Source organism: Lithobates pipiens, unplaced genomic scaffold (assembly GCF_037356315.1).
Source record: "Lithobates pipiens isolate NorthernLeopardFrog02 unplaced genomic scaffold, aLitPip1_a1.2 Scaffold_8, whole genome shotgun sequence".
NCBI lineage: Eukaryota > Metazoa > Chordata > Amphibia > Anura > Ranidae > Lithobates > Lithobates pipiens.
Genome location: NW_027507903.1, coordinates 388,779,782 through 388,850,639, shown reverse-complemented (window position 1 = coordinate 388,850,639; position 70,858 = coordinate 388,779,782). Strand labels below are relative to the sequence as shown.

Below are 70,858 nucleotides of genomic sequence, written 5' to 3'. Positions count from 1 at the left end.
TTGATAGTTCGTCGCCGGTCCTAGTGTTTGAAGAAAATGTCGCAACTGTAATGCCTCCCAAAAATGTATTTCATATCGACCTCCTTGTTGCGTCAATGTGGCGATCGAAGGCCATGTTTCCAATTGTAGAAAGTGCGATGCTTGTGTATAGCCCCTTTCTATAAGCCCCTGAAATGCTCCTGGTTCCATTCCCGGTAAAAAACTAGGGTTACCCAGAATGGGAAATAGTGGTGAATTTGTTGTAGAGAATTGAGGATTTCGACAGATCTTAGCCCCTATCCGCAACGTTGGACCTATAAGTGGGTGTTTTTTAAGCGATTCTGGTAATGTTGTATAACACCAGATTGCTCTGCGTAGGGGTATTGAACTGCATTTTTGTTCTATTTCTGTCCATAATTTAGATTCTGTATGTCTACACCAGTCTATCGCTCTGCCAATGTGTACTGCCTGGTAATATTTAAACATATCTGGTACTGCCAGGCCGCCGTAGCATTTAGGAGCTCTCATGATGTTTCTATTGATCCTTGGTCGTTTGTTTGCCCATATAAATTTAGTGAAAAGAGTATCTATCTGGCGGAAAAAAGGTGTTGAAATATCTATAGGTGAGGTCTGAAATAGATATAACAGTTTTGGCAGTATGTTCATTTTTATAATATTACATCTGGCGAACCACGAGTGTTATCCCTGTTTCCATTTGTCTAATAGTACCCGAATTTCCTGTAGTAACGGGGGGAAATTTACTTTAAAAGTCTTTTCCATCTTATCTGGTATATATGTACCTAAATACTTAAGTGCTACATTCACCCATTTAAAGCTATAATTAGGCCGTATAGTCTGTTGTACCCCTATAGGCAGAGCTACCCCCATTGCCTCCGATTTTGTATAATTTATTTTTAGATTTGATATCTCCCCATATCTTACAATTTCCTCCATAAGGTTTGGTAAGGAGATGTGTGGTCTGGATAGGGAAAACAAAAGGTTATCCGCATATGCTGATATTTTGTAGTTATGCCCCCCTATTTGGAGTCCCTGGATATCTGGGTTTTGTCGGATTTTATTCAATAGTGGTTCTAATGAAAGGACAAACAATAGGGGTGAGAGAGGGCAGCCCTGGCGGGTTCCATTTGAGATCTTAAATGGTTCTGAAAAAACTCCATTTACCTTCACTAAAGCCTGTGGGGAGGCATATATCCCAGCAATCCACCGTAGCATAACCTCTCCCACCCCCATGTGTCTTAATACCGCAAACATAAATCTCCAATTGACTCGGTCAAATGCCTTTTCTGCATCCGTACTTAAAAAGACACTCAGGGTTTTTGTTAGGTTGGAAAAATGTACCAAGTTTAATACTTTGATTACGTTATCACTCGCTTCACGTGAGGGGATAAACCCTACTTGGTCCAAATGTACCAGCTGATGTAAGTGCGATTGTAGACGGGAGGCTAATATTTTAGTGAAAAGTTTTAAATCCACGTTTAGCAATGAGATCGGCCGGTAACTGCCGCACTCCGCCGGGTCCTTCCCTTCCTTTGGAATAACCGAAATATGTGCCCTAAGCATATCCGGAGGGGGTGCGGCAGTCCGGCCAAGCGCATTGAAAACCTTTACCATATGTGGGCCTAATATTGAAAAGAAGTTCCTATAATATTGTATTGTATATCCGTCTGGACCTGGTGTCTTCCCTTTTTTGACTGATTTTATTGCTACACTTAGTTCTTCAACAGTTATTGGGATTTCTAAGCTGTTACGGACCGGAGAGGGCAATCTATGAAGACCTGCTGAGGCTAAATAGTCCTCCACTTTGGCCATGGGGAAGGAAGGGGATGTCAGATTATAGAGGGCCGCATAGTATTCTTTGAACCTCTGCGCTATATCTTTGGGCATTGTAATTAGCTGTCCATTTCTTCCCTTTATATTGGGTACATAGATTGTCCTCCCCTTCTCCTTAAGCTTCCCCGCCAACACTCTACCACACTTATCTCCTAGTTCATACCCTGTTCTCTTCCCTGCCTGTATCACCGCTTTCGCCTTATAGCGGAGAAGGTCTGTCATCTGCCTCCTCAAATGTGCCAAATCTTTCCCTAGGAGTGGTGTCTGTACTTTCTTATGTTGCGTTTCAAGTTTTTGAATTTCTTCCGATATTTTTATTATCTGCGCTTCTCGTGCTTTTTTCATTTGGGAGCCATGTTTAATCAAAATCCCCCGCATGACCACCTTATGTGCCTCCCATATCATGCCCGGGTCGCTCCCCGGGGTGTCGTTGGTCTGAAAGTATGCCATAATTTCCTTTATAATATCCTCCTGTATATCTGCTTTCTGTAGCAGACTTTCATTCAAACGCCAACTACGTCCCGAGGAGCGAGCCGGGCTAGACAGGGAGATCTGCAATGTAACCGGTGCATGGTCTGACCAAGTTATATTTCCTATCGTCACCTCTATTACCGACGTGAGTAGATAGTGTGGCACAAGAAATAGATCAATACGGGAGTATTGTTGATGCGGGTTGGAAAAAAAAGTATAATCCTTTTCTCCTGCGTGAAAAATCCGCCATACATCTACCAACTGCATCTCCTGCATCTCCCGTTTGACCCTCTTCCTAACACCGTCTGGGGTTGAGGATGAGCCCATAGAGGTATCCATTCCGGGGTCCAAGGAGACATTAAAGTCTCCTCCCAGAATCAACTTTCCTTCTACAAATTCTGCTAGTTTTCTCAAAATTTTATTTAAGAAAGCATCTTGTTGTATGTTTGGTGCATATATTGTAGCCAAAGTTACTTTTACTCCATCAATATGGCCTTTAAGAAATAGGAAGCGTCCATTCCCATCCACTTGTTTGTCCAAAAGGGACCAAGATATCCGATTAGATACCAATAAACTAAATTTTAGTCATACATTTAAGCCAAAATGTATTCAGCCACATGTCTTCATAAAAACAATGTCAATAAGCGTATATTTATTGGTTTGCGCAAAAGTTATAGCGTCTACAAGCTAGTGCACATTTTCTGGAATTTACACAGCTTTTAGTTTATGACTGCCTATCTCGTTTCTTGCGGTGCTAAAATGGCAGGACAGTACAACCCCCCCCAATGACCCCATTTTGGAAAGTAGAGCCCATTGAATATTACATTTTTTTGTCCCAAGTGATTGAATAATTACAAAAGTTGTCACTACTAAATGATATATTGCTCACACATACCATGGTTATATGTGGAATTGCACCCCAAAATACATTTTTCCGCTTCTCCTGAGTATGGGGATACCACATGTGTGGGACTTTTTGGGAGCCTAACCACGTACGGGGGCCCAAAAACCAAGCACCGCCTTCAGGATTTCTAAGGGCGTAAAACAGTGATTTCACTCCTCACTACTTATAACAGTTTTGTAGGCCATAAAATGCTAAGATGGCACAGACCCCCCCCCCCCAATTGACCCCATTTTGGAAAGTAGACACCCCAAGCTAATTGATGAGAGGCATGGTGTGTATTTTCGAGCTCTCATTTTTTTTTTTTTTATTAAATGTATTTTTTTATTTTTTCAATTTTCAAAACTTTGTGACAAAAAGTGAGGTCTCCAAAATACTCACCATACCTCTCAGCAAATAGCTTGGGGTGTCTACTTTCCAAAATGGGGTAATTTGGCGGGTTTTGTGCCATCTGGGCATTCCTTGGCCTCCGAAACTGAAGTGAAGTGAAGAGTGAAATCAAAAATGTACACCCTTAGAAAGCCTGAAGGCGGTGCTTGGTTTTCAGGGTCCTGTATGCGGCTAGGCTCCCAAAAAGTCTCACAAATGTGGTATCCCCATACTCAGGAGAAGCAACAGAATGTATTTTGGGGTGTAATTTCACATATGCCCATGGCATGTTTGAGCAATATATCATTTAGTGACAACTTTGTGCAAAAAAAAAATTGTCTTTTTTTCCTGCAACTTGTGTCACAATATAAAATATTCCATGGACTCGACATGCCTCTCAGCAAATAGCTTGGGGTGTAATTGGGGGGGGGGGGGGTTGAACTGTCCTGGCATTTTATGCACAACATTTAGAAGCTTATGTCCCACATCACCCACTCTAACCACTTGAAGACAAAACCCTTTCTGACACTTCTTTTTTTGCAAGAAAATTAATTTCAACCCCCAAACATTATATATATTTTTTACAGCAAAGGCCCTACAAATTAAAATGGTGGGTGTTTAATTTTTTTTTTCACACAGTATTTGCGCAGCAATTTTTCAAACGCATTTTTTGGGGGAAAAAACACACTTTTTTAAATTTGAATGCACTAATGCCGCGTACACACGTAGCCGTCTATCCGACTGACTTAGTCTGGCGGACTTCCCGCCAGACTGTCCGTCGGACTGTCCGAATGGGCTACTTGCCCACACACTGCACTTTTTCAGCGGACTAATACGGCGTACTAAGTCCGCCGTACTATCCGCCCTACTTTTGAAATGAACGGACTCGCCCACGCACGCGGAGGAAAGTCCGCTCATTTCGAGCGCGTCTCCAGGTAGGCGGGGCCCGCGAAGGAGACGTCGCTGGCCCCGCCGCCTGTTATGGACTTAAAGGGAAATCGGCGTGGGGGTCCCCCAGGTCCACATCAGACCCTTGTCCGAGCACATTACCCGGCCGGGCAGGAAAGGGGGGGATGAGCGAGCGCCCCCCCCCCTCCTGAGCCGTACCAGGCCGCGTGCCCTCAACATGGGGGTGCCTTGGGGATGGGGGGCCGCGCGGCCCCCCCACCCCAAAGCACCTTGTCCCCATGTTGATGAGGACAAGGGCCTCTTTCCGACAACCCTGGCCATTGGTTGTCGGGGTCTGCGGGCAAGGGGCTTATCGGAATCCGGGAGCCCCCTTTAATAAGGGGGTCCCCGGATACCGGCCCCTCACCCTATGTGAATGAGTATGGGGTACAATGTACCCCTACCCATTCACCTGTAAAATAAAGTACAAAAAAAAGCACAACACACAAGATAAAATATAAAGTGGAAAGTGCTAATGCGCTTCACCTCACTCACAAAAAAATGTCAAATAAAGGGGTGTATAAAAATCTAAATATACTAAAAAAACTAATGTTAGTATATGTGTAAAAAATACAGAATATACTAAAAAAGTGGAAGCAGCCAAGCAGTGAATAGTAATCTCAGTACTACATAAAAAGTAAGTGTTAATAATTAATGCGGCGCTGCCAGCAAACTATAATATAATATTACAAAGACACTAAATAAATAACCAGTGAAAAAAGTGAATCCACCTCAATGAGTGATCCAATGTGCAATAAGAGCAATATACTAGAAAACACTAGAACTAGTGCGTGTATAAAAACATCATGACCAAATAAATAAATAAATGAATGATCAAAAAATATTAGAACGTGACTAAAAATAAAAATAAACAGTGCACATAAATACAATAAACAATGTAACGTGCCGACTTAATTAAAAGTCCATAGAATTACTTCGTGAATATACAATCAAGTCCATGCAAGTGACGTGATTTCCAAGCCCGTGATACTCCAGCAAACAACTTCAGTGCCAAACAGGTGCACCAAAACGTTTCCCCCAGCCTCTCACCTCAAAAGCTTAGTAAGCAGACTCTGAATACAGCCCAAAGGCTATTCCTTTCTCTTCCATCCAGCAGATAATAAATAGCTGCACATTCCTTTCCCAGACTCTTCCGTTATCTCCCAGTACAGTGTGCGGTATGGAGAGTATGAAATAAAGGACAGGGGGGGCTCTCATGTGTAGTAATTCACAAAAAAGATTTAATGAAATAAGTAATCACTTACATAAAGGATAAGAACAGCAAATAGCGTCGAAACATTCGAACTTCCGGTCTCGGCCGCGACCGGAAGTGACACGTGTAACACCACAGCTCCTTCCCTGACGCGTTGCGTCACTCCCTCGTGACTTTCTCAAAGGGTTATGGGAGTTGTGGTGCTAGATGGAGCTTATATGTGGTCAGCGCCGTCGCCATGGTAACCACGACGGCGCCGCCACAGATACACAGTAAATGCGGGATGTAACATTCAATAGCGGTAGTCTTGGTATATCTATACCATATCGGGCATGTAGAGGATAATATAAATATAACCTATAACTTATACTCACAGATGTTAGTGTATACAGATAAATCTAAAACATCTAATACATATATATACATATAGAGCGACATCTAGTGGTAAATTAGCAAATGACTTCCTCTAATGCAATTCAACCTTCAAAATAATAAATAAATGAAATTTATCTATACATCATTGAAAAAAATGTAAAATTACTACAAACAGGTATCCTTTTAATATAGAATGCAAAAAAATATTAAAATACATAAAAAAGCTTAAAAATAAGCTTAAAGATAAAAAAGGAAGAAATAGTTGAAACTTGTTCTTAAAAAGATCTAGAAAAGGGAATCGAGATGTTTTCTAATGTTTCCCCCTTTTTTCACTACCATCTACACTGAAACTCATGAAGACCTATACAGTACCACGTATATAAAAAATATATAGAAATATCTAAAATCTGAAATATTGTAAAATGGATGCGGTGACACTAAAAAATGTGAATACATATCTACCGCAAAATTAAAACTCACAATGAATATACAATTTATAAAAAAATATTTTAAAATTTAAAAATTAAAAATTTGAGATAAAACAATTAAGATCAAATTCGACATTATGGCCTAAAGGTGTCAAAGTGCAAAGTTCGTGTATCCAGCGAGATTCAGCCTGGCTAATTTTGATTACCTTATTGTCACCCCTCCAGTGTGGCTTGTACTTCTGAATGCCACAAATAATTAATGATGAAGGATCTTTTTGATGAAATTTGGCATAATGTCTAGACAAGCTATGTTTGTCGAAACCCTTTTTGATATTCTGAACATGTTCCCTAAGTCTTTTCCATAGCTGTCTTTTTGTCCTTCCCACATACTGAATATGGCATGGACATTCTAAAACATAAATCACCCCTTCACTGTAGCAGGTGATAAGATCATCAATTAGATATTCTTTTTTAGTTACTGAAGATATGAAAGACTTCTTTCTATTTTTTTCTTTTATATGTCTACATGCATAACACCTCTTGCATGGAAAGAAACCTTTTCCTTCAAAAAACGAAACCGGTTTTTTAGGGGGATCTAGGACATTTTTGGCCAAGCAATCCCTCAAAGTGGGAGATCTCCTATAGACAAACTTCGGTATCTCTGGTAAAATGTCTCGAAGATGACGATCCATTTTAATAATACCCCAATATTTTTTTATAATCTTTTCTATCTGTTTATATTGTATGTTGTAGTCCATAATGATGGATACCCTATCCTGTTTTTCTGAAATAGTGGTATTATCCTGTATTAATTTCTCCCTATCTAGTAGTGCCACGCTTTTTTTTTATTTGTTCTTCAATGAGGTCAGTGTGATATCCTTTCTGGACAAATCTCTCACCAATTCGTTTGGCTTGTTCAAGAAACATTGACTCATTCGAACAATTGCGTCTTAATCTAATCAACTGTCCCCTGGGTATATTATCAAGCCATCTATGATGATGGCAACTATCTAGAGGCAGGTAACTATTTCTGTCTACTGTTTTAAAATGGGTAAAAGTATTCAATATTTTCCCTTCTTTTTCAATCACAAGATCTAAAAAGTTAATTTTTTCTTCATTGATATCCCATACTAGCTTAATATTTTTCTCATTCATATTAAGATTAAAACAGAAGTCATTAAGACTATCTCTATCGCCTGACCAGATAAGGATAATATCATCAATGTATCTTTTATACAATGTAACTTGTTTGGGTAAGTTCTTGTATAGCACTTCCTCTTCCCACTGTGCCATATACAGGTTCGCTACGCTGGGTGCATACTTCGCTCCCATAGCGATACCGCATATTTGTTTAAAGTAACAATTATCAAACCAAAAATAGTTCGATTCTAAACCAAAACGTAAACACTCAGTGATAAACTTTCTTTGTTTACATTTAAGGCTACTTAGATTTCTTAGGCCCCATTTAGTAGCTTCTATTGCCTCCTCATGATTAATAATAGTGTATAACGAGGTCACATCGGCAGTGACTAAGTAAATGGGGCCATTATCCAATCTGATATCCCTTAGTAGTTGAAGGAGATGTTTAGTATCTCTTAGGAACGATTTTGTCTCTTTTACAATGGGTTGCAGAAAGAAATCTATATATTCCCCTAATCTCGAGCACACGGAATTAATACCATTCACTATAGGCCGACCAGGTGGTTTTGTCTCATTTTTGTGTATTTTGGGAATGGTATATATAACCGGCACCCTGCAAGTATTTGGCACTAAATATTTCGCTTCTTTTTTATTTAGTAATCCTTTATCAAGGCCTTTCTGTATTAATTTGGATAATTCTTTCTTGTATCGTAGGGTGGGGTTATTAAGTAGTTTTAGATATGTGGTATCGTCTCTTAACTGTCTATTTAACTCCTCATTATAGTCATCTTTGGACTGTATCACAATGGCGCCTCCTTTATCAGCCTGCCTTATAACGATGTCTTTTCTAGTTTCAAGTTGTCTTATACCCTTTCGAATATCCACCGGATCATGTATCTTCTTCATTTTCAACTCTTGTATATCATTTAAAACCATTCTTTTAAATACTTCAATGTGACCGTCATTTGTAACTGATGGATTAAAGAGGGATTTGTTTCGTAGATTTGTGTATTGTATCCCGTTCTGTTCTGGGAGTTTAATTCCTCTTCTGATTCCTGAATCGGATAGCATGTATTTCTTAATATTCATGCTCCTTATAAATGTATTGATATCCACATATGTATTAAACTTATTCCAATTTCTTTTCGGGGCAAATTTAAGCCCTTTATCTAATACTTTTATTTCCTCCTTTGTCAGAACGGCTCTACTTAGATTTATGATCCCCTCTCCTATCTTTCTCTTTTTCTTTTGTTTTTTGACTCCGGCTCTGCACCCTCTTCTCGTTTTTCGTTTTTTCTTCTGTCCTGTTTTTCTGGGGATCTTCTGGGCGTTTTGTTCATTTGAGGGTCTTCTTTTTCCTTGTTTTTCTGATAGTCCTGTTTTCTGGGGCTCCTGTTTTCCCTGGATATTGGAGAATATCTGTCTGGTCTCCAAGGGGTCACGTGATCGTAATAACGAGGAGGATCCCACCGACGTTGGTCTAAAAAATGGTGTGGCGTCTTTTCATATTTCTGTCTCTCAGACTGGTAGTTGTGACGTATCGGGGTTCTATCATCTTCGTGACGTCTTTCATCGTCATATTTCCTTAATTGTTCATATCTATTGTGAACCGGTACTGTATAGTAATCATTTTGAGGAGATCTTTCTCTTCGTCTTACATGTTGATGGTAGTGATTTTGAGGAGATCTCTCTCTTCTATCATATTGGGGTGTGTATCCTCTTGTTTCTTCCCTTCTTCTTTGATCTGCATATTGATGTCCATTAAAATTCTCATCTCGGTATCTCCTTGGGGGAGATGGAGATCTTCTCACATGATATGGGGGTCTCCATGTTCTCCCTTTATCTCTGTTGTTGTGGTCTTTCCTTTTCCAAAAAGGTTTTTTCCAATTTTTTCTATTCCCATTCCAACCATATCTTTTATTCGGTGTATCGTATCTTATATGGGTGGATTGTGTAGGGACTATTTCCTCCATTTTTGTTATTTTTATTTCATTTTTAACTGGAGAACTATTATTCGAGCTAATGACAGGTACTTCTGTTTTTTTCTGCCATTTGAATACCAAATCGTCCTCAAATTAATGCATGGTGGGACATTGTGACCCATGAAAAATATATTAAAGATAAGATAGTCCCAAGAAGGCTGAGATGGGATGTTCCCATGAATGATGGATTAACGGATAAAGAATCCACAGATGAATGGTTCCACTTTTTTAACGATAAAGGTTTAGAGTTGTTGAATTTTTTAATAAAACGTAAACAGAAAAAGATTAGGATAATAGATAAAATGGTGGGAGACATTAAAACCAATCTTGAGCCATTTAAAGATCTCCCAGAGTTTAGTACATTATCTAAACAACTTAATAACGATTTAGAACAGAAGGACAATGAGACAGCTACAAGAAAGAAGAGGAAATACCAAAGGGATATAAAGGATTTTGAGGACGATTTGGTATTCAAATGGCAGAAAAAAACAGAAGTACCTGTCATTAGCTCGAATAATAGTTCTCCAGTTAAAAATGAAATAAAAATAACAAAAATGGAGGAAATAGTCCCTACACAATCCACCCATATAAGATACGATACACCGAATAAAAGATATGGTTGGAATGGGAATAGAAAAAATTGGAAAAAACCTTTTTGGAAAAGGAAAGACCACAACAACAGAGATAAAGGGAGAACATGGAGACCCCCATATCATGTGAGAAGATCTCCATCTCCCCCAAGGAGATACCGAGATGAGAATTTTAATGGACATCAATATGCAGATCAAAGAAGAAGGGAAGAAACAAGAGGATACACACCCCAATATGATAGAAGAGAGAGATCTCCTCAAAATCACTACCATCAACATGTAAGACGAAGAGAAAGATCTCCTCAAAATGATTACTATACAGTACCGGTTCACAATAGATATGAACAATTAAGGAAATATGACGATGAAAGACGTCATGAAGATGATAGAACCCCGATACGTCACAACTACCAGTCTGAGAGACAGAAATATGAAAAGACGCCACACCATTTTTTAGACCAACGTCGGTGGGATCCTCCTCGTTATTACGATCACGTGACCCCTTGGAGACCAGACAGATATTCTCCAATATCCAGGGAAAACAGGAGCCCCAGAAAACAGGACTATCAGAAAAACAAGGAAAAAGAAGACCCTCAAATGAACAAAACGCCCAGAAGATCCCCAGAAAAACAGGACAGAAGAAAAAACGAAAAACGAGAAGAGGGTGCAGAGCCGGAGTCAAAAAACAAAAGAAAAAGAGAAAGATAGGAGAGGGGATCATAAATCTAAGTAGAGCCGTTCTGACAAAGGAGGAAATAAAAGTATTAGATAAAGGGCTTAAATTTGCCCCGAAAAGAAATTGGAATAAGTTTAATACATATGTGGATATCAATAAATTTATAAGGAGCATGAATATTAAGAAATACATGCTATCCGATTCAGGAATCGGAAGAGGAATTAAACTCCCAGAACAGAACGGGATACAATACACAAATCTACGAAACAAATCCCTCTTTAATCCATCAGTTACAAATGACGGTCACATTGAAGTATTTAAAAGAATGGTTTTAAATGATATACAAGAGTTGAAAATGAAGAAGATACATGATCCGGTGGATATTCGAAAGGGTATAAGACAACTTGAAACTAGAAAAGACATCGTTATAAGGCAGGCTGATAAAGGAGGCGCCATTGTGATACAGTCCAAAGATGACTATAATGAGGAGTTAAATAGACAGTTAAGAGACGATACCACATATCTAAAACTACTTAATAACCCCACCCTACGATACAAGAAAGAATTATCCAAATTAATACAGAAAGGCCTTGATAAAGGATTACTAAATAAAAAAGAAGCGAAATATTTAGTGCCAAATACTTGCAGGGTGCCGGTTATATATACCATTCCCAAAATACACAAAAATGAGACAAAACCACCTGGTCGGCCTATAGTGAATGGTATTAATTCCGTGTGCTCGAGATTAGGGGAATATATAGATTTCTTTCTGCAACCCATTGTAAAAGAGACGAAATCGTTCCTAAGAGATACTAAACATCTCCTTCAACTACTAAGGGATATCAGATTGGATAATGGCCCCATTTACTTAGTCACTGCCGATGTGACCTCGTTATACACTATTATTAATCATGAGGAGGCAATAGAAGCTACTAAATGGGGCCTAAGAAATCTAAGTAGCCTTAAATGTAAACAAAGAAAGTTTATCACTGAGTGTTTACGTTTTGGTTTAGAATCTAACTATTTTTGGTTTGATAATTGTTACTTTAAACAAATATGCGGTATCGCTATGGGAGCGAAGTATGCACCCAGCATAGCGAACCTGTATATGGCACAGTGGGAAGAGGAAGTGCTATACAAGAACTTACCCAAACAAGTTACATTGTATAAAAGATACATTGATGATATTATCCTTATCTGGTCAGGCGATAGAGATAGTCTTAACGACTTCTGTTTTAATCTTAATATGAATGAGAAAAATATTAAGCTAGTATGGGATATCAATGAAGAAAAAATTAACTTTTTAGATCTTGTGATTGAAAAAGAAGGGAAAATATTGAATACTTTTACCCATTTTAAAACAGTAGACAGAAATAGTTACCTGCCTCTAGATAGTTGCCATCATCATAGATGGCTTGATAATATACCCAGGGGACAGTTGATTAGATTAAGACGCAATTGTTCGAATGAGTCAATGTTTCTTGAACAAGCCAAACGAATTGGTGAGAGATTTGTCCAGAAAGGATATCACACTGACCTCATTGAAGAACAAATAAAAAGCGTGGCACTACTAGATAGGGAGAAATTAATACAGGATAATACCACTATTTCAGAAAAACAGGATAGGGTATCCATCATTATGGACTACAACATACAATATAAACAGATAGAAAAGATTATAAAAAAATATTGGGGTATTATTAAAATGGATCGTCATCTTCGAGACATTTTACCAGAGATACCGAAGTTTGTCTATAGGAGATCTCCCACTTTGAGGGATTGCTTGGCCAAAAATGTCCTAGATCCCCCTAAAAAAACGGTTTCGTTTTTTGAAGGAAAAGGTTTCTTTCCATGCAAGAGGTGTTATGCATGTAGACATATAAAAGAAAAAAATAGAAAGAAGTCTTTCATATCTTCAGTAACTAAAAAAGAATATCTAATTGATGATCTTATCACCTGCTACAGTGAAGGGGTGATTTATGTTTTAGAATGTCCATGCCATATTCAGTATGTGGGAAGGACAAAAAGACAGCTATGGAAAAGACTTAGGGAACATGTTCAGAATATCAAAAAGGGTTTCGACAAACATAGCTTGTCTAGACATTATGCCAAATTTCATCAAAAAGATCCTTCATCATTAATTATTTGTGGCATTCAGAAGTACAAGCCACACTGGAGGGGTGACAATAAGGTAATCAAAATTAGCCAGGCTGAATCTCGCTGGATACACGAACTTTGCACTTTGACACCTTTAGGCCATAATGTCGAATTTGATCTTAATTGTTTTATCTCGAATTTTTAATTTTTAAATTTTAAAATATTTTTTTATAAATTGTATATTCATTGTGAGTTTTAATTTTGCGGTAGATATGTATTCACATTTTTTAGTGTTACCGCATCCATTTTACAATATTTCAGATTTTAGATATTTCTATATATTTTTTATATACGTGGTACTGTATAGGTCTTCATGAGTTTCAGTGTAGATGGTAGTGAAAAAAGGGGGAAACATTAGAAAACATCTCGATTCCCTTTTCTAGATCTTTTTAAGAACAAGTTTCAACTATTTCTTCCTTTTTTATCTTTAAGCTTATTTTTAAGCTTTTTTATGTATTTTAATATTTTTTTGCATTCTATATTAAAAGGATACCTGTTTGTAGTAATTTTACATTTTTTTCAATGATGTATAGATAAATTTCATTTATTTATTATTTTGAAGGTTGAATTGCATTAGAGGAAGTCATTTGCTAATTTACCACTAGATGTCGCTCTATATGTATATATATGTATTAGATGTTTTAGATTTATCTGTATACACTAACATCTGTGAGTATAAGTTATAGGTTATATTTATATTATCCTCTACATGCCCGATATGGTATAGATATACCAAGACTACCGCTATTGAATGTTACATCCCGCATTTACTGTGTATCTGTGGCGGCGCCGTCGTGGTTACCATGGCGACGGCGCTGACCACATATAAGCTCCATCTAGCACCACAACTCCCATAACCCTTTGAGAAAGTCACGAGGGAGTGACGCAACGCGTCAGGGAAGGAGCTGTGGTGTTACACGTGTCACTTCCGGTCGCGGCCGAGACCGGAAGTTCGAATGTTTCGACGCTATTTGCTGTTCTTATCCTTTATGTAAGTGATTACTTATTTCATTAAATCTTTTTTGTGAATTACTACACATGAGAGCCCCCCCTGTCCTTTATTTCATACTCTCCATACCGCACACTGTACTGGGAGATAACGGAAGAGTCTGGGAAAGGAATGTGCAGCTATTTATTATCTGCTGGATGGAAGAGAAAGGAATAGCCTTTGGGCTGTATTCAGAGTCTGCTTACTAAGCTTTTGAGGTGAGAGGCTGGGGGAAACGTTTTGGTGCACCTGTTTGGCACTGAAGTTGTTTGCTGGAGTATCACGGGCTTGGAAATCACGTCACTTGCATGGACTTGATTGTATATTCACGAAGTAATTCTATGGACTTTTAATTAAGTCGGCACGTTACATTGTTTATTGTATTTATGTGCACTGTTTATTTTTATTTTTAGTCACGTTCTAATATTTTTTGATCATTCATTTATTTATTTATTTGGTCATGATGTTTTTATACACGCACTAGTTCTAGTGTTTTCTAGTATATTGCTCTTATTGCACATTGGATCACTCATTGAGGTGGATTCACTTTTTTCACTGGTTATTTATTTAGTGTCTTTGTAATATTATATTATAGTTTGCTGGCAGCGCCGCATTAATTATTAACACACACAAGATAAAATAGTTTATTGCACAGCTTCGGGGGTCTTCCGTCTTCGGGGGTCTTCTCGCTATCTTCTTCTAGCTCTTTTACTAGCGGAGGAGCCCGGCTTTCTTCCTCGCTGCCGCCCTTCTTCCGACTTCGGGGGTCTTGTCCCCCTCTTAGGGTGGGGGGCCTGGTACGGCTCAGGAGAGGGGGGCCGCTCGCTCGTCCCCCCCTTTCCTGGCCAGCCGGGTAGCGTGCTCGAGCAAGGGTCTGATGTGGACCTGGGGGGACCCCCACGCCGATTCTTTTTCGGCGTTGGGGTTCCCCTTTAAGTCCATACCAGGCGGCGGGGCCAGCGACGTCTCCTTCGTGGGCCCCGCCTAACTGGAGACCCGCTCGAAATGAGCGGACTTTTCTCCGGGTGGGAAAAGTCCGCTCATTTCAATAGTACGGAGGACTGGCATACACACGGCCGGATTGTCCGCCGAAATGCGAGTCCGGCGGGAAGTTTGGAGTGCAAAACTACTTTCTAAGTCAGCCGTACTTTCGGGTCAAAAAAGTATGCCGGAGGCTACACACGGGGGGATTGTCCGGCGGACTTCAGTTTACCGGACCTTTCCACCCGCTTGTTTGATCGTGTGTACGCGGCATAAAACACACTATATTGCCCAAATGTTTTATGAAATAAAAAAGATGATCTTAGGCCAAGTACGTGGATACCAAACACGACATGCTTTAAAATTATGCACAAACGTGCAGTGGTGACAAACTACATACATTTTTTTTTTTCAAATAAAATTTTTTTATTAGAATATGCAAAATGAAAACATCAACAGTACATAATCTTACAGGACTCAGTACACGCCAAAATGCAGCGGTAGGATGAACATAAAGCGCAGCTTTCAATTGCGGAGTCCATGCCAGATTTGAGAAAAAAGTATAAACAATTACTGGCACACAGGGCCCTACAGAAGCAATCGGCAAGGTACACAGAAGGCTAGATCGTGGTACATAGAGTGAATAGTGGAAAGGAGTAGCGAGGAGAGAGAGAGAGAAAAATAGGGGAATAGAAGGAAGAATAAAGGGAGGGGAAGGAAGAGAAGGGGAAAAAGGGATGAAGGATTTGATGGGTGGATAGACTGCCGTCCCGGCCCTCAGGCCAGCTCACCTCGTGTCCTCCCAAAGATGCCAGCACCCCCAGATCGCATCGTGTTCGTCCAGCCTATCTCTCATCCTAGCCGTCATTTTTTCCATCAGTTCAACATCTTTAATTCTGGCGTATAGGGCCTCTTGGGATGGGGGCGTATATTTTTTTCCAATTTAGGGCTATTTGTCAACGGGCTGCTGTAAGTATATGTCGAAGTAATTTCTTGGACGGTTTGGCCATCTTCGGTTGAGATAGATCAAATAGAAAAAAATTCGGTGTGAGGGGTATAGGTGTTTCAAAGAGGTGGATCAGTAATTGCTGGATGGAAATCCAGTAGGAGGTGATTAGAGAACACGTCCAGTAGATGTGGTGCTGGAAACACCAGCATCAGTCAGAAGTGGAGGGATATATTTTATGTAGAAGATCCGGAGTCTGACACCAAAAGTAGAGAATCTTATAAGAATTTTCTTTATAAAAAGTACATACAGAGCTCTTGGCTGCCTGTCCTAAGACTGCCTGCCATGCCTCCACTGGGAGTTCCTCCCCCATTTCCCTCTCCCACCTCGCCATGTACGCGTGCTTGCCTGTCGTGCTATTTTGGAATGTGTTAAGAAGCTGATATGTATCTGATATTAAACCCCTACGATTGCGCCCTTCAAGTGCTATCCTTTCGAACTGAGATGGAGGGGAGAATTGCAGGTTAGGGGCTACGGTCTGGGCAAAGTGTCTAATCTGTAGGTAGCTGAAGAGTGTCTGTGTTGGCAGGTCATGTTTGGTCTGGAGCTCTGGGAATGTCAGCAGCCTACGGGTTACAGGGTGTACCAAGTGGCTGAAGTGAAACAAATTTCTAGAGGCCCAGGGCCAAGACATCTGGTGAGTGAGGCTGGATGGGATTTTGGGGTTATAGAGGAACGAGTTCATAACCAAGGATTTCGATTGCAGTACCCCAGAGCTAGATAACCTGCGCCAGAGCTGCCGGAGGTGGGACATCGGTCCTAGCATTTGGTTGGGAGGTACCGCCACATTCATGTTCCATAGGAGGCTATTAGGGTGGATTGGGGCCAACCATAGCTTTTCAATCTGCGTCCATTTATTGTATGACCTCTGGGTGAACCACGAGAGCAACCCCCGCAATTGGGATGCTTGATAATATTTCACTAAATTTGGAAATGCCAGGCCTCTCTCGGCCTGGGACGCGGTCGTGACAGAGCTTGGTATTCTATGTTTTCGATAGTTCCAGACATATCTCAACGCATCTCCTTGGAGCTTGCGTAAGTGGGCATAGGGGACGGGGATGGGTAGAGTCTGAAAGAGAAAGAGGAGCTTCGGAAGGATAACCATCTTAATAGATGCGATTCGACCCAGGAGGGAGATCTGGTGGGGCCTCCATTTTTGGAGAAGAGCTCTTATCGAGTTGTACAAGGGTGGGTAGTTGCCTTGACATAGAGTGCCATAAGAGGGAGTGATACAGACACCCAAGTATTTAAGAGAGACGGATTCCCATCTGTAGGGGAAAGCGGACCGCAAGTGTCCGACCTCCGCTACCGGTATATTCAGGGGGAGGGCCGTGGATTTTGTTGCATTTATCTTGTACCCCGACAATGCCCTGTAGGCAACCAACTCAGCGTGAAGGTTAGGCAGAAAGAGCCTGGGGCTGGTTATTGTCAGGATGATATCATCCGCAAACAGGGACACCTTGAACTCTTCGCCTCTCACCAAAACCCCCCTAATGTCCGGGTTGCCCCTAATGGCAGCAGCCAGCGGCTCTACGCATAGTGCAATAAGCAGAGGGTGTAGGGGGCAGCCCTGGCGGGTGCCATTAGTAACCCGGAATGTGGGTGAAGTGGCAAACGGGGTCTTAACTTGGAAGGTAGGGTCAGTATAGAGATTTTTTACTGCGTGGAGGAATGGTCCCCTAAAGCCCATGTGCCGCAGTGTGGCTATCATAAAGGGCCAGCCCAGGCGGTCAAACGCCTTCTCTGCGTCTAGGCTCAAGAGCACCGATTCCATGCCTTCCTTATTGGCTACGTCAATTAAATCAATAACTTTCCTAGTATTATCGCCTGCCTGGCGCAGAGGGATGAAACCCACTTGGTCCTTATGAATTAAAGTGGGAAGGAGGACATTCAATTTGTTTGAAAGGATTTTAGTAAATATTTTCAAGTCAAAATCAAGCAGGGCTATGGGTCTGTAACTGGCGCACAACGCCGGATCTTTGTCCGGCTTCGGGATTACAGGCAAAAAGGACCTTTTGCATGTCGCTAGGGACCGGAGTTTGATGGAGAAAAGAATTATATAGTTTAGTCATGTGTGGGCTAAGCAGGGGAAGGAAGGCCCTATAATATTCATACGGTAGTCCATCTGGTCCAGGGGACTTATGGGTGGGAAGGCCCTTCACTGTTGTCTCCAGTTCCTCTGCAGTAATGGGGGCATTAAGTCCTAGTAGGTCATCATCCCATAGGCAAGGTAGTCCCAAGGAAAACCCAAGATCAGCCCAGTTCATGTAACAGGATGGATTAGGCTGCAGGCCAACGGGGGGCATACAGAAAAAAGAAAAAGGGGAAAATGTAATGGAGCTCATTGGTGCTCAGGGAGGGGCAGGTTTGTTGCTAGTTTTGTCAGGTTGGCAGGGAGGAAAAGGCAGTGTTCCACTCATTTCCCAAAGGAAGGGCATCCCATTCTATGATTAGGGGACTTGCGTGAATGTTCTGGACCCCTATAGCGTTTAGTCAGGAGGACCTTCTGCCACACCACTGGTGACGGAGGCGGTGCGGCCAACAGGTCCCATGCAGGTAAATTAGGGGCAGGGATCTCCAGGGCCATCACAGAAGGATTCCAGATCCTCCGGGTAGCGTAAAACAGCTGTCTTCCCCTGATGCTTGGCAGTTAAGCTGAAGGGATATCCTCACCTATACGCAATATTCTTTTCCTGGAGTGCACGCAAGAGGGGCTGCAGCTGTCTGCGTTTTTGGAATGTGATCCAGGAAAGGTCCGGGTATATCTGCAATGGGGATTTATCAAAGGCGAGGTTGCGGATGGAGCGGGCTTTCCGCATGATGTCCTCTTTCAGAGGGAATGAGTGGATCCGACAATAATGTCCCGAGGTTGTGATGCTGATCCTTTTGGATAGAGGGCGCGGTGGGCTCTGTCCATCTCAATAGGCTTGTCTGTGGGTTCTCCCAGCATTTCATTGAATAGCTCCTGTAATATGGACTGGTGATCTTCAGTCCCCTCCGTTTCTAGGAGGCCCTGGACGCGGATATTATTCCGGCGCCCCCTATTGTCCAGGTCTTCAACTTGGCGTTGCATGTCCCGGAGCAGAAGGCGGTGGTCTGAACCCTGCATTTGGGTCTGATGGACTGTTAGCTTAGTATCTTGCAACTCCTCTTCCACCATTTCCACCTGGTCAGCTAGGTGCTTGAGGGCGGCATGCAAAGATTGGATTTCAGCTCGGCAGGTGGCCTGCACATCAGCAATAAGTTTGAAGTCGTCCTTAGTTGGGATCGCTTGCAAATAAGCTTGCCAAGGGGGGTTGAGTGCTGGGTTCTGGTCCCAGGAAGCAGGGGCAGGAGGAAGAGGCAATTGGGAGTTCCGCTGCAGGGGGCCTCAGTGCTGGTGGTGGGGTGGGGAGGGTCGGGGGTCCCAAGGCTCAGACCGCAATGCTCCATGGGGGGATAGCACCGACTGCTCCGGAGGGTCTCCTCTTCGGGGTTGTAGTGGAGGTTGTGCCATCTGTGCATAGGTGGGGGGTGTTGTTATGCCCCCCCTGGACGCACTGTGTTCCCTGGAGCGAGGAGGCTTTTGGGCCTTTGGAACAGTGGGGCCTGACCAGTCAGAGGGCAGCCCCCCTCCTCCTACGGAGGCAGATGTCATCGGGGCACATTTAGGGTGCATTAGTGCTGGAAAGTCTTCCATGCTCTCAGAAGGGGTGGGGGGGGGAACTGCTGAGAGCCAGGGCTCCTGGGTCCGAGCACTTCCACAATAGCTTGGGGAAGGCCACAGTACATTGTGTGTACTGCGACGGAGGCTGCAGTGCGGCCCTGTCCTCCGGATGGATGGGTGGGGAGCCGGGGGAGTAGGGGGGGGTCGTGCTGACAACTCACCCCCCGATGTAGCTCAGCTGGTCCTGGGGATCTGCAGTTAGAGGTGCCGCTCTGCCATGGGGAGCTATGGGTGTGGATCAGTGGCGATGTGCAGGGCTGGTGCTGCGTGGCGGCGGCCGGCGCCATCTTGCCACTCAATGGAGGCTGCGGTGCGGCCTTGTCCTCCGGATGGACAGATGAGGAGCCAGGGGGGTAGGGGGGGTCGTGCTGGCAACTCACCCCCTGATGCGTCTCGGGCGGTCCCGGGGAATCACGGTGGGGTGCACTGTACTGCCGCGGGGAGCCATGGGTGCCGATCGGTGGCGGTGTAGAGGGCTGGTACTGCGCGGCGGCAGCCGGCGCCATCTTGCTACTCCCACCCAGGGAGTCGTCCGGCGGTGTAAAATAGTCTCGGAATGCCGCCGAGGAGCCCAGAGGTGGCTGTGATGACCCCCGGGCAGACACCGAGTGAGTGGTCCGTGAGCGCCCCATAGATGCGAGCTAGGTCCCCCGTTTCTGGCCTATGTAGCGTTGGGCTAGATGGGAGCTCTTAGGCGAGGCATCCGTCCAGGTCGGCTTCCGGTCACGCCCCCACATACATTTTTGAAAGCCTTTACAGGTTACCACTTTAGATTTACAGAGGAGGTCTACTGCTAAAATGACTGCCCTCAATCTGACCTTCGCAGTGATACCTCACATGCATGGTGCAATCGCTGTTCACCTTTGCGCGAGAGCGGGGGGGGGTGCTTTTTTTAAATTTATTTATCTTTATTTTTTTTTTGCTTTTTTATCTTATTTTTAAACTGTTCCTTTCATTTATTTATTTTTTATCATTTTTATTGTTATTTCAGGGAATGTAAATATCCCCTATGATAGCAATAGGAAGTGGCAGGTACTCTTTTTTGAAAAAATTGGGATCTCTCCTCTGCCCTCAGGCATCTAACCACACCAAGATCGGTGTGATAAAATGCTTTCACAATTTCCCAATGGTGCTTTTTACATCCAGCTCGTAGCTTCCGGTTTCTTAGGCCATAGAGATGATTGGAGCCAGTCTGGTCTCTGATCAGCTCTATGGTTAGCTGGCCCTAATCACTGGCTGCATTCTCAGGGTCCCTGTTGGGACAGGAGAGCCAGAGAAAAACATGGAAGACTATGGGGGGGGGGGGGGGGCATTCCCTCCCACTGCTTGTAAAAGCAGTCTAGAGGCTACTAGGATTGCTTTTACATGAAAGCCGACCACTGGCTGAAAATAATGATACCAAGATGATACCTAAACCTGCAGGCATCATTCTGGTATAACCACTCAAAGTCCAGCAACATACCAGTACGTCCTTGGTCCTACGGTCCTTGTTGGGCATATATTGTAATCTTTTTTTTCATGCAGCCTGTGGGCTGAACGAAAAAAAAGAGATTGATCGGTGGGTATGCCCACCATTAAAATACCTCCCTTCATCTACCCACTTCTAATGATGGGCATACATGCACCATTTATATATGCCAAAGCATGGGGGCATCTGCCCCAAAAGGTAGGAGCCAATCGCTCCTCCACCCCTGCTGCCCCTGTGCTTCAGGATGTATGCTATTTTGTGGTAGTGAAATAACCCCCTACAGTGCTGGAGATGGCTTTTTGTACCGTGGGAGAAAATGCTGTTGCTGTCAAGATAAATAAATCTGCGCTGCAACTGAATGGAGTACCCACTAAGAAAATGATGGTTAACAATAAAACAAAGTAACATTACAGTATAACAGTAAGTCTTACCATACCTGCAAAGCAAATACAAAAAAAAAACAAATTTTTTGACGCAATCTGTGCCTAAAATATATATATGCCGAAGCATGGGGGCATCCGCCCCAAAAGGTAGGAGCAAATTGCTCCTCCACCCCTGCTGCCCCCATGCTTCGGCATATATGCTCTTCTTTTTTAAACTGTGTGGTGAAATCACCTCCGACAGCGCTGGAGTCACAGCTTTATGTATCGTGGGAGCAACACTGTTGCTGTCAAGATAAATAAATCCACTCTGCAGCTGAATGGAGTACCTGAAAACAAAAAAATGGTTAACAATAAAACACAGTAAACAGTAAAGTATAAAAAAATTGCATACCTGAAAAGCCAACGTGATAAAACATAATAACAATAAAACATAGCAGGATAGAATACAGTAAAAAAGAGAAGAACAATCGAGAGAGAGAGTGAGAGAGAACAGTAAAACACCAACTATTTTTTTTATATCTTTTTTTGTGTTTTTTTGTTTTGTTTTGTTTTTGTAACTGTAACGGTTGTAATGGTTGTAACCGTTTCAGTGGTTTAGGTCTCTCAAAATGAGATGCCATCTTGGGAGACCCTTTGAAAGTGTGCCTAGTCTGTGCAGTGCTGTACCCTACACTAAAACTCAACTAGTGTATGGTAGTGTTCAAAACATTCACCAATGCAAAGACCAGGATTGACAGGAGGGATAAAAATAGCGTTTGTGACGCCTATATCCGTGCTTGCTGCAGACATGACATCTTCTTTGGGGGGGTTCGTTGGGTAGGGGTACTCGGGAGGACATGCCTCTCATGCATGCAAGGAAAATGCCTCTCATGCAGCCGGCTTACTGCATTTGTTTGGGGAAGGTGAGGTGGAGCACCGTCTGGAAACAGAAGGGCTCTGACGATCTCTTACTGGAATTTAAGGAGGGATCCAGTCCGTCCTGAAGCTCTGTATAGCACATGAGCATTCACCAAAGCCAATTGAAATAAATAAACAGACACTTTCTTGTACCCATGTCTGGCCTTACGGTCAACTGGGTATGGCGCCAACAACTGGTCGTTGAGGTCCACCCCTCCCATATTTTGGTTATATTCGTGGACACAGAGGGAGTTTCTCCTCAACACAAGTTGCCATAGTAATTTGGACCGTCGTGTCTGCATGAAGGGAGGTAAGAACGAAAACATTCTTATTATCCCTCCACTTCACAGCGAGCAAATTATTACACTTAAAACAAAAAATGGAATAGTGCTACACTGTACGAATAAAGTGCAAAAGTAGAAAGGGTATAATACTACCAAAAGGCAATTGGACGCATAAAAGCTTTAGGTAGAGTGCAATAGACGCAGATACATGAATGAACAAATAAAACTTCCTTCAATGCAAATAGAAAATATATAAAAATAGATCACAATATATCCATCAATAGTGATGGAAGAACTTCCGACGGGACGTTTCCCGAACGCGGACCGCGAACGCTGACGATAGTTCGCAAACCATAACGTTCGCGGCGGACCCCATTGACTTCAATGGAAGGTGCAAACTTTGCAAACCTACAGGTCAAATTTGCAGCCACAAAATAATTAATAGCTGTGCAAACATAGTCCCACCACATGGCCAATGACATAAAACATGTAGGAGGTGAATCTGGGATCGACAACTACAAGCATTCTTTTTTTATATGGGAAATTGTTGTGACAATTCAGGACTGTGGAGCGCATGAAGGCAATGGGGGAGAGGGAAGGTCAGGGTAGGCAAAGAAGGAGATGATCACCAGCAGCGTGACATACAGCAATGACACCTGCACCGTGATAGAGTCATCTGACACCAGCACCGTGATAGAGAGCACTGACATCAGCAGCGTGACATACAGCAATGACACCTGCACCATGATAGAGAGCACTGACAACAGCACCGTGATAGAGAGCACTGACATCAGCAGCGTGACATAAAGCACTAACACCAGCACCGTGATATACAGCACTGACAGCAGCACCGTGATAGAGAGCACTGACATCAGCAGCGTGACATAAAGCACTCACACCAGCACCGTGATATACAGCACTGACAGCAGCACCGTGACAGAGAGCACTGACATCAACAGCATGACATACAGCAATGACACCTGCACCGTGATATACAGCACTGACAGCAGCACCGTGACAGAGAGCACTGACATCAGCAGCGTGACATACAGCAATGACACCTGCACCGTGATAGAGTGATCTGACACCAGCACCCTGATAGAGAGCACTGACATCAGCAGCGTAACATAATGCACTAACACCAGCACCGTGATATACAGCACTGACAGCAGCACCTTGATAGAGAGCACTGACATCAGCAGCGTGACATAAAGCACTCACACCAGCACAGTGATATACAGCACTGACAGCAGCACCGTGACAGAGAGCACTGACATCAGCAGCGTGACATACAGCAATGACACCTGCACCGTGATAGAGTGATCTGACACCAGCACCGTGATAGAGAGCACTGACATCAGCAGCGTGACATAAAGCACTAACACCAGCACCGTGATATACAGCACTGACAGCAGCACCGTGATAGAGAGTACTGACATCAGCACCGTGATATACAGCACTGACACCTGCACCGTAAGCAGCCCCAGGAGGAAGTCAGCATAGCACAGGGATGGTGGGAACTCCTCATAATGAGCATAGCACAGGGATGGTGGGAGCCCCTCATAATGAGCATAGCACAGGGATGGTGGGAGCCCCTCATAATAAGCATAGCACAGGGATGGTGGGAGCCCCTCATAATATGCACAGCAGAGGTACAGCCCCAGGAGGAAGTCAGCACAGCACAGGGATGGTGGGAGCCCCTCATAATAAGCAGCCCCAGTAGAAATATGACACCGCTCAACCTCTTCAAACAGGAGGGTACGGGCATATAGTACGGTTTGCTTTTTTTGGACAAGGAAGTGAGCCAAATGAAGAAAGAAGGTCTGTGTGCTCGATTAAAAAAATTGTTTATAGATATATACATGGTCTACTGGTCACATGTGTTGAATTCCTCCGAGATCCATGCCTCATTCTTTTTTAGAAATGTGAGGTAGTTAACACTGTCATGAGCTAGGCGAGTACGCTTATCGGTCACGATCCCCCCTGCTGCGCTGAACGTCCTTTCGGACAGGACACTGGACGAGGGGCAAGCCAACAGTTCGATTGCAAATTGGGCAAGCTCTGGCCAGAGGTCAAGCCTGCCCACCCAGTAGTCCAGGGGTTCATCACTCCTCAGAGCGTCCACATCAGCCATTAACCCGATGTAGTCAGACACTTGACGGTCTAGGCGTTCCCTGATGCTGGATCCGGATGACACCTGTCCATGGGTTGGCTGAAAGAATGACCTCATATCCGAAGTCACCAACACATCTTCAAACCGGCCTCTTCTTGCAGGCGCTGTTGGATTGGTACCCGCAACTCCTTCTCTGGGAGTGGGAATTGCTCCTCTGCCAGCGCGTGCAAAAGCAGAATGCAGCATTTCTCGAAGCAAGGCCTGGAAGTGCTGCATTCTGACAGCCCTCTGTGACGGCGGTAGCATTTCCGCCATTTTGTGTTTGTACCGGGGGTCTAAGTACGTTGCCACCCAGTACTGGTCCTTGACCCTTATGCTTTTTATACGGGGGTCCCTATTAAAACACTGGAGCATGAAGGCCCCCATTTGCACTATACTGGAAGCGGTGTGGTGGCCTGGCTCCTGCTCATCATCCAGGATAATGTCGTCCTCTTCATTCTCCTCTCCCCATCCACGCACAACAACAGGGGTCCCAGAAAGGTTTAAAGCATGCTCTTCTTGCTCCTCCTCATCCGCCCCGGCACCATCCTCCTCTGACTCCTCTTCAGACTCCTGTTGTTGACTTGTCTCAGATAGAGTAGCCCCCCCCTGGGAATTCATCCAGCATTGCGACTTCCTCATCTTCCCGCTCCTGCTCCTCCACAGCTTGATCAATGACACGACGCAATGCACGCTCCATAAAGAAGGCATAAGGTACCATGTCACTGATGGCGCCATGGCTGCGACTGACCAGTTTGGTGATCTCCTCAAATTGCCGCAGAAGTCTGCATGCGTCGCGCATGAGCAGCCACTGGCGCGGTGAAAAAATCCCAGCTCCCCAGAACCTGTTCTGCCGCAGAGTTCATACAGGTAGACGTTAACTGCACGTTTCTGCTGGAGCAGCCTATCAAGCATATAGAAGGTTGAGTTCCATCGCGTCGGGCAATCGCAAATAAGACGTCTGACCGGCAGATGGCTCGCCTTGCTGACATTCAGCGGCGACACAATGGCCGTGTAAGATCTTCTGAAATGGGCCGAGATTTTCCTTGCCTGCCGCAAGATGTCCTGGACCCCAGGGTATTTGACAACGAATCGCTGCACGACCAAGTTTAAGACGTGTGCCATGCATTTGCCCTGTTTAAATGCGCTAAGCAGATTGGCACCGTTGTCACACACCACTTTACCAACTGTCAAATTGATAGTGTTAGCCACTGATCTGCCTGTGGACGCAAAGCTGAAAGGAATGCCGGGCCAGTGTGGCTCTTGGCTTCCAGGCACAACAGACGCAGCACGGCATGGCAACGTCCCACCTGGCATGTCGAATAGGTTCTGGGGAGCTTGGGCGGCGCAGCGGAAGAGACACTAGCAGCGGAAAAGGAGGAGTCAGCCGAGGAGGAGAGGGAGGAGGATGGAGTAGGAGGAGGAGGAGGAGGAGAAGAAGAAGAGCCAGGCCTGCATGCAATCCGTGGCGGTAAAACCAAATCTACACGGGTGCCACGGGTTACATGCTTGACGGCCGTCAGAAGGTTCACCCAGTGGGCAGTAAAAGTGATATACCTTCCCTGCCCGTGTTTGCTAGACCACGTGTCTGTGGTCAGATGTATCTTGGCACCGACACTGTGTGCCAGAGATACATTCACTTGCCGCTGAACATGGCCATATAGCTCTGGGATGCCCTTCTGTGAGAAATACTTCCTTCCTGGGACCTTCCATTGTGATGTTCCAATGGCCACAAATTTGCGAAAGGCCTCTGAGTCCACCAGTTTATATGGCAGTAGTTGGCGGGCTATGAGTTCTGACAAGCCAGCCGTCAACCGTTGGGCAAGAGGGTTATCCGGCGTCATCATTTTTTTACGCTCGAACATTAGGCCCACGGAAGCCTGCCTTTTTGCAGAAAAACGCGAGCTTGGCGTGATGGAAGGTGGAGTGGAGGACAATTGTGAGGAGAGAGGAGAAGGAGACGTAGAAGACGAGGCTGGACGGTGAGAGCCTGGAGTGTGGCTTTGTGTGTTCCGTTGCTCCCACTAGGCTCGGTGATGGCTGCTCATGTGCCTTCTTAAGGCGGTCGTCCCTAGGTGAGTGTTGGGCTTACCGCGACTAATGCGTTGACTGCAAAGATTGCAGATGGCAATGCTATTGTCAGCAGCGGACACGTTAAAAAAAGGCCACACTGCGGAGCCATGTGTCGGTGTCCTGGGAGCGCCAGATGTGACCGTACATGGTTGATGACTCGCTCCTGATACATTTGCAGTCTGCTTTGTCCCTCCTGTGCAATGTAAGTTATTCCTGCTTCTCCTCCCTATCTGCTGGTCCATATCTCCCTCTGAACTCCCCTCCTCTTCCTCTCTTGTGGGCACCCACGTGCCATCACTAGACACGTCATCATCAACGTCACCTTCCCCACCGCTATAAGTAGAGATCTCGGAGTAGGCAGCAACACCGGGGACCAACCTCCTCCTTGGGTTGATCTGGGTACTGTCGTCAGACTGCTGAGTAGCGGTTGTTGCTACCTCCTCTTCCTGATCCAATACCAAGAGTGGCTGCGCATCAGAAATGTCTTGATATGGATCGGAAAATAATTCCTGTTACTCAAGCGGAAGGTATGTGGTGGTGATGGGGTTGTTGGTGGTAGTGTCTTTGGGGGTGCACATAGCAGAGAGTTAAGAAGAGGGTGCAGATCGAGAGGATGAGGAGGGTACAGAAGAGTAAGGCTGAGTGAGCCACTCAACGAAGTCTGGTGCGTTCTTTAAAGTAATTGAACGCACCTTCTGCAACTTACCACTTTGGCTCAAGCCTGTTGCTCCTGCCCTACCCCTACCACCTAGCAGACTGTACGTCAGTCCCTATACTGATAAAGGACTGCTGCAGTATAGGGCAGCGGTCAGCAGTAGTGCACCTCAACCCTATGTATTGTGGACCTATACCAGCCCTTATGGAATAGCAGACTGTACCTCACTCAACCCTATGTACTGTAGAACCCTAGACCAAGTTACCAGTCCTTATAAGGACCTTTGTGGAACAAGTAGGTTGTGACTGATTAGCAGACTGTACGTCAGTCCCTATACTGATAAAGGACTGCTGCAGTATAGGGCAGTGGTCAGCAGTAGTGCACCTCAACCCTATGTATTGTGGACCTATACCAGTCCTTATAGAACAGCAGACTGTACCTCACTCAACCCTATGTACTGTAGCACCCTAGACCAAGTTACCAGTCCTTATAAGGACCTTTGTGGAACAAGTAGGTTGTGTGTGACTGATTAGCAGACTGTACGTCAGTCCCTATACTGATGAAGGACTGCTGCAGTATAGGGCAGCGGTCAGCAGTAGTGCACCTCAACCCTATGTATTGTGGACCTATACCAGTCCTTATAGAATAGCAGACTGTACCTCACTCAACCCTATGTACTGTAGCACCCTAGACCTTACCAGTCCTTATAAGGACCTTTGTGGAACAAGTAGGTTGTGAATGATTAGCAGACTGCAGCAGAAGGGCAGCAGTCAAGTATAATATTCTTTCTATATTTCGAAGAAAGAATATTATACGTGTACTAGCCTATTACCATACCACTGATACCAGTCCTGAAAAGAACCTTTGTGGACCTAATATAGTAACAGCTACTGATTAAACTGACCCTCATTGCCTCACACACAGCTTCCTGCCTGTCCCTATATAAACTGACAAAACAGAGGCTGCTGGATCAATAACTTGAATAGCACTTTTGTGGACCTGATAGTAACAGCTAATGACTAAACTGACTGTCCCTGCAGCACACACCGTCCGGTCCCTTTCTCTAAATTGACAAAAGACACTCAGGCTGCTGCAACAATCAGTAGCACAGCAGTGCCTCAAACCTATATCCTGAACTACACCTAACACCTATACCAGTCCTGAAAAGAACTTTTGTGTACCAAATAGCTAGCGATTTGGGTCACTGCAATCTCTCTCTATAGTGACAGAAGAAAGAATGTAAAATGGCCGCCGGATCGGGTCTATTTATAAGTTAGGGGGAATGTCCAAGTGTCCATGTGCTGTAATGTCTCAATTGGCTGTCCTGTACCCCATGATGGATGTGTCATCATAGGTCAAAGTTCTTTTACACAGTAAACACGGAAGTCCGCCGGGCGAACGGCGGCAATAGTCCGCCGATTGGGCGGACCGCGAACAGCTGAAATTCGCAGCGAAACGACCGCCGGGCGAACCGTTCGGCCATCACTATCCATCAAGCAATGACCGTGAAAAACCCTTTTCCAAAGTAAAGTGCAAAATTTATAGTGACTCATTATTGATCCAAAAATATATAAAGTGCTGGTGCTAGTAAACGTGAAAAAAGTTGGTATATATAATGAATCGCAGTATAAAAAAGTGTATCCTCAGAATTAATAAAATTAAATAAAAAATGAATAAAATCAATGTCCGTGCAACAGTTTGTTTTTCAAAGATAACATGCAACTTATGGTGACTGAATATCCATCCATAAAATTATAAATATAAAGTGCTGGTGCTGATAAACATTTCTGCAGTGCAGTGCCGGTGATGAGTGGCTTCTCCCCTTCTGTGAAGCTAAGTATATGGGTGTCCCCTTACCTTACTGCTGTAAGGTAACAGCATATGTGAAAAGGCTTTATAATGAAACCCCACTGTGCGTCCTCTGGTAAACGTCCCCAAGTGTGGTTCTCAGACTTAGAGCAAGAGAGGGACACATTCAACACCCACCTAGGTCACCTCACGTCTTTTGAATCACCAATCTTCATGGGCTCGCCTTCCTAAACGCTCATGTAATCACAGTGGTTCACCTGCTACACACGATCAAACAATCCGGTGGAAAAGTCCGGCGGACTCAAGTCCGCCGGACAATCCGCCCGTGTGTGGGCTCCGGGGGACTTTTTTTACCCAAAAGTCCAGCGGACTAAGAAAGTATTTTTGCACTCCAATCTGTCCGCCGGATTCGCTTTTCGGCGGACAGTACGGCCGTGTGTGTGCCAGTCCGCCGTACTTTTGAAATGAACGGACTTTTCCCACCCGGAGAAAAGTCTGCTCATTTTGAGTGCGTCTCCAGGTAGCCGGGGCCAGCGAAGGAGGCGTCGCTGGCCCCATCACCTGGTATGGACTTAAAGGGGAATCCCTACACCGAAAAATCGGCGTGGGGGTCCCCCTCTAGAACCATATCAGACCCTTATCCGAGGACGCTACCCGGCCGGCCAGGAAAGGGGGTGGGGACGAGCGAGCGCCCCCGCCCTCCTGAGCCGTACCAGGCTGCGTGCCCTCAACATGGGGGGTGCCTTGCGCGGCCCCCCCACCCCAAAGCACCTTGTCCCCATGTTGATGAGGACAAGGGCCTCTTCCTGACAACCCTGGCCGTTGGTTGTTTGGGTCTGCGGGCGGGGGCTTATCGGAATCCGGGGCCCCCTTTAATAAGGGGGCCCCCCAGATACTGGCCCCCCACCCTATGTGAATGAGTATAGGGTACAATGTACCCCTACCCATTCACCTGTGAAAAAAAGTAAAAAAAACAACAACACACAAGGGTTAAAATAGTTTATTGCACAGCTCCGGGGGTCTTCTTCCGTCTTCGAGGGTCTTCTCGCCAGACTCCTCCACTATCTTCTGCTCTTTTGCTAGCTCTTTCACTAGCGGAGGAGCCCGGCTTTCTTCTTCGCTGCCGCCACCCTCTTCTTCCGACTTCAGGGGTCTTGTCCCCATCTTCGGGGGTCTTGTCCCCCTCTTCGGTTTTTCTTGCCGGGCCACCGCGCCTTCTTCTAGCTCTTTTACAAGCGGTGTAGGGATTCCCCTTTAAGGCCATACCAGGTGACGGGGCCAGCGACGCCTCCTTCAAAATTAGCGGACTTTCTTCCGCGTGTGTGGGCGAGTCTGTTCATTTCAAAAGTACGGCGGATAGTCCGGCGGACTTAGTACGCCGTATTAGTCCGCCGCAAAAGTGCCGTGTGTGGCAAGGTAGCTTGTTCGGAAAGTCCGGCGGACAGTCCGGCAGAAAGTCCGCCAGACTAAGCCCGCCGGATAGTCTGCTACGTGTGTACGCGGCATAAGTTGCATCTTATCTTTGCACGGACATTGATTTATTTTATTCATTTTTTTAATTTAATTTTATTAATTCTGTGGATACACTTTTGATATACTGCGATTCATTATATATACCAACCTTTTTCACAATGTTTACTAGCACCAGCACTTTATATGTTTATTTTTGGATCAATACTGAGTCACTATAAATTTTACACTTTACTTTGGAAAAGGGTTTTTCACGGTCATTGCTTGTTGGATATACTGTGATCTATTTTTATTTATTTTCTATTTGCATTGAAGGAAGTTTTATTTGTTCATTCATGTATCTGCGTCTATTGCACTCTACCTAAAGCTTTTATGTGTCCCATTGCCTCTTCATAGTGTGGTTCAATACCTTTTCCCCTTTTTCACTTTATTCGTACAGCACAGCACTATTCTATTCTTTCTTTGCTTATCCGGGTTCTGACATTTCCCTAAGTGTTTGCAGCAGTACCCATCCCTCTATTCATTTGGTTGGCGCAGGGATATTTGTCTTTATTAAATGATCACACTTGAAGCAGGCTCTCTCCCCAGCCTAAGTCAGAAATCTACAAGCCGCTTGGGAAAGCCCCAGCAATTAGGTCGCACGGTGCCACATGCTCCAATCTGATGATCAAACAAGTGACTAAAAAGTGGCACACTTGTTTAATAATTGTCCACGTACAAGTGGTACCCCTTTCCAAATAAGAGGGAAACCAAGTCCCACACAATCTTGCCAGCACTTCCTATGTTGTCAGGGCAGTTTGTCGGCTCTATGTGACTATCTTTGCCCTCGTAAACCATAAAACTACATGTATAGCCTGTGGCCCTGTCACAGAGCTTATACATCTTGACCCCGTATTTGGCACACTTGCTGGGAAGGTACTGTTTGAATGACAAGTGGCCGGAAAACGTAATCAGTGACTCATCAAACTTAATGGGGAATAAACAAGTCTGCAAAACGTGGGTTGAAGTGGTTTACGAGGGGCCGAATTTTGTAGAGCCGATCGTATCCAGGGTCTCCACGAGGACGACAGGGTAAATTGTCCTTGACATGCATGAACCACAGAATCTGCTCATATCGTGCTCTGGTCATGGAAGCAGAGAACAAGGAAATATGGTGAACCAATATGACTGCAATTCACTCTTTTTAGTTATGCCCTTGTTGAGGGAAAGGCCCAGAAAGAGCTTAAATTCAGAAACTGTAATCGTTTTCCAATCTCTGGCCATGGAGAACTGGGGAATAGTGGCGATGTGTTGACCAGCGTACAAATTGCTTTGGTCCACAATAGATCTATAGAGATCTTTGATGAAAAACAGCGAATAAAAATCAAGTGACGTAAAATCAACTGTTTCCACCTGAATGCCGAGTTGGCCTGTGAGTGGGGGAAGTAGGGGTGCTGTAGAAGTGGTGGGTTCCCAAATAGGATTGACAAATGCAGCAGGAAGGGCACTACGGGCACGATGATCATGACGGGCCTGTGTTTGTCTTCTTGGTGGCAGTGGGACACTACTTGTGCTTGCAACCTCACCAGCTTGAACTGCACTTAGGGGACTCGCCACATCACCATGTGATACTGCAGTGCTGGTTTGACTACGACCAAAATGTACTAGGCCGCTGGTGCTTTCCAGTTCACCAGAAGGATGAGCGGCACTAGTACTGCTCTGCTCCATATGAGGGACCTGCGGTTCTTGCACCTCGATTACAGAAGATTGGGGTCTGGTACGCCTGACCTTGGCAGGGACCACAACGCCATCGTCAGAGCTATCTGTCATGGAGCCGCTGTCGTCTACAGGATTGTATTCTAAGCCTGAATCTGACCGATGAGTGACGTCCTCTTCACTATCTGTCATGTTCAGAAACGTGTAGGCCTCTTCACTAGTGTACCTTCGATTTGCCATTTTGGGCTCTAAATTTAGTTGTACACTAGCGAGACTCACAGGTAAAAAAGCTCCTTACTGATAACGACTGTATCAAAACGCTACCAAAAAAACTGTTGGCGATCGCAGGGATCAGGCCTGGCTCTATGAACGCTGCAGTTATGTGTGTTTAGTGTTTTGTAAGTGACAGTTATAGATCGATACTGCACTAGGGTGGGCTGGGCTGGGAGGAGGGGCAAAATGCAGGTGCTAGCAGGTATCTGGGCTGATCCTGCTAACACTGCATTTTTGGGAACCCTAAGCTTCTGGGGACGCTAGTATAGATCTGATCAGATATCTATCTGTTCAGATACTATACCACTAAGGGATGTTTATACTACGTGCCTGGGTGTTAGCGGTACTGGCACTAACCTGATGCTGCCTGGGGTGACACAGACCCTAAAACCTAACATATCACCCGCCGGGTGATCAGGAGGTTAAACCTTTATTAGGTAATAAACGGCGGGTACCCTCAACCCCCATGAAAAACAACAAGATGGTCACCTTGGGAAACTAGGGAAAAAACATGTCAATGCCAAAAAAAAGAAGCCTACGGCACCTGGTATTCCCAGGCAGTCTCCTATCCAGGTACTAACCAAGCCAGACCCTGCTTAGCCTCCGAGATCAGACGCTTTCAGGGGTGATGTGGCCGTAGGCATGCTCTTTAGGCACCCTCAACCCTCTTGACAAACGCCAAGATGATCACCTTGGGAAACAAGAAAAAAAAAAACAAGTCAACGCCTAAAAAAACAAAAAAATAGCAAGAAGTCTACGCCACCTGGTAATCCCAGGCGGTCTCCCATCGAGGTATGAACCAGGCTCGACGCTTCTTAGTCTCCAAGATCAGATGAGATCGGGCGCTTTCAGGGGCACCCTCCACCCTCTTGAAAAATGGCAAGATGGTCACCTTGGGAAACAAGGGAAAAAAACAAGTCAACACCAAAAAAATAAATAAAAAAAGAAGCCTATGGCACCTGGTATTTCCAGGCGGTCTCCCATCCATGTACTAACCAGTCCCAACTCTGCTTAGCCAACAAGATGAGGGGCTTTCAGGGTGATGTGGCCATAGGAAAACTGTTTGAGCACCCTCAACCCTCTTGACAAACGCCAAGATGGTCACCATGGGAAACAAGGGAAAAAGACAAGTCAACGCCAAAAAAACAAAAGCTTACGGCACCTGGTATTCCAAGGCACTCTCCCATGCAGGTACTAACCAGGCCCCACCCTGCTTAGCCTCCAAGATCAGACGAGATTGGGTGCTTTCAGGGTGATTTGTACCATAGGCATGCTCTTTGGGCACCCTCAACCCTCTTGACAAACACCAAGATGGTCAGCTTGGGAAACGAGAAAAAAACAAGTCAACGCCAAAAAAAAAGAAGCCTACGGCACCTGGTATTCCCAGGTAGTCTCCCATCCGGGTACTAACCAGGCCCCACCCTGCTTAGCCTCCGATATCAGGCTCTTTCAGGGTAATGTGGCCGTAGGCAATGGCGGCACAGTGGTGTAGTGGTTAGCACTCTCACCTAGCAGTAAAAAGTGTCAGTGGTTCAAATCCCAACCACGACTCTACCTGCCTGGAGTTTGCATGTTCTCCCTGTGCCTGTGTGGGTTTCCTCCCACACTCCAAAGACATGCAGGTAGGTTAATTGGCTTCTGTTCAAAATTGGCCCTAGTATATGAATAGGGGACCTTGGATTGTGGGCTCCTTGAGGGTAGGGACTGATGTGAGTGTGCAATGTACAGGGATAGGGGTAGACACTCACTCAGGTTGAACTGGATGGACTAGTGTCTTTATTCAACCTTACTAACTATGAAACTATGAATCTTTTTGGGCACCCTCAACCCTCTTGACAAACGCCAAGATGGTCACCTTGGGAAACAAGGGAAAAAACAAACAAAAAATAAGCCTACGGCACCTGGTATTCCCAGGTGGTCTCCCATGCAGGCCTGAGACCAGACGAGACCAGATGAGATCGGGCACTTTCAGGGTGATGTGGCCATAGGCAATCTATTTGGGCACCCTCAACTCTCTTGACAAACGGCAAGATAATCACCTTGGGAAACAAGGGAAAAAACAAATCAACGCCAAAAAAAAAAAAAAGCCTACGGCACCTGGTATTCCCTGGCGGTCTTCCATTCAGGTACTAACCAGGCCCGACACTGCTTAGTCTCCGAGATCAGACCAGATCGGGCGCTTTCAGGATTATGTAGCTGTAGGCAATCTGTTTGGGCACCCTTAACCCTCTTGGCAAACACCAAGATGGTCACCCTGGGAAACAAGGGAAAAAAATCAAGTCAATGCCCCAAAAAAAAAAGAAGAAGCCTACGACACCTGGTATTCCCAGGCGGTCTCCCTTACAAGTACCAACCAGGCCCGACCATGCTTGGCGTCTTAGATCAGATGAGATTTGGCACTTTCAGGGTGATGTGGCCATAGGCAATCTCTTTAGGTACCCTCAACCCTCTTGACAAACACCAAGATGGTCACCTTGTGTCATGGATCTGCCACCTAGGGGTTAAAATAATCCAGACTAATTTCAGTGATTGGCAACAGGCTGCCTTATTTAAAAACTTCAGCAGCACTGTCTTTGCTGTCTGATCTGCGGCTCATACCTGTTGACTTCCTGTTCCTGTGATCCGATCTGTTTCCTGTGTTTGACCCGGCTTGTTTGACTACGATTGATCTCTGTTATCCTGACCCTGGCCTGCCTTGTAACCATGCTCACTCTACACTGCTTGATATCCTGTTGCCGAACATTGCCTGTATCCTGACCATTCTCTGCCTGTCGTCTATATCTACATATGATCATCTGTTACCAAATCCGACTTGTCTGACTACGTATTTAGTGTCTCCCCAGCTTACCAGCCTGCTTCCTGCTGACCAGGTGATAAGTCCAAAGATGAACCAGGCACCGCCAGACTCTTGCGGCCACTGTTGCAACATCGGTGGCTCTTGAGCCGGGGTTGTACGAGACAGCCTTCCCACTGCACGTCAGGCTCATCTGGCAGGTATGTAACACCTTGGGAAACGAGGAAAAAAAACAAGTCAACGCCAAAAAAAATAAAAAAATAAATGAATGGTATTCCCAGGTGGTCTCTCATCCAGGCCCGACTCTGCTTAGCCTCTGAGACCAGACGAGATTGTGCGCTTTCAGGGTGATGTGGCCATAGGCAATCTCTTTGGGCACCTTCAACCCTCTTGACAGATGCCAAGATGGTCAACGTGGGAAACAAGGGAAAAAAACAAGTCAACGCCAAAAAAAAAGAAGCATACGGCACCTGGTATTACCAGGCAGTCTTCAATTGAGGTACCAACCAGGCCCAACATGGTTTAGTCTTTGGGCACCCTCAACCCTCTTGATAAACACCAAGATGGTCACCTTGGGAAACAAGGGAAAAAAACAAGTCAACACCAAAAAAAAAAAAAAAAAGGCTTACGCACCTGGTATTCCCAGGCGGTCTCCCTTCCAAGTACCAACCAGGCCCGACCCTGCTTAGCGTCCTAGATCAGATGAGATTTGGCACTTTCAGGGTGATGTGGCCATAGGCAATCTCTTTAGGTACCCTCAACCCTCTTGACAAACGCCAAGATGGTCACCTTGTGTCATGGATCTGCCACCTAGGGGTTAAAATAATCCAGACTAATTTCAGTGATTGGCAACAGGCTGCTTTATTTAAAAACCTCAGCAGCACTGTCTTTGCTGTCTGATCTGCGGCTCATACCTGTTCCCGTGACTTCCTGTTCCTGTGATCCGATGGTCAACGTGGGAAACAAGGGAAAAAAAACAAGTCAACGCCAAAAAAAAAAAGAAGCATACGGCACCTGGTATTACCAGACGGTCTTCAATTGAGGTACCAACCAGGCCCAACATGGTTTAGTCTTTGAGCACCCTCAACCCTCTTGATAAACACCAAGATGGTCACCTTGGGAAACAAGGGAAAAAAACAAGTCAACACCAAAAAAAAAAAAGAAGCCTATGGCATTTTGTATTACCAGGCTGTCTCCCATCCAGGTACTAACGAGGCCCGACTCCGCTTAGCTTCCGAGAATCCAGGTACTAACGAGGCCTGACTCTGCTTAGCCTCCAAGAATCAGACGAGATCGGGCAGTTTCAGGGTGATGTGGCCTTAGGCAATCTCTTTGGGCACCCTCAACCCTCTTGACAAATGCCAAGGTGGTCACCTTGGGAAACGAGGGAAAATAATAAGTCAACGCCAAAAAAAAAAAGAAGCCCACGGCATCTGGAATTCCCAGACAGTCTCCCATCTAGGTATTTACCAGGCCCGACCCTGCTTAGCCTCTGAGATCAGGTGCTTTTAGGGTGATGTGGCCGTAGGCAATAATATTGGGCACCTTCAACCCTCTTGACAAACGCCAAGATGGTAACCTTGGGTAAAAAACAAGTCAACGCCAAAAAAAAAAAAAAAAAAGGAAGCCTACGGCACCAAGTATTCCCAGGTGGTCTCCCATCCAGGTACTAACGAACCCCGACCCTGCTTACCCTCTGTGATCAGACGAGATTGGGTGCTTTCAGGGTGATGTGGCCGTAGGCAATCTCTTTGGGCATCCTCAACCCTCTTGACAAACGCCAAGACGGTCACCTTGGAAAACAAGTCAATGCAAAAAAAAAGAAGCCAACGGCACCTGGTATTCCCAGGCGGTCTCCCAGCCAGGTACTAACCAGGCCTGACCCTGCTTAGCCTCCGAAATCAGACAAGATCGGGCACTTTCGGAGTGATTTGGCCATAGGCAATCTCTTTGGACACCATCAACCCTCTTAACAAATGCCAAGATGGTCAGCTTGGGAAACGAGAAAAAAACAAGTCAACGCCAAAAAAAAAAAAAAAAGAAAAGAAACCTACAGCACCTGGTATTCCCAGGCGGTCTCCCATCCGGGTACTAACCAGGCCTGACCCTGCTTAGCCTCCGAGATCAGACAAGATCGGGCACTTTCGTAGTGATTTGGCCATAGGCAATCTCTTTGGGTGCCCTCAACCCTCTTGACAAATGCCAAGATGGTCAGCTTGGGAAACGAGAAAAAAACAAGTCAACGCCAAAAAAAAAGAAGCCTACGGCACCTGGTATTCCCAGGTGGTCTCCCATCCAGGTACTAACCAGGCCCCACCCTGCTTAGCCTCCGATATCAGGCTCTTTCAGGGTAATGTGGCCGTAGGCAATCTTTTTGGGCACCCTCAACCCTCTTGACAAATGTCAAGATGGTCACCTTAGGAAACAAGGGAAAAAAACAAACAAAAAAGAAGCCTACAGCACCTGGTATTCCCAGGTGGTCTCCCATGCAGGCCTGAGACCAGACGAGACCGAGACCAGACGAGATTGTGCTCTTTCAGGGTGATGTGGCCATAGGCAATCTCTTTGGGCACCCTCAACTCTCTTGACAAACGCCAAGATAATCACCTTGGGAAACAAGGGAAAAAAACAAGTCAATGGCAAAAAATAAAATAAAAATTAATCCTACGGAGCCTGGTATTCCCAGGTGGTCTCCCATCCAGGTACTAACCAAGCCCAACCCTGCTTAGCCTCCGAGATCAGGCGCTTTCAGGGTAATGTGACCGTAGGCAATCTCTTTGGGTAATCTCAACCCTCTTGACAAATGCCAAGATGGTCACCTTGGGAAACGAGGGAAAAAACAAGTCAACGCCCAAAAAAAAAAGCCTACGGCACCTGGTATTTCCTGGCGGTCTTCCATTTAGGTACTAACCAGGCCCAACACTGCTTAGTCTCCGAGATCAGACCAGATCTGGCGCTTTCAGGATTATGTAGCTGTAGGCAATCTGTTTGGGCACCCTTAACCCTCTTGGCAAACACCAAGATGGTCTCCCTGGGAAAAAAGGGAAAAAAATCAAGTGTTCGCCCCCCCCCCCCCCCCCAAAAAAAAGAAGCCTACGGCACCTGGTATTCCCAGGCTGTCTCCCATGCAGGTACTAACCAGGCCCGACCCTGCTCAGCCTCCAAAATCAGATGAGATCAGGGGCTTTCAGAGTGGCCATAGGCATGCTCTTTGAGCACCCTCAATGCTCTTGACAAACGCCAAGATGGTCACCTTGGGAAACAAGGGAAAAAAACAAGTCAACGCCAAAGAAAAAAAAAAGGCTTACAGCACCTGGTAATCCCAGGCGGTCTCCCTTCCAAGTACCAACCAGGCCCGACCCTGCTTAGCGTCCTAGATCAGATGAGATTTGGCACTTTCAGGGTGATGTGGCCGTAGGCAATCTCTTTAGGTACCCTCAACCCTCTTGACAAACACCAAGATGGTCACCTTGTGTCATGGATCTGCCACCTAGGGGTTAAAATAATCCAGACTAATTTCAGTGATTGGCAACAGGCTGCCTTATTTAAAAACCTCAGCAGCACTGTCTTTGCTGTCTGATCTGCGGCTCATACCTGTTCCCGTGATCCGATCTGTTTCCTGTATTTGACCCGGCTTATTTGACTACGATTGATCTCTGTTATCCTGACCCTGGCCTGCCTTGTAACCATGCTCAGCTCTACACTGCTTGATATCCTGTTGCCGAACTTTGCCTGTATCCTGACCATTCTCTGCCTGTCGTCTATCTACATCTGATCATCTGTTACCAAATCCGGCTTGTCTGACTACGTATTTAGTGTCTCCCCAGCTTACCAGCCTGCTTCCTGTTTCCTGCTGCACCAGCTGATAAGTCCAAAGACGAACCAGGCACCCATACACCGCCAGACTCTTGCGGCCACTGTTGCAACATCGGTGGCCCTTGAGCCGGGGTTGTACGAGACAGCCTTCCCACTGCACGTCAGGCTCATCTGGCAGGTAACACCTTGGGAAACGAGGGAAAAAAAACAAGTCAAAGCCAAAAAAAAAAAATGAATGGTATTCCCAGGTGGTCTCCCATCCAGGCCCGACTCTGCTTAGCCTCTGAGACCAGATGAGATTGTGCGCTTTAAGGGTGATGTGGCCATAGGCAATCTCTTTGGGCACCTTCAACCCTCTTGACAGATGCCAAGATGGTCAACGTGGGAAACAAGGGAAAAAAACAAGTCAACGCCAAAAAAAAAAAAAAGGAAGCATACGGCACCTGGTATTCCCAGGCGGTCTTCCATTGAGGTACCAACCAGGCCCAACATGGTTTAGTCTCCAAGATCGGGTGCTTTTAGGGTGATGTGGCCGTCTTTGGGCACCCTCAACCCTCTTAACAAACGCCAAGATGGAAACCTTGGGTAAAAAACAAGTCAACGCCAAAAAAAAAAAAAAAAAGGAAGCCTACGGCACCAAGTATTCCCAGGTGGTCTCCCATCCAGGTACTAACGAACCCCGACCCTGCTTACCCTCTGTGATCAGACGAGATTGGGTGCTTTCAGGGTGATGTGGCCGTAGGCAATCTCTTTGGGCATCCTCAACCCTCTTGACAAACGCCAAGACGGTCACCTTGGAAAACAAGTCAATGCAAAAAAAAAGAAGCCAACGGCACCTGGTATTCCCAGGCGGTCTCCCAGCCAGGTACTAACCAGGCCTGACCCTGCTTAGCCTCCGAAATCAGACAAGATCGGGCACTTTCGGAGTGATTTGGCCATAGGCAATCTCTTTGGACACCATCAACCCTCTTAACAAATGCCAAGATGGTCAGCTTGGGAAACGAGAAAAAAACAAGTCAACGCCAAAAAAAAAAAAAAAAAGAAAAGAAACCTACAGCACCTGGTATTCCCAGGCGGTCTCCCATCCGGGTACTAACCAGGCCTGACCCTGCTTAGCCTCCGAGATCAGACAAGATCGGGCACTTTCGTAGTGATTTGGCCATAGGCAATCTCTTTGGGTGCCCTCAACCCTCTTGACAAATGCCAAGATGGTCAGCTTGGGAAACGAGAAAAAAACAAGTCAACGCCAAAAAAAAAGAAGCCTACGGCACCTGGTATTCCCAGGTGGTCTCCCATCCAGGTACTAACCAGGCCCCACCCTGCTTAGCCTCCGATATCAGGCTCTTTCAGGGTAATGTGGCCGTAGGCAATCTTTTTGGGCACCCTCAACCCTCTTGACAAATGTCAAGATGGTCACCTTAGGAAACAAGGGAAAAAAACAAACAAAAAAGAAGCCTACAGCACCTGGTATTCCCAGGTGGTCTCCCATGCAGGCCTGAGACCAGACGAGACCGAGACCAGACGAGATTGTGCTCTTTCAGGGTGATGTGGCCATAGGCAATCTCTTTGGGCACCCTCAACTCTCTTGACAAACGCCAAGATAATCACCTTGGGAAACAAGGGAAAAAAACAAGTCAATGGCAAAAAATAAAATAAAAATTAATCCTACGGAGCCTGGTATTCCCAGGTGGTCTCCCATCCAGGTACTAACCAAGCCCAACCCTGCTTAGCCTCCGAGATCAGGCGCTTTCAGGGTAATGTGACCGTAGGCAATCTCTTTGGGTAATCTCAACCCTCTTGACAAATGCCAAGATGGTCACCTTGGGAAACGAGGGAAAAAACAAGTCAACGCCCAAAAAAAAAAGCCTACGGCACCTGGTATTTCCTGGCGGTCTTCCATTTAGGTACTAACCAGGCCCAACACTGCTTAGTCTCCGAGATCAGACCAGATCTGGCGCTTTCAGGATTATGTAGCTGTAGGCAATCTGTTTGGGCACCCTTAACCCTCTTGGCAAACACCAAGATGGTCTCCCTGGGAAAAAAGGGAAAAAAATCAAGTGTTCGCCCCCCCCCCCCCCCCCCCAAAAAAAAGAAGCCTACGGCACCTGGTATTCCCAGGCTGTCTCCCATGCAGGTACTAACCAGGCCCGACCCTGCTCAGCCTCCAAAATCAGATGAGATCAGGGGCTTTCAGAGTGGCCATAGGCATGCTCTTTGAGCACCCTCAATGCTCTTGACAAACGCCAAGATGGTCACCTTGGGAAACAAGGGAAAAAAACAAGTCAACGCCAAAGAAAAAAAAAAGGCTTACAGCACCTGGTAATCCCAGGCGGTCTCCCTTCCAAGTACCAACCAGGCCCGACCCTGCTTAGCGTCCTAGATCAGATGAGATTTGGCACTTTCAGGGTGATGTGGCCGTAGGCAATCTCTTTAGGTACCCTCAACCCTCTTGACAAACACCAAGATGGTCACCTTGTGTCATGGATCTGCCACCTAGGGGTTAAAATAATCCAGACTAATTTCAGTGATTGGCAACAGGCTGCCTTATTTAAAAACCTCAGCAGCACTGTCTTTGCTGTCTGATCTGCGGCTCATACCTGTTCCCGTGATCCGATCTGTTTCCTGTATTTGACCCGGCTTATTTGACTACGATTGATCTCTGTTATCCTGACCCTGGCCTGCCTTGTAACCATGCTCAGCTCTACACTGCTTGATATCCTGTTGCCGAACTTTGCCTGTATCCTGACCATTCTCTGCCTGTCGTCTATCTACATCTGATCATCTGTTACCAAATCCGGCTTGTCTGACTACGTATTTAGTGTCTCCCCAGCTTACCAGCCTGCTTCCTGTTTCCTGCTGCACCAGCTGATAAGTCCAAAGACGAACCAGGCACCCATACACCGCCAGACTCTTGCGGCCACTGTTGCAACATCGGTGGCCCTTGAGCCGGGGTTGTACGAGACAGCCTTCCCACTGCACGTCAGGCTCATCTGGCAGGTAACACCTTGGGAAACGAGGGAAAAAAAACAAGTCAAAGCCAAAAAAAAAAAATGAATGGTATTCCCAGGTGGTCTCCCATCCAGGCCCGACTCTGCTTAGCCTCTGAGACCAGATGAGATTGTGCGCTTTAAGGGTGATGTGGCCATAGGCAATCTCTTTGGGCACCTTCAACCCTCTTGACAGATGCCAAGATGGTCAACGTGGGAAACAAGGGAAAAAAACAAGTCAACGCCAAAAAAAAAAAAAAGGAAGCATACGGCACCTGGTATTCCCAGGCGGTCTTCCATTGAGGTACCAACCAGGCCCAACATGGTTTAGTCTCCAAGATCGGGTGCTTTTAGGGTGATGTGGCCGTCTTTGGGCACCCTCAACCCTCTTAACAAACGCCAAGATGGAAACCTTGGGTAAAAAACAAGTCAACGCCAAAAAAAAAAAAAAAAAGGAAGCCTACGGCACCAAGTATTCCCAGGTGGTCTCCCATCCAGGTACTAACGAACCCCGACCCTGCTTACCCTCTGTGATCAGACGAGATTGGGTGCTTTCAGGGTGATGTGGCCGTAGGCAATCTCTTTGGGCATCCTCAACCCTCTTGACAAACGCCAAGACGGTCACCTTGGAAAACAAGTCAATGCAAAAAAAAAGAAGCCAACGGCACCTGGTATTCCCAGGCGGTCTCCCAGCCAGGTACTAACCAGGCCTGACCCTGCTTAGCCTCCGAAATCAGACAAGATCGGGCACTTTCGGAGTGATTTGGCCATAGGCAATCTCTTTGGACACCATCAACCCTCTTAACAAATGCCAAGATGGTCAGCTTGGGAAACGAGAAAAAAACAAGTCAACGCCAAAAAAAAAAAAAAAAGAAAAGAAACCTACAGCACCTGGTATTCCCAGGCGGTCTCCCATCCGGGTACTAACCAGGCCTGACCCTGCTTAGCCTCCGAGATCAGACAAGATCGGGCACTTTCGTAGTGATTTGGCCATAGGCAATCTCTTTGGGTGCCCTCAACCCTCTTGACAAATGCCAAGATGGTCAGCTTGGGAAACGAGAAAAAAACAAGTCAACGCCAAAAAAAAAGAAGCCTACGGCACCTGGTATTCCCAGGTGGTCTCCCATCCAGGTACTAACCAGGCCCCACCCTGCTTAGCCTCCGATATCAGGCTCTTTCAGGGTAATGTGGCCGTAGGCAATCTTTTTGGGCACCCTCAACCCTCTTGACAAATGTCAAGATGGTCACCTTAGGAAACAAGGGAAAAAAACAAACAAAAAAGAAGCCTACAGCACCTGGTATTCCCAGGTGGTCTCCCATGCAGGCCTGAGACCAGACGAGACCGAGACCAGACGAGATTGTGCTCTTTCAGGGTGATGTGGCCATAGGCAATCTCTTTGGGCACCCTCAACTCTCTTGACAAACGCCAAGATAATCACCTTGGGAAACAAGGGAAAAAAACAAGTCAATGGCAAAAAATAAAATAAAAATTAATCCTACGGAGCCTGGTATTCCCAGGTGGTCTCCCATCCAGGTACTAACCAAGCCCAACCCTGCTTAGCCTCCGAGATCAGGCGCTTTCAGGGTAATGTGACCGTAGGCAATCTCTTTGGGTAATCTCAACCCTCTTGACAAATGCCAAGATGGTCACCTTGGGAAACGAGGGAAAAAACAAGTCAACGCCCAAAAAAAAAAGCCTACGGCACCTGGTATTTCCTGGCGGTCTTCCATTTAGGTACTAACCAGGCCCAACACTGCTTAGTCTCCGAGATCAGACCAGATCTGGCGCTTTCAGGATTATGTAGCTGTAGGCAATCTGTTTGGGCACCCTTAACCCTCTTGGCAAACACCAAGATGGTCTCCCTGGGAAAAAAGGGAAAAAAATCAAGTGTTCGCCCCCCCCCCCCCCCCAAAAAAAAGAAGCCTACGGCACCTGGTATTCCCAGGCTGTCTCCCATGCAGGTACTAACCAGGCCCGACCCTGCTCAGCCTCCAAAATCAGATGAGATCAGGGGCTTTCAGAGTGGCCATAGGCATGCTCTTTGAGCACCCTCAATGCTCTTGACAAACGCCAAGATGGTCACCTTGGGAAACAAGGGAAAAAAACAAGTCAACGCCAAAGAAAAAAAAAAGGCTTACAGCACCTGGTAATCCCAGGCGGTCTCCCTTCCAAGTACCAACCAGGCCCGACCCTGCTTAGCGTCCTAGATCAGATGAGATTTGGCACTTTCAGGGTGATGTGGCCGTAGGCAATCTCTTTAGGTACCCTCAACCCTCTTGACAAACACCAAGATGGTCACCTTGTGTCATGGATCTGCCACCTAGGGGTTAAAATAATCCAGACTAATTTCAGTGATTGGCAACAGGCTGCCTTATTTAAAAACCTCAGCAGCACTGTCTTTGCTGTCTGATCTGCGGCTCATACCTGTTCCCGTGATCCGATCTGTTTCCTGTATTTGACCCGGCTTATTTGACTACGATTGATCTCTGTTATCCTGACCCTGGCCTGCCTTGTAACCATGCTCAGCTCTACACTGCTTGATATCCTGTTGCCGAACTTTGCCTGTATCCTGACCATTCTCTGCCTGTCGTCTATCTACATCTGATCATCTGTTACCAAATCCGGCTTATCTGACTACGTATTTAGTGTCTCCCCAGCTTACCAGCCTGCTTCCTGTTTCCTGCTGCACCAGCTGATAAGTCCAAAGACGAACCAGGCACCCATACACCGCCAGACTCTTGCGGCCACTGTTGCAACATCGGTGGCCCTTGAGCCGGGGTTGTACGAGACAGCCTTCCCACTGCACGTCAGGCTCATCTGGCAGGTAACACCTTGGGAAACGAGGGAAAAAAAACAAGTCAAAGCCAAAAAAAAAAAATGAATGGTATTCCCAGGTGGTCTCCCATCCAGGCCCGACTCTGCTTAGCCTCTGAGACCAGATGAGATTGTGCGCTTTAAGGGTGATTTGGCCATAGGCAATCTCTTTGGGCACCTTCAACCCTCTTGACAGATGCCAAGATGGTCAACGTGGGAAACAAGGGAAAAAAACAAGTCAACGCCAAAAAAAAAAAAAAGGAAGCATACGGCACCTGGTATTCCCAGGCGGTCTTCCATTGAGGTACCAACCAGGCCCAACATGGTTTAGTCTCCAAGATCGGGTGCTTTTAGGGTGATGTGGCCGTCTTTGGGCACCCTCAACCCTCTTGATAAACACCAAGATGGTCACCTTGGGAAACAAGGGAAAAAACAAGTCAACGCCCCAAAAAAAAAGAAGCCTATGGCACCTGGTATTACCAGGCTGTCTCCCATCCAGGTACTAACGAGGCCCGACTCCGCTTAGCCTCAAAGAATCCAGGTACTAACGAGGCCTGACTCTGCTTAGCCTCTGAGAATCAGACGAGATCGGGCAGTTTCAGGGTGATGTGGCCGTAGGCAATCTCTTTGGGCACCCTCAACCCTCTTGACAAATGCCAAGGTGGTCACCTTGGGAAACGAGGGAAAATAATAAGTCAACGGCAAAAAAAAAAAAAAAAAAGAAGCCTACGGCATCTGGAATTCCCAGGCAGTCTCCCATCCAGGTATTAACCAGGCCCGACCCTGCTTAGCCTCTGAGATCAGGTGCTTTTAGGGTGATGTGGCCGTAGGCAATAATTTTGGGCACCTTTAACCCTCTTAACAAACGCCAAGATGGTCACCTTGGGTAAAAAACAAGTCGACGCCAAAAAAAAAAGAAAAAGGAAGCCTACGGCACCAAGTATTCCCAGGTGGTCTCCCATCCAGGTACTAACGAACCCCGACCCTGCTTACCCTCTGTGATCAGACGAGATTGGGTGCTTTCAGGGTGATGTGTACGTAGGCAATCTCTTTGGGCACCCTCAACCCTCTTGACAAAGGCCAAGACAGTCACCTTGGAAAACAAGGGATAACAACAAGTCAATGCAAAAAAAAAGAAGCCTACGGCACCTGGTATTCCCAGGTGGTCTCCCAGCCAGGTACTAACGAGGCCCGACCCTGCTTCGCCTCCGAGAATCATACGGGATCGGGCACTTTCAGGGTGATGGTAAAGGTAACGGAGCTGGTTACTGGGAGTAAATAAGAAAGGGCTGTATGCGTGTAAACTAGTGTGGGTGTATTCCCAGGCACTCTCCCATCCAGGCCAGACCCTGCTTAGTCTCCGAAATCAGACGATATTGGGCGCTTTCATGGTGATGTGGCCATAGGCAATCTTTTTGGGCACCCTCAACAATCTTAACAAACGCCAAGATGGTCACCTTGGGAAACAGGGAAAAAAAACAAGTCAACGCCCCCCAAAAAAAAGAAGCCTACTGCACCTGGTATTCACAGGCGGTTTTCCATACAGGTACTAACCAGGCCTGACTCTGCTTAGCCTCAGAGATCAGGCACTTTCTGGGTTATGAAAAAAACAACAAGTCAATGCCAAAAAGAAGCCGGGGGCGTGGCCGAGTGCGGACTGTGATGGGCGCTGAGTGAAGGAGCTCCGGGGAAAAAGTGCAGAGAAGCGACACTCACAGCTTACCTGGACGTGACACAGCCACCGGAGACACCACGCTGCTCCTGACACAGCCGCGGTCTTGATGAAGTGACAGAATGCCAGGTCAGGACCGCAAAAACTGACGGACCACTATCCGCCTTATCCTTCCGCTCCAGGCTGGCAAGATGGCAGCGGATCCCGCTACAACCCACTGGCTTCTATCCAAGCGGACGCAGCACAAATCGCACTGGAGGCAGGCAGCACGGGCTCAGGCTCTCCACCACTAGTACAAGGTGTGTAAACACCTCCGGATAGCCCCACTAAACGCAGCCCAACTAAAAGTAAGAAAAGCAAGCAGGGAGAAGAGGAAGCCCCCTTACTTAAAGCTTCCATCCCAAGCGCAGCTTACCCTCCCTCTACACCATTATTAGAGGACTTTCCAGCATTCTCACAGCCGGCCTCCATGACAGACATAAAAGACATGCTAATGTCTCTGTGCAGCTCCTTTCACGCTGACATGTCCAGAATGCTGGCAGGTGTCACAACAACTATCCAGGACCTATCCTTAAAGAGGAAGTAAAGGCAAAATATTTATTTTTTTAAAAGCATACCCTGTAAGGTAAAGGCATAATGAGCCAGCGTGGCGATCGTGGATGAGCCCATCCCTGATCTGTGGGATTTTCATCCCCATCCACCCCCTATACATGTGACCAGCCGTGTCCAATCACAGCCGGTCACATGTACTGTACCGTTACAGCACTCGTGCACGCGCCTAGGGCATGTGCAGAGCTCTGATCGGGGATGCAGCTTGTCACCCTAACGAGCTGTTACCGGGTTCTCCTCCTCACACACTGATCATGTGTGAGAAGAAGATTGCTCGTTACCGCCTAATGTACACACCAATCACACTGATTACCCCCCCAATAAAGAGGACCTGTCACCACCCATCAAAGTACCTGTCATCACCCATCAAAGTACCTGTCATCATCCATCACAGCCCATCTGAGTACCCGAGTACCTGTCAGCCCATCTGAATACCTGTCCCAGCCCATCTGAGTACCCGAGTACCTGTCCCAGCCCATCTGAGTACCTGTCAGCCCATCTGAGTACCCGAGTACCTGTCAGCCCATCTGAGTACCCGAGTACCTGTCAGCCCATCTAAATACCCGAGAACCTGTCAGCCCATCTGAGTACCTGAGTACCTGTCAGCCCATCTGAGTACCTGAGTACCTGTCACAGTCCATCTGAGTATCCGAGTACCTGAGTACCTGTCAGCCCATCTGAGTACCTGTCAGCCCATCTGAGTACCCGAGTACCTGAGTACCTGTCAGCCCATCTGAGTACCTGTCACAGTCCATCTGAGTATCCGAGTACCTGAGCACCTGTCAGCCCATCTGAGTACCTGTCCCAGCCCATCTGAGTACCCGAGTACCTGTTCCAGCCCATCTGAGTACCCGAATACCTGTCAAAGCCCATCTGAGTACTCGAGTACCTGTCACAGCCCATCTGAGTACCTGAGTACCTGCCACAGTCCATCTGAGTACCTGTCACAGTCCATCTGAGTACCTGTCACAGTCCATCTGAGTACCAGAGCACCTGAGCACCTGTCAGCCCATCTGAGTACCCGAGTACCTTTCCCAGCCCATCTGAGTACCCGAGTACCTGAGTACCTGTCCCAGCCCATCTGAGTACCTGAGTACCTGTCACAGCCCATCTGAGTACCCGAGTACCTGAGTACCTGTCACAACCCATCTGAGTACCCGAGTACCTGAGTACCTGTCACAGCCCATCTGAGTACCTGAGTACCTGTCACAGTCCATCTGAATACCCGAGTACCTGAGTACCTGTCACAACCCATCTGAGTACCTGAGTACCTGTCACAGTCTATCTGAGTACCTGTCACAGTTCATCTGAGTACCGGAATTCCTGTCTCCGGCCCGTCGGAGTACCCAAGTACCTGTCACCAGCCCGTCGGAGTACCCGAGTACCTGTCACCAGCCCGTCGGAGTACCTGAGTACCTGTCATTAGCCCATGCCTCATAGAATACTCATTGGGGTGTTTGCTTTCCAAAATGGGGTCATTTTGTGGGTAATTGCATTGTCCTGGTGCTCCAGGACCTTCAAAATTGTGATAGGTAGGAACGAAACGAGATGTGTAATTTATGCTCCTAGAACGCCTGAAGGTACCACTTCCATGTTGGACCTCTGTTGTAAAAGCCTCACACATGTGGTATCGTAATACTCAGGAGGAGTAGCAGAATGTGTTTTGGTGTGTCATTTTTGCTATATACATGGTATGTGTTAGAAATATCTTATAAATGGACAACTTTGTGTGAAAAAAAAAAAGATTTTAATTTTCTTTCCATGTTTTCTGAAGACTTGTGTAAAAAAATTAACCATTCAAAAGACTCATAATGCTTCATAGAATATACTTTGGGATGTTTGTTTTCCAAAATGCGGTCATTTCGTGGGTAATTCCATTGTCCTGGTGCTCCAGGGCCTTCACAAATGTAATAGGTCGTTAGGAAATTAGAGGTGTAATTTATGCTCCTAGAACACCTGACGGCTCTCCCTGCATGTTGGGCCTCTGTATGTGGACATGCTGTGTAAAAGTCACACACATGTGGTATCACCATACTCAGGATAAGTAGCAGAATGTATTTTGGGGTGTAATTTTTGCTATGTACATGCTTTGAGTTAGAAATATCTTATAAACTGACCCCTTTGTGTAAAAAAAAAAAGTTTCATTTTCTTTCCACGTTTTCCCAAGACTTGTGGAAAACAATTAACTGTTCAAAAGACCCATTATGACTCATAGAATATACGCTGGGGTGTTTGCTTTCCAAAATGGGGTCATTTTGTGGATAATTCTACTGTCCTGGTGCTCCAGGGCCTTTACAAATGTAATAGGTCGTTAGGAAATTAGAGGTGTCATTTATGCTCCTAGAACTCATGACGGCCTGTGTAAAAGTCCCACACATGTAGTATCACCATGCAGAATGTATTTTGGGGTGTAATTGGAAGTATGCATATGCTGTGTATGAGAAATAAATAACTTGTTATTATGACAATTTTGTAAAAAAACAAAAAACAAAAACTAAACATTCTTCCAAGAATTGTGGGAAAAAATAAAAAAAAACTCACCATGCCTCTTACTAAATACCTTGGACTGTCTACTTTTCAAAAAGGGGTCATTTGTACTTTCCTGACATTTCAGAGCCTCAAGAAATAAGATAGGCCATCAGTGCATCAGGTGTGATCAGATGTGATCAATTTTCAATGATTTGCACCATAGCTTGTAGACTCTATAATTTTCAAAGAGACTAAATAATATCCACTAATTTGGTTTATTTTTACCAAATAGATGTAGCCGTATAAATTTTGACCCAAATGTATGAACAAAAATGACTTATTTGTAAAATTTTATCATAGAAACTAAAAAAAAGTGTTTTTTTTTCAAAATTTTCTCTCTTTTTTCACTTATGTCGCAAAAAATAAAAAAACCCAGTGGTGATTAAATACCACGAAAAGAAAGCTCTATTTGTATGAAAAAAATGATAAACATTTTGTTTGGGTACAGTGTCATGACTGAGTAACTGGCATTCAAAGTGTGAGAGCGCTGAAAGCTAAAAATTGGTCTACTAAGGAAGGTGTATAAATGCCCTGTATTGAAGTGGTTAAAAAGCAACACAAGCCATATTCAGTACACTCGCTGGAGAAGGGCCTTAGGCTGCTAAAAGAATGGAAAATGTTACCACCTGCTGCTACCATCCCAGATAAACCCCTGCCATCTAAAGTGACTATGGACTGGTCCTAAAACTGCTGGATATACAGCAAACCCACGTTTGGATCAGAACTGAGACATGCACTGTACGTTTGTGGTTTGTTCCTGTTTAACCCTTCCTGAAATTGTTGCCCTCACGAAATTACAACAGCTGAGTTGCACATGGTTTCTGGGCTTTTTTCCAGATGTTTTTTTATTAACCCTTTGTTCATCTTCCTACAGATTTTCCATGTACCTAACTTACAGTCATAGCCAAAATTGTTGGCACCCCAGATTTTTTTCCAGAAAATCAAGCATTTCTCACAGAAAAGTATTGCAGTAACACATTTTTTGCTATACACATGTTTTTTCCCTTTGTGTGTATTGGAACAAAACAAAAAAAGGAGGAAAAAAGCAAATTGGACATAATGTCACACAAAACTCCAATAATGGGCTGGTCAAAATTCTTGGCACCCTTAACTTAATATTTGGTTGCACATCCTTTGGAAAAATTAACTGAAATCAGTCACTTCCTATAACCATCAATGAGCTTCTTACACCTCTCACCTGGAATTTTGGACCACTCTTCCTTTGCAAACTGCTCCAGGTCTCTTATTGGAAGGGCGCCTTTTCCCAACAGCAATTTTAAGATCTCTCCACAGGTGTTCAATGGGATTTAGATCTGGACTCATTGCTGGCCACTTTAGAACTTTCCAGCGCTTTGTTGCCATCCATTTCTGGGTGCTTTTTGACGTATGTTTGGGGTCATTGTCATTGCTGGAAGAACCAAGATCTCGGACAGAAACCCAGCTTTCTGACACTGGGCTCTACAGTGCGACCCAAAATCCTTTGGCAATCCTCAGAGTTCATGATGCCTTGCACACATTCAAGGCACCCAGTGCCAGAGGCAGCCAAACAACCCCAAAACATCATTGAACCTCCACCATATTTCACTGTAGGTACTGTGTTCTTTTCTTTGTAGGCCCATTCCCTTTTTGGTAAACAGTAGAATGATGTGCTTCACCAAAAAGCTCCTTCTTGGTCTCATCTGTCCACAAGACATTTTCCCAGAAGGATTTTGGCTTACTCAAGTACATTTTGGCAAACTGTAGTCTTTCTTTTTTATATCTGTCAGCAGTGGGGTCCTCCTGCGTTTCATTTCATTTAAATGTCGATGGATAGTTTGCGCTGACGCTGATGCTCCCTGAGCCTGCAGGACAGCTTGAATTTCTTTGGAACTTGTTTGGGGCTGCTTATCCACCATCTGGACTATCCTACGTTGCAACCTTTCATCAATTTTTCTCTTCCGTCCACAACCAGAGAGATTACCTACAGTGCCATGGGTTGCAAACTTTTTGATAATGTTGCGCACTGTGGACAAAGGCAAATCTAGATCTCTGGAGATGGACTTGTAACCTTGAGATAGTTGATATTTTTCCACAATTTTGGTTCTCACGTCCTCAGACAGACAGTTCTCTTCTCTTCTTTCTGCTGTCCATACTTAGTGTGGCACACACAGACACACAATGCAAAGACTAAGTGAACTTCTCTCCTTTTTTCTGCTTTCAGGTGTGATTTTTATATTGCCGACACCTGTTCCTTGCCCCAAGGGAGTTTAACCACTTACAGACCGGACCATTTTGCTGGTCAAAGACCACTTTTTGTGATTCGGCACTGCGTCACTTTAACTGACAACTGCGCGGTCGTGCGGTTTTTCAAACAAAACTGACGTCCTTTTTTTCCCACAAATAGAGCTTTCTTTTGGTGGTATTTGATCACCTCTGCGGTTTTTATTTTTTGCGCTATAAACAAAAATAGAGCGACAATTTTGAAAAAAACGCATTATTTTTACTTTTTGTTATAATAAATATCCCCCAAAAATATATAAGAAAATATTTTTTTCCCTCAGTTTAGGCCGATACATATTCTTCTACATATTTTTGGTAAAAAAAATCGCAATAAGCGATTATGGATTGCTTTGCGCAAAAGTTATAGCGTTTACAAAATAGGGATAGTTTTATGGCATTTTTATTAATAATTTTTTTTTATTTTTTTTACTAGTAATGGCGGCGATCAGCAATTTTTATTGTGACTGCGACATTGTGGCGGACACATCGGACATTTTTGACACATTTTTGGAACCATTGTGATTTATACAGTAATCACTGCTATATAAATGCAGTGATTCCTGTGTAAATGACACTGGCAGTGAAAGGGATAACCAGTGGGTGGCAGTGTAGGGGTTAAGTGTTCCTAGGGGTGTGTTACTAACTGTGGGGGGGTTGGGCTTTAATTTAGTGAACACTGATCTCTGCTCCAATCACATGGAGCAGAGATCAGCATCACTAGTTGCTAGGCAGAATGGAGAAATGCTGTTTACAACGGCATTTCTTCATTCAGCCGCTCCGTGAGACGATCGCGGGTATGCCCGCGGCGATCGAGTCCGCGGGTCCCGCGACCGGACTCACGGGGGTCCCGACCAGCGCGGAAGCGCGCCGCCAGCGGCACGCTCCCGATGGCAGGGCGGCAGATTTAAAGGGACGTACAGGTACGCCTATTTGCCTGCCCGTGCCATTCTGCCGACGTACATCGGCGTGCGCTGGTCGGCAAGTGGTTAAAAGAGCCTTACATGCTTGAAACAATCTTATTTATCCACAATTTTGAAAGCGTGCCAAGAATTTTGACCAGCCCATTTTTACAGTTTTGTGTGAAATTATGTCCAATTTTCTGTTTTTCTCCCTTTTTGTTGTTTTGTTCCAATACACACAAAGGGAATAAACGTGTATAGCAAAACGTGTTACTTTTCTGTGAGAAATACTTGATTTTCTGGAAAAATTTCTGGGGTGCCAACAATTTCGGCCATGACTGTATATGTAGATGTACTGTCTAGAATACTAATGTATCCAACGCAGCTGAGATCTTTGCAGGTACGACCGTATAGGGACTCTTTGTTTGACATTTATATAGAAAGGTTCAAATATGATACCAGCCCACCTTCCATACCTCATTTAAAAAGCGGCAAAATTATTAGCTGCCTACTACTTTGCCATGGCTCTTAAGCTCATCTCTTTAATGTGCGTGGCCTTAATAGCCCCATTAAAAAGAAAGCTTTGAACAATGAAGTCAAATCACTTCATGGAGACATCCTCTTCATACAAGAGACTCATTCTGCAAAAATTAAAGTGGCCTAGCTCTATTTGAAAAATTTTACCCAGGTTTTTACCGCAAACTCTGAAAATAAAAAAGCTGGCGTTCTCATTGCTATTGCAGACTCTCTGAACTTTCAACTTATCTCTCTACAGGATGACCTCAATGGACGCTTTCTTATCCTAGTATGTAACATTAACAATGCATTATATACTTTGGTAAATGTATACACCCCAAATGTCAGGCAGATTGCTTTCCTAAAAAAAGTGCTAAAGAAAATATCATCTTGCCTACAAGGTTCCTTAATTATTGGTGGGGATTTCAATGCAGTAGGAGATGTTGCGATCAACTCATCCACCACAGCTAAACGTAAAACTCTGTTCTCTGAATGTATTTCTCCATTAAGGCAATCTGTATGACATCTGGAGGTGCCACCACAACACCTAAAACGATTATACGTTCCACCATACCCATACATGCATAGATCTTTTTCTGACTGACCAATGAACCCTCCCACATGTTACTGCTTCCACGATTGAGACCATATCCCGGTCAGATCATTCCCCTATAAAGATTACTCTCTCTGACTCATCCAAATTTAAAACTCCCTCCATTTGGAGATTGAATACCTACCTACTCTGACTCCCAGAGTAGGGAGCGTCTTGTGGAATGCTCACAAGGCGTTCATGAGAGGCATTTTTATTCAACTTAGCTCTCGAGCCAAAAAGCAATGCATGAAATGCCTCAAACAAATTATGCAAGATATTAGATTGTTAGAAGACGTAATAAACTTAATCCCACTCATCAAACCTTAGTAGACCTCATGAAATTGCACCTATTACTTAGAGACCTACTGCTATACCAGTACGAAAAGCACGTCAAAATGCTTAAAGCTGACTTTTATGCCCTTAACAATAAGGCAGGTGCCTTTTGGGCTAAACGCTTCAAGGGCAAACGCCTTGTACAAAAAATCCCCTATATGGTGAACAAAACCTCTGGAGCTAAAGTCTACTCCTCAGACGGGGTTGCAGAAATCTTTAAAAACTATTATGCCAGTTTATATGATCTTAAACTCCAGCAGTTACAGGCCCATCTCATTACTCAATTTGGACATAATATACGCAAAAGCATTGGCCTTAGACTTTTGAATATATAACCCACCCTAATCAATTCAGACCAAGTAGGGTTCAAAGGGCGCCAGGCCCTGGATGCCACAAGGAGAATCTTAAACATCCTTAAATATGCAGAACTACAAAAAAAACCTTTACTCTTCATAGCTTTAGATGCTGAGAAGTCATTTGATTGTGTGCTCTGGGGGTTCCTAGAAGCTGTTCTAAGCAAATCCGGATTCTCAGGCCTAATCTTGCCAGCAGTATTGGCACTCTACTCTCAACCCTCAGCCAAAGTTTTGACCTCCGGATCCCTATCCTCAATTTATGATCACCAATGGTACTAGGCAGGGGTTCCTGTTATTCCTGCTTGTTTTTGCTTTAATCATGGAACCCCTAGTGCACACGATACGCAATTCCCCTAATGTGACAGGAATACAAATAAGTCCCACACAGAATAAAATTGGACTCTTCGCAGACGACGTGATCTTGGTAGTCACAAATCCACTCCACGCGCTTCAGGAGATTCAAAAGATACTGCATACCTTCAGTTCAGTCTCGTACTATAAGATTAACAAAAGTAAATCCCAAATCCTGGGCCTTAATGCGCCAACCACGCTCAAAAATTCTATTTCGTAACAATTCCCATTCACCTGGGCTAACTCATTTATTAAATATTTAGGAATCAATATTCCCACTAATTTAACCAACACCTATATGTACATATTTCAAACGTTCCTCGAGAAACTACCTGGAGAATTGGCCAACCTACCAAAACTAGAACTATCAATAACTGGTAGAATAAACCTATTGAAAATGATTGTACTACCTAAATTATTATACCTTTTTCACACAATCCCCATCCGCATACCGCTCTTCTCCAAAATACGTTCCCTGATACTTATCTATATCTGGAAGGACAAGAAACCAAGATGAGTCACCTCCATACCTATTAAACAACAAACCTCTGGTGGACTGTCACTTCCAGATATCTACCACTATTATCTAGCCTCTATCCTAGACCAAACACATTATTGGTGGGCCCCGGACTCACAAAAGATATGGTCCCGCATGGAAAATGCTGTCCTACCAGCTTGACACTCCAGGGCACATATAATAGCCTGCCTGCTACACACTCAAACACACAACTCACCTTAACCCTCGATTCAGGCAACTATCCAAGCATTTAACATAATTTCTAAATATAATTTTTCCAACACATAGCAACAAAAAAATTCCCTTCCCTATAGAGTACCTCGAACTCCAAATCCCTGGCCTCCAACTCGCTACTTGGGTAATTTGTGACATTTGAAACATGCAACAAATAGTGTTAGAAGGGAAAATCCTCTCCTTTGCAGACCTTCAAATAAAATGCCACCTTCTAAACTCTGAGTACTATTGCTATGTCCAATTCTCAAAACTTTTTTAAAAGGGTAAGTGTCACGTACCTAGTAGGCGAGCCCGGAATGCAGGAAGCGGCCCCTCGTAGCCCCTGGCTAAAGAACCCCTGGAGATGGTAACAGAAGCTCAACAGTTCAGGGGGCACAAGTGCCTGGCGGGTAGATGCTGGTCCGGATGGGCAGCAGGACACCAACAGCGAGCAGATGAAGCTGAAGACAAGAGACTGGTGTAGGCAGGCACAAGTGGTAGACCGGCTGGCAGACGGACGTCAGCGGGTACAGCAGTCACAGGATATCCAACCAGGTAGGTAGGAACAGCAGAGTCGGGTACAGGCCGGGTCAGCAGGTAGCGGTCAACGTGGTACAAGAGGGATGAGGCAGAGGCGTAGTCAGACAAGCAGGAGGTCGTAGGCAGGCAGCAACGGATCAGGGTCAAGGTCAAGCCGGGTAACAGGAACTAAGGTAGCAGATACAGGTATAGGGTAGTAGGATCTCCGAACGCGCTGTAGACTGGTCAGCACGAGTGGAAGGGAGCAAGTGCCTTAAGAAGACTGTAGGGCGCCAAACGGTCGCACGACGAGTCAGCGTGCGCGAGTGGACGTGCGCCCGTTCATGCCCCCACGTGCACGCGTGCGTTCGTTCAAGGCGACGCGAGTGCGTCCGATCGCTCTAGCGCGCGTTAACGGAGCACGACGGGTCCTTGACAACGAACTTCTATGGGTAAGTCTCTCGTGCGCAAACGAGACGCCAGGACGATCGTGACACTGCCCCCCCCAAAGGGCAGCCTCCGGATGCCCAACCGAGCCATCTTACTCGGATGGGAGTTCTTAAAAGCACGGATGAGTCTTTTAGCATGAATATTAGATTCTGGCTCCCAAGAATTCTCCTCCGGGCCGTACCCTTTCCACTTGACCAGAAATTGGGTCTGGTTTCGCCTTTTCCTGCAATCCAGTATGGATTCGATCTCAAATTCAATTTCTCCATTGATCATCACGGGTTCTGGAGGGCCGGTCATCCTGTCGACGAAGGGGTCCGGGACTGCGGGTGAGTAGTGACACGTGAAAAACTGGATGGATCCGGAAGGACTCGGGAAGCTTAAGTTCGAAAGCCACGTTATTCAGTTTCCTTTTGATCGGAAAGGGGCCCACAAATTTCGGACCCAACTTCTTAGAGGGGCAGGACAATCTGAGGTTCACGGTAGACAACCAGACCTGGTCCCCAATCTTGAGATCCAGCTCCCCCCTCCTTTTCCTGTCAAAAACTTCCTTGTTGTGCTCTTGGGACTTGGTCAGGGTCTCTTGTAGAAGCTTGTTGTTTGATTCAAGGAAGTTAAGACGATCCTGTACTGCTGGTACCGAACATTCAGGGAAGGTGCCAGGCAAGAATACTGGGTGGAAGCCGAAGTTCGCGTAGAAGGGGGACTGTTTGGTGGCAGAGTGGACCGTGTTGTTGTAGGCGAATTCGGCCATAGGCAGGAGAGAGGCCCAGTCGTCCTGGGAGAAGGAGGAGAAACAACGGAGGTACTGCTCCAGGGTCTGGTTCGTCCTCTCAGTCTGGCCGTTGGTCTGTGGATGGTAGGCTGAGGACAGACAAAGATCGATCTTTAAGGCTCCGCAGAGCGCTCTCCAAAATCTCGAGGTGAATTGCACCCCCCTGTCTGATGTGATGTTAACGGGAATGCCGTGGAGTCTTACGATTTCTTTGATAAAGGTGTTGGCTGTCTCTGTAGCTGAGGGAGTGCCCTTCATGGGCAGGAAGTGAGCCATTTTGGTAAGTCTATCGACTATAACGAAAATCGTAGAATAGTTCTCTGACGGGGGGAGTTCAACGATGAAATCCATGGAGATCATCCTCCATGGTCTATCAGGAACAGGCAGCGGTCTTAGCAGGCCCCAGGCTCTTGACTTGCTGCCTTTGCTTCGGGTGCAGATGACACAGGTTTCCACGTACCTCTTACAGTCGTCCTTCATGCGAGGCCACCAGAATGTGCGTTGGAGTAGTTCCAGAGTCTTGAATACCCCAAAGTGGCCGGCCAGTGGGTGATCGTGACAGGCGGCCAGGACTGGGGTCCGAACTGCTTGGGGAACAAAGATCTGATTCCCATGCCACAAAAGGTCATCGCTGGAGGACAACGGGATACCGGGTGGAGGTGTTAGGCCTACGGAAGCCTGCTTAATTTGGGAAAGCACATTCCCCTGGAGCAGAAGGAAGTTCCCCGTAGAGAGGATAGTATCTGTGGATGGCGAGCTCTCCGATTGGTTGTACATGCGGGAGAGAGCATCTGGTTTGGTATTCTTGGATCCGGGACGGTAGGTAATGTGAAATGAAAATCTGGAGAAGAAGAGTGCCCACCTGGCTTGACGGGGCCTCAATCTCTTTGCGGTTTTCAGGTACTCCAAATTTTTGTGGTCCGTATAGACCAGGATCGGGTGGGTGGCTCCCTCCAGCAGGTAGCGCCACTCTTCGAGTGCGGATTTTATCGCCAGTAACTCACGATCCCCGACATCGTAGTTTCTCTCCGCCTCCGACAACTTACGGGAAAAAAAGGCAACTGGGTGGAGTAAGGACTTGGCCCCCTGCCTCTGGGAAAGTATCGCTCCTACTGCAATCTCTGAAGCGTCGACCTCGAGGATGTATGGAAGAGCAGGATTGGGATGTTTCAGGACAGAAGCGGATATGAACAAATCTTTTAAGGTTTTAAAGGCCTCTTGTGCTTCGGGAGTCCAATGAAACTTCCGAGACTGCTTCGTTAGTCCGGTGATGGGGGCGATAATTGCAGAGAAGCCCTTAATGAACTTGCGGTAGAAGTTCGCAAACCCCACAAATCGCTGAACTCCTTTCTTATCGGAGGGGGCAGGCCAGTCCTGAATTGCGGAGATTTTCTGGGGATCCATCTCAATTCCCTTTACCGAGATAATCAGGCCGAGGAACTGGATGCTCGATTGTTCGAAAACACATTTCTCGGGCTTAGCGTATAGACCGTGAAGACGGAGACGGGTCAGGACCTTTTTAACATGTACCCGGTGATCTGTTAGAGAGGGGGAGAAAATCAGAATGTCATCAAGGTAGACAATTACAAACAGGTCAAGGTAATCTCTAAAAATGTCATTGACAAAGTGCTGGAACGTGGCAGGAGCGTTACACAGCCCGAACGGCATCACTCGGTATTCAAAGTGCCCGAAACGGGTACGAAAGGCAGTCTTCCACTCGTCCCCTTTCCTAATGCGGACGAGGTTGTAAGCCCCCCGAAGATCCAGCTTAGAGAATATTTTAGCGGAACCTAGTCTCTGAAACAGTTCGGGAACCAATGGCAAAGGGTAGCGATTCTTGATCGTGATTTTGTTCAACGCCCGATAGTCCACACATGGGCGTAGAGAGTGGTCTTTTTTTTCCACAAAGAAAATCCCCGCTCCAGCTGGGGAAGTAGAGGGCCGGATAAATCCCTTTTCAAGATTTTCATCCAGGTAGGTTTTCAGAGTGCTAAGTTCCGATTCAGACAGAGGGAAAATTCTTCCAAAGGGAATCTCGGCCCCCGGGAGTAGTTCGATAGGGCAGTCATAGGTCCTATGAGGTGGTAGGGTTTCAGCCCCTTTTTTACTGAACACGTCTAGGAAGTCGTGATATTCTCTAGGCACGGCTTGCCGGGTGTCATCATCTGCTTCCAAACAGAGGAGGGCCGGAAAGTCCCCGTTAATTGCTGGGTAGCAATGCTGGAGGCAGTAGTCCGAAGGGAATTCAATCTTTCCGGTGGCCCAGTTGATACGTGGATTATGTGCCTTCAACCAAGGCATGCCTAGAATGATGGGGAACAGGGGAGATTTGATGACGTCAAGGCACAGAAATTCTTGGTGAGTCCCGGCGATGACAGCAGAGAGGGGACTAGTCTCCTGAGTCACCGGTCCTGATTCTAGAGCGGACCCATCGGCCAGGTATACCGAGAGTCCCTTCTCTCTCGGTCTAAGGGGAATCTTGTTCTTCAGGGCAAAGGATATGTCCATAAACCCACTGCATGCCCCCGAATCAATAACTGCGTGGGTTGAAATAGTCCTTCCGGGAAGCTGCAAAAGAACAGGAACAGCCAGGTGAGAGGAGTTTTCAGACAGCACTGACGAAGGAACAGGTGGAACAGGTAGGCACTTACGTATCTTGGCTGGGCAGGAGCGAACAAAGTGTCCTGATTCTCCACAGTACATACAGAGGTTGTTGACCCGGCGTCGTTGGCGTTCCTCTGGGGTCAGTGATGGACGGAGTAGCCCTAGCTGCATCGGTTCTGGGGGATCCAGCGTGGCTGTGGCAGGAACTGAAGGAGCTGGATGAGCGGAACTAGGTACCCGTGGCAACATCCAGACAGGGCGTGCGGCTGAAGAGGAACGTTCTTGGCGGCGTTCCCTCAAGCGCCTATCAATTTGAACGGAAATGTCTATCAGGCCCTCCAGGGTTTCGGGGATGCCAACACGTGCCAACTCATCCTTCAAAGGCTCGGACAGGCCCATGCGGAACTGATATCGCAGGGCGGCGTTATTCCAGTCCGTGTCAGCGCTCCATCGACGGAACTCCGACACGTAGTCCTCCACAGGCCTGCGACCTTGCTGCAGAACGTGTAGAGCTGCCTCTGCAGTTGCTGCAAGTTGGGGATCCTCATAGAGTCTTGACATGGCCATAAAGAAGGTGTCTAAGGTGTCTAAGGATGGATCCTTGCGTTCCAGTAGGCGATGTGCCCAGGCTTGGGGTTCGCTCGTTAGGAGGGAGATAACGAACCCCACCTTGGTCGCCTCGAGGGAGAAGGTCCTCGGTTGCAGGGCGAAGTAGAGCTCACAAGAGTTACGGAAGGCTCTAAACTTGTTCCGGTCGCCAGTGAACCGCTCGGGGGTTGGTACTCTGGGCTCAGGTGGCATCATCACCACTGAAGGCGGGGTGTGCCCCCCTGGAACAACGGGCGGAGAAGCAGATAGTGCTTGGACTTGCTCTTCCAGTCTGCCGTAGCCTTCCTGTAGGCTCTTTACTGCCTGGGTAAGGCCGGCCAAATGGCGGCACAGTTCGTCCATGGGGGAGGCTCCCTGCGCAGGCTCGGACATGGCTGACCAGTACTGTCACGTACCTAGTAGGCGAGCCCGGAATGCAGGAAGCGGCCCCTCGTAGCCCCTGGCTAAAGAACCCCTGGAGATGGTAACAGAAGCTCAACAGTTCAGGGGGCACAAGTGCCTGGCGGGTAGATGCTGGTCCGGATGGGCAGCAGGACACCAACAGCGAGCAGATGAAGCTGAAGACAAGAGACTGGTGTAGGCAGGCACAAGTGGTAGACCGGCTGGCAGACGGACGTCAGCGGGTACAGCAGTCACAGGATATCCAACCAGGTAGGTAGGAACAGCAGAGTCGGGTACAGGCCGGGTCAGCAGGTAGCGGTCAACGTGGTACAAGAGGGATGAGGCAGAGGCGTAGTCAGACAAGCAGGAGGTCGTAGGCAGGCAGCAACGGATCAGGGTCAAGGTCAAGCCGGGTAACAGGAACTAAGGTAGCAGATACAGGTATAGGGTAGTAGGATCTCCGAACGCGCTGTAGACTGGTCAGCACGAGTGGAAGGGAGCAAGTGCCTTAAGAAGACTGTAGGGCGCCAAACGGTCGCACGACGAGTCAGCGTGCGCGAGTGGACGTGCGCCCGTTCATGCCCCCACGTGCACGCGTGCGTTCGTTCAAGGCGACGCGAGTGCGTCCGATCGCTCTAGCGCGCGTTAACGGAGCACGACGGGTCCTTGACAACGAACTTCTATGGGTAAGTCTCTCGTGCGCAAACGAGACGCCAGGACGATCGTGACACTGCCCCCCCCCAAAGGGCAGCCTCCGGATGCCCAACCGAGCCATCTTACTCGGATGGGAGTTCTTAAAAGCACGGATGAGTCTTTTAGCATGAATATTAGATTCTGGCTCCCAAGAATTCTCCTCCGGGCCGTACCCTTTCCACTTGACCAGAAATTGGGTCTGGTTTCGCCTTTTCCTGCAATCCAGTATGGATTCGATCTCAAATTCAATTTCTCCATTGATCATCACGGGTTCTGGAGGGCCGGTCATCCTGTCGACGAAGGGGTCCGGGACTGCGGGTGAGTAGTGACACGTGAAAAACTGGATGGATCCGGAAGGACTCGGGAAGCTTAAGTTCGAAAGCCACGTTATTCAGTTTCCTTTTGATCGGAAAGGGGCCCACAAATTTCGGACCCAACTTCTTAGAGGGGCAGGACAATCTGAGGTTCACGGTAGACAACCAGACCTGGTCCCCAATCTTGAGATCCAGCTCCCCCCTCCTTTTCCTGTCAAAAACTTCCTTGTTGTGCTCTTGGGACTTGGTCAGGGTCTCTTGTAGAAGCTTGTTGTTTGATTCAAGGAAGTTAAGACGATCCTGTACTGCTGGTACCGAACATTCAGGGAAGGTGCCAGGCAAGAATACTGGGTGGAAGCCGAAGTTCGCGTAGAAGGGGGACTGTTTGGTGGCAGAGTGGACCGTGTTGTTGTAGGCGAATTCGGCCATAGGCAGGAGAGAGGCCCAGTCGTCCTGGGAGAAGGAGGAGAAACAACGGAGGTACTGCTCCAGGGTCTGGTTCGTCCTCTCAGTCTGGCCGTTGGTCTGTGGATGGTAGGCTGAGGACAGACAAAGATCGATCTTTAAGGCTCCGCAGAGCGCTCTCCAAAATCTCGAGGTGAATTGCACCCCCCTGTCTGATGTGATGTTAACGGGAATGCCGTGGAGTCTTACGATTTCTTTGATAAAGGTGTTGGCTGTCTCTGTAGCTGAGGGAGTGCCCTTCATGGGCAGGAAGTGAGCCATTTTGGTAAGTCTATCGACTATAACGAAAATCGTAGAATAGTTCTCTGACGGGGGGAGTTCAACGATGAAATCCATGGAGATCATCCTCCATGGTCTATCAGGAACAGGCAGCGGTCTTAGCAGGCCCCAGGCTCTTGACTTGCTGCCTTTGCTTCGGGTGCAGATGACACAGGTTTCCACGTACCTCTTACAGTCGTCCTTCATGCGAGGCCACCAGAATGTGCGTTGGAGTAGTTCCAGAGTCTTGAATACCCCAAAGTGGCCGGCCAGTGGGTGATCGTGACAGGCGGCCAGGACTGGGGTCCGAACTGCTTGGGGAACAAAGATCTGATTCCCATGCCACAAAAGGTCATCGCTGGAGGACAACGGGATACCGGGTGGAGGTGTTAGGCCTACGGAAGCCTGCTTAATTTGGGAAAGCACATTCCCCTGGAGCAGAAGGAAGTTCCCCGTAGAGAGGATAGTATCTGTGGATGGCGAGCTCTCCGATTGGTTGTACATGCGGGAGAGAGCATCTGGTTTGGTATTCTTGGATCCGGGACGGTAGGTAATGTGAAATGAAAATCTGGAGAAGAAGAGTGCCCACCTGGCTTGACGGGGCCTCAATCTCTTTGCGGTTTTCAGGTACTCCAAATTTTTGTGGTCCGTATAGACCAGGATCGGGTGGGTGGCTCCCTCCAGCAGGTAGCGCCACTCTTCGAGTGCGGATTTTATCGCCAGTAACTCACGATCCCCGACATCGTAGTTTCTCTCCGCCTCCGACAACTTACGGGAAAAAAAGGCAACTGGGTGGAGTAAGGACTTGGCCCCCTGCCTCTGGGAAAGTATCGCTCCTACTGCAATCTCTGAAGCGTCGACCTCGAGGATGTATGGAAGAGCAGGATTGGGATGTTTCAGGACAGAAGCGGATATGAACAAATCTTTTAAGGTTTTAAAGGCCTCTTGTGCTTCGGGAGTCCAATGAAACTTCCGAGACTGCTTCGTTAGTCCGGTGATGGGGGCGATAATTGCAGAGAAGCCCTTAATGAACTTGCGGTAGAAGTTCGCAAACCCCACAAATCGCTGAACTCCTTTCTTATCGGAGGGGGCAGGCCAGTCCTGAATTGCGGAGATTTTCTGGGGATCCATCTCAATTCCCTTTACCGAGATAATCAGGCCGAGGAACTGGATGCTCGATTGTTCGAAAACACATTTCTCGGGCTTAGCGTATAGACCGTGAAGACGGAGACGGGTCAGGACCTTTTTAACATGTACCCGGTGATCTGTTAGAGAGGGGGAGAAAATCAGAATGTCATCAAGGTAGACAATTACAAACAGGTCAAGGTAATCTCTAAAAATGTCATTGACAAAGTGCTGGAACGTGGCAGGAGCGTTACACAGCCCGAACGGCATCACTCGGTATTCAAAGTGCCCGAAACGGGTACGAAAGGCAGTCTTCCACTCGTCCCCTTTCCTAATGCGGACGAGGTTGTAAGCCCCCCGAAGATCCAGCTTAGAGAATATTTTAGCGGAACCTAGTCTCTGAAACAGTTCGGGAACCAATGGCAAAGGGTAGCGATTCTTGATCGTGATTTTGTTCAACGCCCGATAGTCCACACATGGGCGTAGAGAGTGGTCTTTTTTTTCCACAAAGAAAATCCCCGCTCCAGCTGGGGAAGTAGAGGGCCGGATAAATCCCTTTTCAAGATTTTCATCCAGGTAGGTTTTCAGAGTGCTAAGTTCCGATTCAGACAGAGGGAAAATTCTTCCAAAGGGAATCTCGGCCCCCGGGAGTAGTTCGATAGGGCAGTCATAGGTCCTATGAGGTGGTAGGGTTTCAGCCCCTTTTTTACTGAACACGTCTAGGAAGTCGTGATATTCTCTAGGCACGGCTTGCCGGGTGTCATCATCTGCTTCCAAACAGAGGAGGGCCGGAAAGTCCCCGTTAATTGCTGGGTAGCAATGCTGGAGGCAGTAGTCCGAAGGGAATTCAATCTTTCCGGTGGCCCAGTTGATACGTGGATTATGTGCCTTCAACCAAGGCATGCCTAGAATGATGGGGAACAGGGGAGATTTGATGACGTCAAGGCACAGAAATTCTTGGTGAGTCCCGGCGATGACAGCAGAGAGGGGACTAGTCTCCTGAGTCACCGGTCCTGATTCTAGAGCGGACCCATCGGCCAGGTATACCGAGAGTCCCTTCTCTCTCGGTCTAAGGGGAATCTTGTTCTTCAGGGCAAAGGATATGTCCATAAACCCACTGCATGCCCCCGAATCAATAACTGCGTGGGTTGAAATAGTCCTTCCGGGAAGCTGCAAAAGAACAGGAACAGCCAGGTGAGAGGAGTTTTCAGACAGCACTGACGAAGGAACAGGTGGAACAGGTAGGCACTTACGTATCTTGGCTGGGCAGGAGCGAACAAAGTGTCCTGATTCTCCACAGTACATACAGAGGTTGTTGACCCGGCGTCGTTGGCGTTCCTCTGGGGTCAGTGATGGACGGAGTAGCCCTAGCTGCATCGGTTCTGGGGGATCCAGCGTGGCTGTGGCAGGAACTGAAGGAGCTGGATGAGCGGAACTAGGTACCCGTGGCAACATCCAGACAGGGCGTGCGGCTGAAGAGGAACGTTCTTGGCGGCGTTCCCTCAAGCGCCTATCAATTTGAACGGAAATGTCTATCAGGCCCTCCAGGGTTTCGGGGATGCCAACACGTGCCAACTCATCCTTCAAAGGCTCGGACAGGCCCATGCGGAACTGATATCGCAGGGCGGCGTTATTCCAGTCCGTGTCAGCGCTCCATCGACGGAACTCCGACACGTAGTCCTCCACAGGCCTGCGACCTTGCTGCAGAACGTGTAGAGCTGCCTCTGCAGTTGCTGCAAGTTGGGGATCCTCATAGAGTCTTGACATGGCCATAAAGAAGGTGTCTAAGGTGTCTAAGGATGGATCCTTGCGTTCCAGTAGGCGATGTGCCCAGGCTTGGGGTTCGCTCGTTAGGAGGGAGATAACGAACCCCACCTTGGTCGCCTCGAGGGAGAAGGTCCTCGGTTGCAGGGCGAAGTAGAGCTCACAAGAGTTACGGAAGGCTCTAAACTTGTTCCGGTCGCCAGTGAACCGCTCGGGGGTTGGTACTCTGGGCTCAGGTGGCATCATCACCACTGAAGGCGGGGTGTGCCCCCCTGGAACAACGGGCGGAGAAGCAGATAGTGCTTGGACTTGCTCTTCCAGTCTGCCGTAGCCTTCCTGTAGGCTCTTTACTGCCTGGGTAAGGCCGGCCAAATGGCGGCACAGTTCGTCCATGGGGGAGGCTCCCTGCGCAGGCTCGGACATGGCTGACCAGTACTGTCACGTACCTAGTAGGCGAGCCCGGAATGCAGGAAGCGGCCCCTCGTAGCCCCTGGCTAAAGAACCCCTGGAGATGGTAACAGAAGCTCAACAGTTCAGGGGGCACAAGTGCCTGGCGGGTAGATGCTGGTCCGGATGGGCAGCAGGACACCAACAGCGAGCAGATGAAGCTGAAGACAAGAGACTGGTGTAGGCAGGCACAAGTGGTAGACCGGCTGGCAGACGGACGTCAGCGGGTACAGCAGTCACAGGATATCCAACCAGGTAGGTAGGAACAGCAGAGTCGGGTACAGGCCGGGTCAGCAGGTAGCGGTCAACGTGGTACAAGAGGGATGAGGCAGAGGCGTAGTCAGACAAGCAGGAGGTCGTAGGCAGGCAGCAACGGATCAGGGTCAAGGTCAAGCCGGGTAACAGGAACTAAGGTAGCAGATACAGGTATAGGGTAGTAGGATCTCCGAACGCGCTGTAGACTGGTCAGCACGAGTGGAAGGGAGCAAGTGCCTTAAGAAGACTGTAGGGCGCCAAACGGTCGCACGACGAGTCAGCGTGCGCGAGTGGACGTGCGCCCGTTCATGCCCCCACGTGCACGCGTGCGTTCGTTCAAGGCGACGCGAGTGCGTCCGATCGCTCTAGCGCGCGTTAACGGAGCACGACGGGTCCTTGACAACGAACTTCTATGGGTAAGTCTCTCGTGCGCAAACGAGACGCCAGGACGATCGTGACAGTAAGATTCCATCAACAGAAACCGTAAAAGAGGAGATATAAATATTCTACGATCTAGACACCTATAAGACTAAGGGGGATTGCTCTTTTCTATAAAAAAGCATGCAACTCACACAACTTAAGCAAAACATCCACAATGCTAAAGTGGGAACAAGAATTAGGTCAACAAAACTTTGCACAGACATGGAAGTCATCCCTATACTGGACATATAAATCTACACTATGCACGAACCATTGCGAACTCTTCCAGAGAATAATACTGTCAGAAACCATAAATCAGGCCGAGACAGAAGTACAATTAAATCACACTTGTTTATTAATAAAAATAAAAAGGTAAATAGAGTAAGCATATTCAAAGCATAGCCAGAGTCCAGTAACCGGATCGAGTAGTCAGCCAGTCCAGGGTTCAATAACCAGATTGGGTAATCAGCCAGCCCAGAAGTCAGGGATCCAAGTGGAGTAACAGCAAGCAGGATAAGGAGCCAGAAGGGATGTCAGCAATCCAGCCTTTAAGCAGAACCGCAGAAGATGGTTTCTTGTGATGTGACCAAGGTGAAGGCAGATATGAAGTGAGCTGGACAGCTTTAAGTAGGCAGGTCTAACAGGCACCTTATTCTTGTTTCTTATTTCTGTAACCCTTTCCCTGTCGGGGTGATTAAGTCCTGACCCTTTCATCTCTGACCCCACTACCATCCTATAATTATGAAGTTTTAGTGGGAAAAGAGGCAACATGGGGGAAGGATGTGCTGTCCCCACCCCAACGCACAGTGGGGTGCCTGGGCATGGAGACAGGGCACATTGCCCTTCATTAAACTGTTCCATGTGTTTTTGGATGTTCAAAGAAGCTTGTTACCTGTTATTCTGTCGCCTCTAACTATAAGAACATATACCTGTATTATGAACCGACATGACAGATACCACTTTCCATTGTAATGTTTCTTGTTTGAAAAAGCCAAATAAAAAATATTGAAATATAAAAATAAAAAAAAGAAGCCTATGGCACTTGGTATTCGCAGGTGGTCTCCCATCCAGGTAATAACCAGGCCCGACCCAGCTTAGTCTCTGAGATCAGACAAGATTGGGTGCTTTCACAGTGATGTGGCCGTAGGCAATCTCTATGGGCACCTTCAACCCTCTTGACAAACGCCAAGATGGTCACCTTGGGAAACAAGGGAACTAAAAAAAGTCAACGACAAAAAAAAAAAAAAAAAAAAGAAAGAAGCCTACAGCACCTGGTATTCCCAGGCAGTCTCCTATCCAAGTACTCTTGTAGAATCTCATATTAGCCAATGTATTTCATATTATTCACATTGATTTGCATATTATTATTGATGATATAATTATTATATATATATTATTATTATTATATAGTAGTGGTCTTAATACTATTGTCAAATAGTGAAACAATAATTATTAATTATTAATCTTTATTAATGTATAAATATAGAGAACGTTTTAAATGCTGAACTTTAGATGACCTCTCTGCTTCTTTCTCATACTTTTTATAAGTTTACTGGGTCAAAGTTCATTAGAATAGATTTAAGTTATATAGAACTGTCCCAAGTCCTTGAAATGCATATAAATCAAACAAATAAGATAACAAAACAGGTGTTTAAAATAATTATGTGAAATACGGGAAAGTTATGTACAGAACATTAAGTTTGACAGGGTCAAACAAAGGTCTGTTTGTGACCTCATTAAAACTGTTAAAATACATAAATATAGTGAGACATATAACACATCTGGTGTGGTTATTGAAAGTTCATTCTCTCAAGGTTGTAAATCTGTAATTCTTGAACTTAATTAAATCTTATAAAAATAAGGAGGGTTTGATAACTCAGCTGGGTGCCAGATTGTCTCTACACAGGTGTTTTTAATTGGACAACAGCAGTTATAAATCGCTTTAATGAACATATAGGAATTCTGGGAATTATTACGTTTATCTGGTTATAGAACAGGTGTCAGATTTATGGTTAGTTACATTGACGTAGATCTTAACGACCAATCACATGTAGGAGAGATGATTAAGGTAAGGCTTGTAAAAGGGGTTTATAAATGCAAGCTCTACAACTGTTAGTCGGACAAGTCAGATAGGAGCTCATAAGGCTGAACTCTGTGTATTTTGCCCTATTGCAAGGGTCATAGAGGTCAGAACCAATGGGCAAATATCTTCCCGTAACTTGTTTCCTCGTACGAGTCAGAGAAGACTTCTTAACTTGTTCCAGAGTGTGGTCTCAGGTGAATTTCCCTCACGAACTTGGTCGAGCAGGAACCCAGAACTCTGTGAGGGGACCGGACCACTGGTCGACCAGCTGGTCCCTATTAGGTGACGGGTTCCCAAGAATTGGCAAAAAAGACCCATTCTGGTTTAAGGTGAGAACAATTCACAATTGTTTCAATTTGGTTAAGGAATAAGAATACCCATATATAATATGCTTGCATTGTAAGAAACTGTAAATATTAGACCTGTATCTTGTAATACTTTGAACATAAACCTGTATGTTATCAGCTGTTAATAAACCTGCATTGCTGAAGTTCTGCCTGGTTCAATACTTTACTATTCTAATTCATTTGGTGGCCCGGGACAGCATAACCTCAACTCCGATCTTGACAATCTCCATGCTGGTGAGGCACTGAGCTTAACACAATATTGCACAATATATCAGGGTAGCAGACACCTATTATCAGTTCTGCATTGTGTTGTGCCGTGTTTTGCTAGCGCTAGGAGGGGCAGGTGGTTGTTGTTGGGGTATCGCTGTCCACCAGGCAGACCTTTGTGATGGCAGGTTGGGTTTTCTCAACTGTGCCTTAAAGTGCATTGTGCAGGATGATATACCCTGGATAGAAAATCTTTTATTTATTTTATTTTTTTCTATCAATTCTTTCTTTTCCAAAAGGGGACCCCTGTAGAGGGTTAGTTATTATCTATGTAAACCTAGGTTTAACTTGCATGTTGGTTCCTTGCACTGCAAAAATTTGTCAGGAAGAGGTTTTGGGGATTTAGGACCCCTGGAGAACCTACATTAACATGCATGTTGGTTCCCTGGACTGTGAATTTAAGTCTGGATGAGGTTTTGGGGACTTAAAGACCCCTGGAAAACCTATGTTTACATGCATGTTGGTTTCCTGGATTGGTAATCAATCAGGAGGAGGCTTTGGTGTTATCAGATCCCTGGAAAGCTTAAGTTAAACATTTTTTTAGTTTAAGTACTGATATGTAGCTACTAGCAGGAAAAGATGTTTTGTATAACATTGAATATAAAGTTGCGTAAACTAACACTCATGAGTTTAGAAATGTCAGGAAAGGTAAGTCCTGACAAGTAAATAAGGGACAAGGTTTTGGAGCTCCATTTGTTAACAAAGTTAAAAGGTATGCATCATCTTTGTACTATAGGTATATATATGTTTATACGTATCTGTTATAATGGTCTGTGTACTAACTGAGTTAAGATCAGGTTGAGACATTCCTGATTACCGTGGCAAGCAGGGCTTGGCAGTTTTTTGTGTCTTAAGATAAGCGTTTTGGTAAGGAGACGTATGGACGTACGGTGCCTATTGGCTTTAC

At 46.3% G+C, this 70,858-nt stretch overlaps 25 pseudogenes; all 25 read right to left on the bottom strand.

Annotated features, from left to right (window-relative positions):
• Nucleotides 1–33,452: 33,452 nt before the first annotated feature.
• Nucleotides 33,453–33,562, bottom strand: LOC143965522 (5S ribosomal RNA; annotated as a pseudogene).
• A 508-nt stretch (nt 33,563–34,070) lies between these two features.
• On the bottom strand, nt 34,071–34,190 carry LOC143965356 (5S ribosomal RNA; annotated as a pseudogene).
• A 92-nt stretch (nt 34,191–34,282) lies between these two features.
• LOC143965464 (5S ribosomal RNA) lies at nt 34,283–34,391 on the bottom strand (annotated as a pseudogene).
• A 614-nt stretch (nt 34,392–35,005) lies between these two features.
• Nucleotides 35,006–35,124, bottom strand: LOC143965518 (5S ribosomal RNA; annotated as a pseudogene).
• A 101-nt stretch (nt 35,125–35,225) lies between these two features.
• Nucleotides 35,226–35,344, bottom strand: LOC143965363 (5S ribosomal RNA; annotated as a pseudogene).
• Nucleotides 35,345–36,336: 992 nt separating this feature from the next.
• Nucleotides 36,337–36,454, bottom strand: LOC143965379 (5S ribosomal RNA; annotated as a pseudogene).
• An 885-nt stretch (nt 36,455–37,339) lies between these two features.
• On the bottom strand, nt 37,340–37,458 carry LOC143965423 (5S ribosomal RNA; annotated as a pseudogene).
• Nucleotides 37,459–37,538: 80 nt separating this feature from the next.
• On the bottom strand, nt 37,539–37,657 carry LOC143965279 (5S ribosomal RNA; annotated as a pseudogene).
• Nucleotides 37,658–37,761: 104 nt separating this feature from the next.
• On the bottom strand, nt 37,762–37,880 carry LOC143965239 (5S ribosomal RNA; annotated as a pseudogene).
• A 92-nt stretch (nt 37,881–37,972) lies between these two features.
• LOC143965353 (5S ribosomal RNA) lies at nt 37,973–38,081 on the bottom strand (annotated as a pseudogene).
• Nucleotides 38,082–38,375: 294 nt separating this feature from the next.
• LOC143965427 (5S ribosomal RNA) lies at nt 38,376–38,484 on the bottom strand (annotated as a pseudogene).
• A 531-nt stretch (nt 38,485–39,015) lies between these two features.
• On the bottom strand, nt 39,016–39,134 carry LOC143965272 (5S ribosomal RNA; annotated as a pseudogene).
• A 1,021-nt stretch (nt 39,135–40,155) lies between these two features.
• Nucleotides 40,156–40,274, bottom strand: LOC143965422 (5S ribosomal RNA; annotated as a pseudogene).
• An 80-nt stretch (nt 40,275–40,354) lies between these two features.
• LOC143965278 (5S ribosomal RNA) lies at nt 40,355–40,473 on the bottom strand (annotated as a pseudogene).
• A 105-nt stretch (nt 40,474–40,578) lies between these two features.
• On the bottom strand, nt 40,579–40,697 carry LOC143965238 (5S ribosomal RNA; annotated as a pseudogene).
• Nucleotides 40,698–40,789: 92 nt separating this feature from the next.
• Nucleotides 40,790–40,898, bottom strand: LOC143965352 (5S ribosomal RNA; annotated as a pseudogene).
• A 294-nt stretch (nt 40,899–41,192) lies between these two features.
• Nucleotides 41,193–41,301, bottom strand: LOC143965426 (5S ribosomal RNA; annotated as a pseudogene).
• A 533-nt stretch (nt 41,302–41,834) lies between these two features.
• On the bottom strand, nt 41,835–41,953 carry LOC143965271 (5S ribosomal RNA; annotated as a pseudogene).
• Nucleotides 41,954–42,974: 1,021 nt separating this feature from the next.
• Nucleotides 42,975–43,093, bottom strand: LOC143965421 (5S ribosomal RNA; annotated as a pseudogene).
• Nucleotides 43,094–43,173: 80 nt separating this feature from the next.
• LOC143965277 (5S ribosomal RNA) lies at nt 43,174–43,292 on the bottom strand (annotated as a pseudogene).
• Nucleotides 43,293–43,396: 104 nt separating this feature from the next.
• LOC143965237 (5S ribosomal RNA) lies at nt 43,397–43,515 on the bottom strand (annotated as a pseudogene).
• Nucleotides 43,516–43,607: 92 nt separating this feature from the next.
• LOC143965351 (5S ribosomal RNA) lies at nt 43,608–43,716 on the bottom strand (annotated as a pseudogene).
• A 294-nt stretch (nt 43,717–44,010) lies between these two features.
• LOC143965425 (5S ribosomal RNA) lies at nt 44,011–44,119 on the bottom strand (annotated as a pseudogene).
• Nucleotides 44,120–44,649: 530 nt separating this feature from the next.
• On the bottom strand, nt 44,650–44,768 carry LOC143965269 (5S ribosomal RNA; annotated as a pseudogene).
• A 1,287-nt stretch (nt 44,769–46,055) lies between these two features.
• LOC143965415 (5S ribosomal RNA) lies at nt 46,056–46,164 on the bottom strand (annotated as a pseudogene).
• Between the last annotated feature and the right edge of the window lie 24,694 nt (nt 46,165–70,858).